Source organism: Miscanthus floridulus, unplaced genomic scaffold, assembly GCF_019320115.1.
Source record: "Miscanthus floridulus cultivar M001 unplaced genomic scaffold, ASM1932011v1 fs_132_2_3, whole genome shotgun sequence".
Lineage (NCBI taxonomy): Eukaryota > Viridiplantae > Streptophyta > Magnoliopsida > Poales > Poaceae > Miscanthus > Miscanthus floridulus.
This window is the reverse complement of record NW_027096252.1, coordinates 1-60,000: the sequence shown is the minus strand read 5'-3', so window position 1 is coordinate 60,000 and position 60,000 is coordinate 1. Positions and strand designations below refer to the sequence as shown.

Sequence of the window (60,000 nt, the reverse complement as noted above, 5' to 3'; positions counted from 1 at the left end):
TCTGGATATGTATTCACTCTCGCAGGGAGAGCTATTTCATGAAAAAGCTCAAAGCAAACCGTCACTACATCGTCCACAATGTATGCCGAGTTTGTAGCGTGTTATGAGGCAACGGGATAGGTGAACTGGCTAAAGAAGTTCATACCCGGTTTAAAGGTGGTTGGCGATATCTATAGACCACTTAAGTTATACTGCGATAATAATCTGACAGTACAGTATGCTCACAACAATAAGTCAAGTGGTGCTGCCAAACATATTGACATAAAGTATTATGTTGTGAAAGATAAAGTCTGAGATCATGTCATAAGTCTTGAGCATATAAGTACCGAAAAGATACTCGCGGATCCGCTTACAAAAGGCTTACCACCCAACGTGCTCAGAAAACATGTAGCCGGCATGGGTTTAAGGGAAAGCCTATAATTCCTGGACAAAAGAAGGCCCAAAGTTAAGTATCTATTTCAGAACAGAGTGGTGTGTTGTAGTTGTTAAATCTATCGGCAATTGACCGTGACGATGAAACATGCTTTATGCGCTAATCTGTAATGGAATGAACAAAAGTAAATGATATGAAATTGAAAGATGGTAGGAGACCAAGGGGGAGATTGTTAGATTGATCTCTAATCCCAAACTGGGCCCAACGGCCCAGTTGGGTCTTTGATCCGCGCCCTGATCGGGGGCACCCAACCCACTATAGCTGGAGGGCCCCTGTCACACTGCGCAACATATAGAGGTGGGGGCCGGCGGCTCTGAGTACGAGGTTCGCCTGAGCCGAGCTCCCCACCGAAACCTAAACCCTAATCCCGATCAGAGAGGGGCGCAACCAGTGATGGGAAGCCACCAGCCACGCCGCCCCGCTCCACCGACGTCGATGACTTCATCGCCCTCTTCCTCGAACGTCGCTGCCCGTGCGCAGACTTCACCGACGAATGAGATGGCGGCTTCTGGACCATCTCCCTCTGCGGTGTCAAGTTCGACACGTTCTTCTTCTATTCCTCTCTCTCTCTCTCTCTACTCTTGACATGGCATTCACAATATAGAGAACCCGCTAGACCTAACCCTAGATGATCTTTTCGATCTCTACAGAACTGACTCTATATAATCCTTGCATACTGCATATAGTACATAGCAGCAGGCATTGGCGCACTTTTTATGTTTCTGCTGTAGAGCCAAGTGGGAGGCAGTATCTTGATTATCTTGGATCAGGTCGTCTGCGCTGAGTTCCTGAGTTTCTGTTGCATCCTGGAGTGCAAAAATAAGGTAATCAATCGGTTGTTGATTTGTACAACAACGACTTATTTAAAGATGGCATGTTTGGAAATATAGGATCATAAAAGTGGCCAACGGGGCTGGAGGAATGATGTACCTCCTGCGCTGAATCATCGTCATTTAACATGTGCGTAGTGGGTTGCACTATAATCACAGCCGACTTATTCGCGATTTGAAGACAAGGAATGTGACAACAATCAACAGGTAAGAGTAATTCAAGTTACAGCGCTAATGTATGAGTACAAATATGGCGGTTCGCGTCACAATGTGGTTCCTGGCGTAGACACTGCATGTAGAAACTACCTAAACTAGGTTCCCAATTGATAGTTTCTACATAATATATTTTTTTCCAATCACATGTCTTCTCTCTTTATTATCTACCAATCATATATTTTTATGTCTTGGTTGTCACGTAGACATGGTTTCTTCTAAGGGCACTCCCAACCATGAAACTAGATGGTTTCTATCTTCATTAATTATGATGCCAACTAAGCAAAAAGATGATGTGGCACTATAATTAAAGAAGAGAGATGAAGACATGGTTTCTTAGATAAGAAACCATGTCTATACGAGAACCAAGATACGAGGAGATGTGATTGGTAGAGGATGGAGAGAGAAGATATGTGATTGGACAAAAAATAATTCTATAGAAACCATCTATTGAGACCATAGTATCTATACGGTGTCTACGTAAATTAATAGACATAGAAACTACTCATGGTTTTTAGCATTGGAACTGCCCTCATCTCTCTTTTTTAATTGTAGTGCCATAACATCTTTTTTGTTTAGTTGGCACCCTAATAATGAAGATAGAAACTAGTATCTAGTTTCTTTGTTGGGAGTGCCCTGTAATCATGAACAATATCGAGATCAAGCAATTTGTATGTACGCCACAAGTTTGTCTAATGTCAGCACCCCCGATAAGCATGCAGAACCTAGCAAACTATAAGCAATAAAGCAATGGACATTATCAGCTCCAGACTAAGAGGCCAACCGCCATTTGCGAGGCCGAAGAGACCTGTTATAAGAAGAAATCCCACCTCTCGCCAGTCTCACCACCCTCTCCTTGACTTCCTCGCTGGCCCATAAATATATACCCATCGCCACCGAGCAATTATCTAACAGAATAAACCATGGGGCAAGCCTACTACTACCACCAACGGCTCGTCCTCCTCGCCGTCGTGGCGTTGCTGTCTGCTGGCCTCTTCCCGCAGGCGTTAGGGAAGGGCAAGGGTAAGGCGCATGCCGGTGCTGTCAACCCGGTGGTTGCTGGCATCTGCTCTCGCACCCCATTCCCAGAGGTTTGCAAGTCCACTGCCGGGCGGCATGCGTCCAAGTTCCCGGTCATCGACAACTTGGCCGTGCTCAACATGCAGGTGGACGCGTTCTCCAAGCGCACTGCGCAGGCGCGGAAGCACGTCGCAAAGTCGGCCCGCACTATTCCACCGGCGCAGGCGCAGGCCCTTACATTCTGCGACACAATGTACATGAACACACAGGACACCATCGGTGCGGCGCAGCGGGCCATCACGTTCAAGGACACGAGCACCGCAAAAATCATGCTGCAGCTCGCCGTTCAGGACTTCGACTCGTGTGACCGTCCGTTCACCCAGGCTGGTATCCCCAACCCCATGGGGAAGTTCGATAAGGAGCTCAACCAGATGGCCAACAACTGCATGGCGCTTGCAAACATGATTTGAACCAGGCATGCGGAGTCAGCTAGGCATGCTTGCACCCAGCGTGAGGTGGCACCGCATGCAGGGAATGCTTGGACCTGAGGACTTGATTTTTATTTAAGAATTCATTAAAATTATGAGTATATTGAGCAACTCTATGTACTTGTTCCAGACCTACATTTATTCAGTAGGTCATGAAATGTGAGGTAGAGGGCCTTTCATTGCTTTTCATCCTTTGATTGCTAGATGTTCTTCCTTTCGTTGTTCAGTTTCCAAACATACCACGTCCTTGCCTTGAGATAATTATAATTATCTAATTAGAAGCTCCCCAAAGTATACTACTAAAAAATATTTTAGGAGATACCTCCATTTATTTTTAGAGACGGGCATAAAAATGCAGCCTCTGTGAATAGAGGCAATTACCTACTTGTCACTAAAAGAGTTCTTAATTCCATATCTATCACTAAAAATCATTTGGCTCCTACCCAACCATTAAGGAAAATTTTGCTTTGGAACAATTAACAAAAGGTGGAATTGGCTAGTCCACATTGGCAACAACAAAATTTACAAGATACCATTATGAAATCGGGATCCTCATTGCCACTCGAGAGCCAACACAAACCAGAGACGCAGTCCATAGCCAACTTCTACAATTCTTTAGACCTATCAAGGCCTGGATGGTTGAATTTTTGCAAGCTACTAAGGTAAGAATTTTTTTCTCGATCACGCAAAAGGTTTGCGCGTCTTTTGTATTAAGGTAGAGAAAAAATTTGATACAACACGCCTTAGCGGCGCCCTAGAGGGTCAGTAAGGATTTATATGGAAGCTAAGCTCTAGTGTACTGTAAGCTAGGTTATTACATTGGACAGAGATCGACTCAAATTTACGGCACTGGCAAGGAGAAATATGCCCTAGCTGCTGCTGCTTGCGCACGCCTAAGTCACCAACCGGTGCGAACAACTCACGCAACGCCTGTGTATGAGCAAGGTCACCACTATCGTATGCTTCCTTAGCCAACGTCGATGGAAGACGGCATCCCTCTGGAGAGTTCCAGGCGCTTCATGACAAGGTACTCACCACGCTTGGCAGCCGGGATATGAGCTATGGTCTGTGCCACAATCCCCCTGCTTCGCTTGGTGAGCGAGGGCGGTGCATGTCCGCGGCTGCCTCCTCTTTGTAATTGCCTTGGTAAAGCGCTTGAGGTGTTTGTCGGCCGAGATCGTCTGAGGCGAAGGGGTGCAGTTAACGTCGTCGTCAGTCGCAGCCACAATCGTCGTGTCTGCCCTGATGTTGGCCAGCTCTGGCTCATGGGTCGGATGGCATCGGACCTCTCTGGGCACGCCTTGGCATCCATGACGTTAGGCTGTCGCTCCCGCGGTGGCGTGACGAGGAGCTGCCCTTGCACAGATGATGACGAAGGTGAGTCCGTCGTCCACTGGGCAGCCTTTGTCGGGGAACGAGTGTCCACCAACGATGCTATGGGAGGCGGCTGCCGGAATAGGCTGGCGCACGATGAGCTCGTTTAGCATTGGGCCGACCCGCGTGGGAAGCCCCAGGCTCGTGAACAGCTCCAACAGCGACGGGTCTGGCTCGGGGAAGCAGTGTACAGCTGAGGCGGCGCCGTTGTCGATGATGCAGTGAACCACTCGGATCATACTTTACCACATCAAGCTTTCACTTCGGTGGCCAATTGTATTACTTTTTCATGTTCCTGTACCCTGCATTTCAGCAACCATCTCTGTTCCATTCAGGAGGCGCTACAACCTGCGAACTGGGAACCTTTTAAACTCCTATACTTGTAAGATGTTCTTAGTCTGAATGAAGGTACTTATCAAAAAAGAAAAAAAAAGAGACACATCTCCTCTTAGTACAAAGAACACACACACAAAAAAAGACAAAATACATAGTGCTTGATCTGCGGGGGGGCGTCCAGGGAACACGCATTGATTTCTAGGCCTCGAGGGGCTTGCAGACGATGGTGGCGTGCTTGGCGATCTGGTTGCTGAACTGCCCGGGCTTCTCCGTGGTGTCGATCTTGTCCAGCCCCGGCGGAGGCAGCAGCTGAAAGTTCTGCACCAGCCTGCCCAGGGTGATGCCGATGATGGGCAGCGCGAGGATGATTCCGGGGCAGCTCCGACGGCCGACTCCGAAGGGCACGAAGCGGAAATCGTTGCCGTGGGCCTCCACGGACTTCTCCTCCTCCAGGAAGCGCTCGGGCCGGAACTCATCGGGCCGCACCCACCTCTTGGGGTCGTTGGCGAGGAACCAGGCATTGACGAGGATCTTGGACTCGGCGGGGATGTCGTAGCCGGCGAGCTTGCCGTCGTTGAGGTTCATGTGGGGGACCAGCAACGGGATAGCCATGCGCAGGCGGAGCGTCTCCTTGACAATGGCCTGAAGGTAGGGGAGGCGCTCAAGGTCCGGCTCCGTCACAGGCACGCCGGCGCCCAGCACTGAGGCGAGCTCCTCCCGTAGCTTGGACTGGATGGCCGGGTGGTTCACCAGCTCGGCGATGCCCCACTCAATCGACCACAGTGTCGTCTCGATCGCTGCAATTAATTGGCTTGCTCATTACACATTCAGATTTGAGCAAACTTTCTGCTCTTTGATTTCCTATAGGCCGATTGTAAGCGCATCTTGTGATTTTGTCAGATCCCAACAAATGGCCGGTGCATAATAGTTTGTTTCCCACCGACTGCTGGTGGCAGCTTTGACTTGTAAAGCAAGACCAGAAAAACGCATTTCTTTTTGAGGCGTGATCACGTGGCGGCGGCTTCAACTGCCATTTGATATGCTACATACGCCTAGCACGCAGCTCGAATAATACTAGAGCCCATTTGAAGTCTGACACCGCATAATACTCCATTTGAGACGTGCCTTATTTTCCATGCTAAACAAAACAGTGGACCACAGCAAGGATTTCTTTTCTCCGATGTTGCAGTGCTATTTATTTGTGTATGGCTGGACTGCAGTACTTAAATGATAAATCGTACTAGGTTCTTTTTACTGGAATTATTTGGGTGGAGCTGAAGTATATTACTATTGTTTTATTTTACTAGTTGGTCCCTACGGTACACATTTATGATGTATAATAAGCTGGCATTTAACCCGGTAAGATACGCTGACTGAAGATGGGCATGGCCACTAAATGTTCAGAAAACTCGTTTATTTAAAACCAGGCATAGCATACTCTGTTTCCATTTCAGTCAGAAACAGAGCATAGCATGCTGCTCCATTGAAAACTGTGGTGTGAATTGCGACATCTATAATGGACTGAGCAGACATTTTGAGTTAGTACTTGGAAGATGGAAGAGCAAAGAAGAGTCGAGTATCTACCTGCGACGTTGATGTTCTCGACGATGTAGAGGACGTTGTCGTGGTTGATCTCGCCCTTTCTCTCGGCCTCGAGAATGTGGTCCATGGCGCACCGAATCTCACCAGTCTGAGCCATCACCTTCCTGTGCACGCAGCACGCAGCCATGTTTGTTAGTTTGGCTTCCCAACTAAATGAATTGAATCAGAAGGTTCCTACCAAGTCAACAAGACGGCTAGAATTCCATGATAATATAGATTTGGTAAACTATATGTTGCACGTTCCGTTGCGGTCGTGGGTGGGCACGATTGGTACATGCACCCAACCCAATCTGGGGACAAATAAACTAGGGCCTTGTTTAGATCACCTCCAAATTCCAAGTTTTTTCACTCTCTCTCCATCACATCAATTTTTAGCCGCTTGCATGGAGCATTAAATGTAAGTAAAAAAAAAATAACTAATTGCACAGTTTAATTGGAAATCACGAGATGAATCTTTTGAGCTTAGTTGGTCTACGATTGGACAATATTTACCAAATAAGACGAAAGTGCTACTATTCATCGGGTTACAATTTTTTGCAATCTAAACATGGCGTAGCCCGTCTATTATAGGCATGCATGTCTTGCTTAGGCCCTTCCAACTAACATGAAGCAGCAAGCAAAGGGCAAACCAAATGATCCAGGTAACCACTTTTTAATAGAGGGATAGAGCAAAAGCTTTTACTTTCATATGTTGCAAAAAACAAAAAAAAACTATAGCCGTGAAGCCGTACTCCTTTTCCATCATTATCTGTCGCTCTCGGTGTATGTGTGTGTGGTTGCCCGGATCATAAGCTTTCGGCCTTGCGCGGAAAGCAAAGCAAGGCAAATCTAGCGAGCCCCATTTTTTTGGTGGGCTAATCTGTCATCAGGAGTCAGGAGATGAGTAGTGCGGTTCACCTAATCATCATGCAATTTTCTATCTTCAAAACCTACCCTTCGTTGTGTTAACCACTTAACCTGTTGTGGACAATGACAAGTTGTTGTTTACTACGTACTCCTCCTTAACCCGTACTGGTCAAATAGACTGGAGCCACGCCCTATGCAATACTACTAGTAGGCCTAAAACAAGCGTAAGCAACGATGGCATGCTGGGGTCATCTGGTTTGGTCGCTTCGGTTGAAGAATCAAGACATTATTGGATTGGAGGCCACACAAAAGTCCAATCTCGCCAAATTGAATGACTAGCAAAAATGGTCATGGCAACAGGTTTATTCTCCACTGGCAGATGGCATTGATTTGGGAGGCAACCAAACCAAATACAGCATCCGCCACCGCTCTTCAAAAGAGCAAATACAGCTGCAGCTGTACCTGTACGTGCCTAACATGCAGCATGGGCACAGATTCTACCAAACTGTCTTCCGTCCAGCTCCAGCTCATCATCACCTCACCCCGCCGACGATGCAAATTGCAAATGCAACTCCACCAATCGTCAACCAAGCACCAACACCAGGCCCGCCGCCCCAGCCCCCAGGGGCAATGCGACGTACAGTATTATTGTGTTTCATCGATTCGAATTGAAGATTAAAAAAGAAAATGCAATGGGCTTACTTGCGTTCCAGGACGAAGTTGTCCTCGAAGACCTTCATGCGCCGTGTCTTGAGGTCGTGGCAGCGGTTGAGGTAGCCGCGGAGGAATGGGCGGAGCACCGGGATGAAGTCGCCGTAGTTGTACTCGAAGCTCTGCGACAGGCGGCTGCGCTCGGCGTTGAGCGCCTTGAGCTTGTTGAAGAGCGGGTCGTCCTCGCTGTCGAACCGCTGGTCGAACATGATGCGGAACATGTCGTTGTACATCATGAGCTGGAGGCGGCGGCGGATCACGACTCCCTCCGTGGCGGCCTTGGGGTTCCTCTTCACGTCCTCCACTACCAGCCGGGCCTCCTCCTCCCAACCAGCGCGGTTCTGCGCCACCACCTTGTTGGTGAAGAAGGGGACGGTCATGATGCGCCGCATCTTGCGCCAGTGGTCGCCGTACACTGTGAACACCATGTCCTGGCCCTTGCCGGTGAAGATGTCGAAGACGACGTTGCGGGTGCGGGAGCCGAACTCCACGCCCTGCGTGTGGAGCACCTCCTTGGCGAGCTCCGGGGTGGACACCACCGCCAGGTTGCGCACTCCCATGCGCAGGAGGAAGATGTCGCCGAACCGCTTCGCCAAGGCCATCAGGTTGCGGTGGTTCAGGTCGTCGCCCACCTGCAGCCAGTTGCCCACCACGGGGGCGCCCGGGGGGCCGGGCGGGAGGCAGTACCGCTTGCCGGTCAGCTTCGCTACGGCGATGGCGAGCACCGCCGCCGCGAACAGGCCCAGCAGGGCCTTCTCCAGGAGGGCGAGGTCCATGCTGGGCGAGACTCGGTCCGGCAGGGGTAGGTGGGGTGTGGGGCTCTGTTTGTTCGCTTCCTCTGCCCTGTAGTCTGAGGAGCCGGCAGCGGAGGCGATGGAACAGGCAAGATGAATGGCGGGGATGATTATATAGCGTCTTGGAGGGAGCCGAGACGGGTCCGATTTGAGTACACAAATTTGTTTGGTTTGCGAATAAGGGGGTTGGTACGGTTTTGGTGCTGCCCCACAAAAGCTTCACAAAGTGCGTGGCTCTTATTTTGGTTTGGTACCGGAACAAACATTATTGCTATTTCCTGGCAGCAGGAGAAGCGCCCAAAGGGGATACCTGCATCACCGCCGAGGCAGTCGGTGAAGGAGCAGCTCCACTGGCCCGTTTGTTTTTTCCTTTTTTGAGAATGGAACAAGTTTCCAGTGACTAAGGCCATGTATGGCCGGGCTCTTGCTCCGGCTCCGCGGCAGCTCTGGCGTAGGAGCCGCACCAAACGCGCTGGCCGGAGGAGCCGCTTTTGCCTGTTCGCCAGAGGAGCCAAAGCCCTTTTGCACGTAGATTCGTGGCTTCGCCGCTCCGGCTCCCGCGACGGAGCACCATGGGCGGAGCTTGGCCAAACACGGGCTAAACACAGTCAAGTCCTTTACTAGATGCTTCAGCGAATTAACTGAATAGAAAATATACAATTAGAACATAGGTAGGCTAAAGAAAACTTTATTATAGGTGAACTAAAAAACATTTTGCAATGTTTCATTCTAGTAGAAATATTTCGGATCCAGAATCCCTTTAGAAACGTTTCACCGAATCAAAATTACTTCATGTAACCATTTGGCTAGCTCACTGGGTTCTTAGAACTAGAACTAAAATTAGGAGAAAATATGATTTTGGGTGTCGTGATTTTTCATGAAGAGTTTCTCTTTTCATGTCAGATTCTAGAGAGAATCTAAAATAGTTTTCACCGCCAAACGTATCATGGGCGTAGCACCGCTAGTTAGGTTCCTTGTGGTGAAACCTATCTATTGGGGTTCAAGTTTTAGGTTTGACGCGGTTGGTTACTCACATTTTCATGCATTCATTTATTGTAGGATTTAATAAAATTATTCTTTCAATGGTAGGCGATATATTCATCGACAATAAGACATACGTGATGATTTAGTCAGTCTCGAGATCTGTTGGCTCAATCTTTCTACGATGCTTATAGAGATAAGGTGTGTGCATGTGTTCATAGAAGTGGGTGTATATATATGAATGTTGTTCTCCGTGAAAATGTCTAAGGCAATAACCTCGAGTGCTCACCTCATCAGTCAGATAGTCTTATTTGTATCCACTCACCCTTGTGTTGTCCAACTGAAACATGAGTAAGAAAGTGAATAAGTGTCAATTTTAACACGGTAGAAATTCTTTTATTTTAAAAGATTTTTTTATTTTAATTATATGTTGAAAAAGTAAATTGCACACGGTCCCTGTCTATTATGTTATTCTCATCTAATTAAGCATAAAAACGGAGCAAATATTTCCATATATTCATCCGTCCCAAAAAGCATTTAAAGAATATATAGGTAATCTGTATATGAGCCCGGACATTTAATATTCATACCGTATCCGAATTTGAATCCGATAGTCAAAGTTGGATTTCTCATACGTGTATGGAATAGATATTAATATCTTGCATCCGATACTATACGTATACGTCTCCAAATCATATAGAAAGAAACAACTACCCGTATTCAATATTGACACTATCCATTCGTATACAATCCTGTTTGCTGTTTCATCCCCACATCTATTTACCAAATTATGAAATCAGATCCATGTCATTAAACAACTACCTGTTTGCTGTTTGCTGTCTCAATCCCAGTCTAAAATAGTCATATCCACATGGTGCTCTAGCATAGAATCAACATGTGGGGTCGTATCTCATATTTAGGTGGTGTTCGGATTCGGTGACTAAAATTTAGGAGGTGTGTCGAGAGGATGTTGCATGAGGTGTTCGGATACTAATAAAAAAACAAATTACATAATCCGTCAGTATTCCACGAGACGAATTTTTTAAGCCTAATTAATTTATCATTAGCACATGTTTACTGTAGCACCACATTGTCAAATCATGGACTAATTAGGCTTAAAAGATTCGTCTCGTAAATTAGTCACAAACTATGCAATTAGTTTCATAATTAGTCTATATTTAATACTCTATGCATGCGTCCAAATATTCGATGGGACATCGACTCAATTTTAGGAGGGCAGCCAAACACCACCTTACATGATCAATCCCTAAACTATTACTTGATTCTCACCCATGATGTAGATTAGGCTCGATCTTCCGAAATGTATGATAGCGTCGATTGGTGAAGACTCGACGTTCACGATCTAGGCTTCGAACCAAGACTGATTCGGACCCCCACAACCGTTATACCACTGCTCCGTTGGTTATCAACCACGCGAACGTGATTGACCTCGCTGAGAAGGCTTTCCTGCAAGTGAATCGAGAACACAAGCAAGAACGAGATAAACGCAATCTGAAATTGCAAATAAATATGAGGCTTATGATAATGAGAAAGAGATCAAGTCTTTATTCGAAAGGACTAATCGCCACAGGCGAACAAGATCAAGAACTGAGGCCCTGGTTCACAGCAAGCAGCCTTGGCGGCACAGCTGCAGCAAAACGATGTCTGTTTCACGAGAAAATCAAGAACTAAACAAAACCCAAACCCTAAGGAGAGCGACGACTGCTAATTATAGTGTCTTGGGCGTCACCCTCCTGGACGCGCCCCCTAATGGGCCCAAACACGATACACGGTCCAACGGACCAAAATATGGTGTCGCAGCACCTTGACAGATTCTGGACGCTGATTTGTTTCGACGATTCCCATTGATTCTAAAGGTCTTTTGACGTGAGACCACTTGGATTGGCTTCCTTATCAAATTAGCTTTCCAACCATATGTGGATCGTCGAAAACGGAGTCCGGATGCATCCTGGGTGACCAGTTTAAGGCAGACTAGTCCTGGAACCCGAGATGGACTCCAACTTCAGTTGGACTGGGCCTCGACCATGAAAAAGATGAATTGGACGCCCATTACTGGACCTCCTCGTCTCCTTGGCTTGTATGCGACGAAGTAGTGATGTCCTCATCATCTTCCCTTTCTTGAATTGAAGTCGTCCTCGACTGAAATAGATCGCCTCCTCCATTGGATGACAACAACGATGGCTCCGGAAGAAGACGTTCATCTTGGTGTCCTATCCTTTGCAAAGGTGGCTGACATGGTGGCTTTCCTGCTGGGAATTCATCCTCCTTCTCCTGCAAAAGGTTAGTACCACCAAGAGGCATAGCACTAGGAGTAGGACCAAGTGGACATATAGGCGATGTACAAGTTAGAGCATAACATGGTTTATCATGAACAGCAAGAACAGATTTAAGAGCAAATAAAACTTCTTTCATGTTACTTGAAGGTTCATTTAATGGTTTGCTAGAGTCTTTATTAAGGCCTTTCTTTTTCTTTTCAGCAAGTTCCTTTTTATATTGCACAATTTCAGCATGTGTTAAAGGAAGTAAAGCAATGATCTTTTCTTTAAACATAAAAGTATATCTATTTTGCCTACCATGATGTACAATATTATTATCATATTGCCAAGGGTGGCCTAACAAAAGTAAACAAGCTTGCATAGGCACGACATCAAAATCAGCATAATCATGGTATGACCCGATAGAAAAATGCACACGAGCAGATTATATTACCTTTGCCTTACCACTATTGTTGAACCACTGAACATGGTATGAATGTGGAAGAGCACATGTAGATAAACTAAGAGTCTTGATAAGCTCAAAACTTACCAAGTTATTGCTGCTCCCTCCATCAATTATAGCACGAACACAGAAATTATTGACAATGAGGAACATTTGAAACAAATTATGGCGTTGTAGCTTGTCTAATGGCTCAACTTGTGTACTCAAAACACGCTGAACAAGGATTGATTTATAGTCTGCAGTGCATGCCACACTATCAATTACCTCATCAGGATCTTCAGTATTATCCGCAAATTTATCTGCATAAAGATCAATTGCAAGTGCAAATTCATTCTCTTCATCACTAGCACTAGCATACTCACCATCATCCGTAGCAATATATGCGCGTTTGCTGGGGCATTCTTTAGCAATATGTCACATGCCCTTGCAGCGGTGGCACACAACTTTAGAAGAGCTGCTAGAGGAAGTGTAGCAGATCCACTGAAAGAAGGTGTGATAGGAGAACTCTTCTTTACAGGCGATGGTGGAGTCTGCACATTAGAAAATTTACTCACCTTGGTTGGACGTGAAGGAATGGATGGAGTCGCGGATGGAGTCATGGATCGCCTAGATTGTCGTCCCTGTACTTCCCTTTCAGCTTTAATAGCATAATAATATAATTGGGAAAATCTAGTCCATTCTTTATAGTCAAGAACATCCTGTATTTCACGATGCAAACCTCTAAAAAATCTAGAACACTTATCCATATCATCCTCTTGTATGTTACTACGTGCTAGACCAATTAAAAGCTCCTGGTAATATTCCTCAACAATTTTACTACCTTGATTTAAACGTTGTAGTTTTAATCGCAGATCACGCTAATAGTATGGAGAAATAAATCTCGATTTCATTCGTCGTTTAAGTACAGTCCAGGTTTGAGGTATTTGAGCATTAGCATTAGCATTAGCATTATTGCAAATATCATTCCACCAGAAAAGAGCAAAACTAGTAAACTCACTAGTAGCAAGTCTAACTCTATATTCTTCAGATACTTGATGGGAGCTAAATTTTTGATCTACAGCCATCTCTCAATCTAAATATGCTTTAGGATCAGCAGAACCAGAAAAAGAAGGTATCTTAAACTTGGTTTTAGAGAAAGGATCATTATTACCTTGGTTGTTACCTCCCATACCACGTCGGTTAAAGTTCAACCGATTACGGTTACGTGCATCCTCAGCACGTCGTTGAGCTTCGGCTTCAGCCTCCGCGTCACCATCGTCCTCCTCAGAGAGATCATCATCATCATCTTCAGGACGTGGTTCAGGATGTCGTTGTTCAACAACTTCAATCCTTTTGGCCAAATTGGTGATTTATTGAAGGATTTCATTAAACTTGTCATCAAGAATGGCACGAAGCTCATTCTTAGAAACACAGTCATTGAAATCTATAGGTGCGTCCTCGTTTCCTCGGCCGCTGCCTCCGGCTTTTCCTGACATGGTTAGTAGAAAAGAAAAGACAACACAAATAGTATTATCCCTACCAACTACTTAGGTTGTGGACAAGGAAAAATAAGGCACTCAACTCTCAAGCGTCTTACCACAGTCTTACAAGTGTTCTTACCAAAGCAACAGGCGGTGCAATCGGTCGGTGATTGTGATACCGTTGTAGCTTGAGTGTAACAGTTGAAAGCCGAACCTGTACTTGGTTAGAAGAAAGTGGAGCTTGGATAGGCACAATATAGTAGCAAGGAATAGCAAAATTCACAACTGAATAGCAAAGCTGAATAAGTATCCCAAATACTTGTCTTAGTTGTTGGCCTACTCACGTTCCAAGTACCAGATATATTAAGTGATGTAAACAGCAAGAATATGATTAAGAACAAGGTAGAAATCAGCACACGCAAACACAGCTCAAATGGCGCTCTCTATGTGCTCCTCTAGATATTGTTCCTCTTTTGCCCCTCTTTTTTCTATTTTTTTGGGCTATCGTTGTTTTTTTGAGAAATTTCGACTTTTTCTTTTTATTTTTTTTGATATTTTTTCTTCACTTAGCAGCACAAAAGAAGTAACCATAGAAAATATGAGCTTAAACAAGTGAAAGACGTGGCCTGTGGAATTTCCAGAAGACGTGCTCGAAATCGACAAAAACCTTGTGACCACGAAAACAAGATCTTGTGACCACTTTTTGACCAAAATAAAAATCTCCGACCTCAGCAAGCCCAGGGATGGACGGATCCAATTTTTTTTCTGATCGATTTTGATATATGGAACGTTAAAATCTGAGTTCGTATGCGAAAACTAGACCAGTTTTACGAATGCACTCCGAATTAGAGGACAAAACGGGAACAATACGCGCAAAATTGGTCACGGCAGCAATGATTTGATGGAAACAGTGAAGACAAGTGTAGGAAATTAGATGGCGTGGACTAGGGTTTGATGGATACAAAGGAAACTCAATAAGACTTGGAGATGTTCACGGATTATGATAAAAAACAAAGAGGAAAACACAAACTGGACTAAAAAAATGATCTAAAACCAGCAACAAGAACTTGACCTAGGGCACAAACTCAACAACGCGAAACAGAGACAAAATTATACGGCACAATGAGGCTATAGGACAGGAAATATGTGACGATGTATATTTTTTTGGCTTTTTATGGACTATAGGTAATACAAAAACAGTAACAATCTAAAGGGGAGAACAAAGTTATACCTAACGGGCAACAATGTCTCTGATACCACTTGATGTAGGCTAGGCCCGATCTTCCGAAAGGTATGATAGCGTCGATTGGTGGAGACTCGACGTTCACGATCTAGGCTTCAAACCAAGACTGATTCAGACCCCTACAACCGTTACACCACTGCTCCGTTGGTTATCAACCACGCGAACATGATTGACCTCGCCGAGAAGGCTTTCCTGCAAGCGAATCGAGAACACAAGCAAGAACGAGATAAACGCAATCTGAAATAGCAAATAAATATGAGGCTTATTATAATGAGAAAGAGTTCAAGTCTTTATTCGAAAGGACTAATCGCCACAGGCGAACAAGATCAAGAACTGGGGCCCTGGTTCACAGCAAGCAGCCTTGGCGGCACAGTTGCAGCAAAACGATGTCTGTTTCATGAGGAAATCAAGAACTAAACAAAACTCAAACCCTAAGGAGAGCGACGGCTGCTAATTATAGTATCTTGGGCGTCACCCCCCTGGACGCGCCCCCTAATGGGCCCAAATACGATACACGGTCCAACGGACCAAAATATGGTGTCGCAGCACCCTGACAGATTCTGGACGCTGACTTATTTTGACGATTCCCATTGATTCTGAAGGTCTTTTGACGTGAGACCACTTGGATTGGCTTCCTTATCAAATTAGCTTTCCAACCATATGTGGATCGTCGAAAACAGAGTCCGGATGCATCCTGGGTGACCAGTTTAAGACAGACTGATCCTGGAACCCGAGATGGACTCCAACTTCAGTTGGACTGGGCCTCCACCATGAAAAAGATGAATTGGACGCCCATGCTGGACCTCCTCGTCTCCTTGGCTTGTATGCGACGAAGTAGTGATGTCCTCATCAACCCATGTCCCCAAACTATGAACCCTGCATAGCTCCTTCTAGCGGTGTGCATCACCGTCGGACTGTCCTTGTGGTGCGGCCACCAATTGTGTGTTGGGCCGAACAAGAGGCCCTTGGTGGTCCGGGCAAAAGGTCTCCATGGTGAATACGACATGGAGCGGTTCAAGAGAGGTTTGGCGGAGACTCCCTTGCGAATGGGAATGGCCCGTGAGTTATAGTAGAGTTACCCGACCACTGAGGTAGGCCCTGACATCCTTGAGATGGGCTCCAACAAGTAAAGAAAAGCATGAGCTTTTTGATACTTCCGGAAAATCATTGTGTGGGAGTCTGCATTCTCCAATCCAGTTTACATTTCTATATTTATTTATTGCATTCTTTGATGTGTGATTTACCTTCCTTGTCTAACTTGCTAGTTTATTCGATAGGATTGGAACTTAAGGCGCAAAACACTTTTTCATTAGAGATAACAATACTTACAAAAAATTAGTACACATCTACATAGAACTTATGTAGGTTTGTATAAGTGGTTTTTTGACCTTAAATTTTATTAATCTAGTTCACCTTCTCTTAGGCGTCTCTTCAATTGTGTTTGAAAATTTGTAAATGCAGGCCGCAAAGATAGATAATTTTAATTAGCTGTATGTATATATATTAGTTAAATTATTTAGAAACTTATATAATGGTTATGTATATTAAAATTTCTATCACATGCAAAGGTGGTGATGTACGGTGTTCGTCAAAAGTGGAAGTAGTTAAGCACATCACTGGCTGCATGGTGGTGACACATAGCAAACGCGGTCAAAGTAGTTGGACTTGGTAAGTTGGAGCACAAACGGTTTAGCTGGGCCCTGACCTCGCCGTAGCGGGAAAGTCTAAAAAAACAATTCTGAGTTTGGATTTTACGTTTAACTAAGTTTAAAGAAAGTATTATTAAATTTATTATTCTAAATACATATACTATAAAAATGTATTTTCTGATTAATTTGATGACATTACTTTAATATTATAAATGTTAGTACTCTTTGGTAATAGATTTAAATAAATTTAAAACTGTTGAGTCTTGAAAAAAAAAGAAAATCGACTCCTTTTAAAAGGAAGGGAGTACTAAACATGAACAGAGAGTTGACACGTAGAGTAGGTTGCTTATTCCGTCTTAGCAGTATGTGCCTTGTTCGTAGTCAACAGTACTTTTAGTCATGCCTTATCAGGCAAGCGAACACAGCAATGATGTGCAAGTAACAAGAGGCTACCTACCCTCCCATTGCTTTGCCTTGTTGCTCTGCATCCTCTGCTTTTTGGCCAGGTCAAACTTGTACTGCTGCTTCGGTGCAACTTTACTGAGTTAGTTGATGAATCCATATACGATACTTCATGTGTACTGTAATTTGTATAGGCTTGGTTGAAGCACAACTGTACAGGAGGTTTGCGCAATATTGGGCTTGGAGCAATGACGACACCGACACGTAGTGTGGCATCGGGTTGGTAGTTGGTACGCCTGCGAAAGGCCCACGTACGGCGCACAGGCGCCTCCACGTTCACGCACCGCGTTTGATTGGCTCAGCGACTTCGCACCTGCACGGCTCCAAAAAGAGCAGCAGCGCCTGCAGTTCTCCTCGCTGAGGAGCCGCGCCGCAGCAAAAGAGTCCCGTGGCGCTCGCGCGACCTGCCCACGTACCCCCGTCGCTGTCGCCGTCGAGTGCTGGGCGGCTGGGCCTGCGCGGCCGGCCCGCGCTGCCGTCCTCCTCGCCCACCTGTCCTCCCTCGTGTTTGCATCCGACGGCCGGCGCCCTATCTTCGTTTAAATCGGTGCTCCATCCAGCCACTCAGGCAGCACCGGTCTCGTCTCCGACTCTCCGTGCCTCCACGTCGTTGCTTCCCAGCCCAGCCCAGCCTACCGCCGAGAGCACACAACTAATCTCACGTGCTGTCTCACGTCCCCACCAACCATCCATTGGGGACGGCAATCTAACGCGGCTTCTCCCGTTCTCCGCCACCCGTCCAAATAATGCACTCCTCCCAACTCAACTCACTCGTCAAACGCTGTCCCTTTCTTTTCCTTCTTCTCCATCTCTCGGTAGATTACATATGTGTTAAATCTAAACTTAGCATAAACACGTAGCACATGTACACAAGATCTTGAACAAAATATAACACATAACCACACTTCCACTTTTATTCTTTCTTGGTCTCTTATACAATTTGCAATGGGAAGCCTGTCCTACTTATTCTTCCACAAATCCTGCTACCTCTAGATTGGTCCATGGATATGTGTGCATACTCCCTCTGTTTCAAAATAGAAGTTTTTTTTTACTTTGATCAATTATATATAAAAAATATTAATATTTATAATACATAATTAGTATCATTAGATAGATCGTTGAATATACTTTCACAGTAAATTTATTTGGAGATATAAATGTTGCTTGTATTTTCTATAAACCTAGTCAAAATTGAGAAAGTTTGACCTGCATGCATCCCATAACAACTTTCTTTTTGGGACGGAGAGAGTATATTTTCGCGTGACTAGGTTGATTTTCCCAAAGTGCGGAAAGATTGAGAGTTATTGGAGAGCAATTTTTTTTAATCTTGCCAAAAAAAATCAAGATTGCAAAGTGGATTTTGGAAACTCCTGCAGATGGTCTTAGAGGATATTAGTAGTGGGCTGTGGCTCACAAGCTGTAGAAAATCCTACATCAATGAGATTTTGCTTACCGATCATCTTGATAGGTTTCTTTGGCCCAAAACTTCTCTCTATTTTTTTTTGCTGAGATATACGTATAGGGTCTGAAATTCTTCCTTAATGAACTGCAAAACAAAACAAGACTCTTTCAACTATCAAAGCCATATAAATCATCCAATGCCAGTCCTACGTTTTCGAGGGTCATATGGCAAACTCGTGGCATGGACCCTTAAGACCATATCTAATTTTTAGTGTGTGTGTGTATATATATATATAATTTTAGTTGCAAAGCGAAAATAAATCCAATGACGTATTCTTAATTTAACATGTTAAATAAAGATTGATGGACAATGTTAAGACAAAAAGGATAATAAACTTGCTGCTGCTCTTGTTCTTCAATATTAGGTGCATCTACAAACAGGATTATCGTTGAGAACAGCACTACTCAAAGCTTTAAAAACTTATGTATAACACCCTTTTGTGATTGAATAAACTGATCTTCTATTTTTCTTCGTTTTCTTTTTTAGAGCCTGGACAAATCTCTCTTATATAATATTGTAACATTGCAACACCTAAATTAGGATATAAATATTTAACTACATGAGTTGCCTGTAATCCAATATGTATTGACTGCAATCAATCACCTAAAAATCGACAAAAAAATAAGAATATATACTTAGGTACTGTTTGGTTCGAGTTAAATTGTAAGAACGTGGATGGATTTTTTTTTTCAGAATCTTAAAATCCAATAAATATATTAGATTTTTTATCTAGATTCTTATAATCCACTAGGATATTCTCTACCTGGATTAGTGGATTGGAATTTGGATTTCTGCCTTCCACTCTTCCTAACAATCGGCAGTTCATGCGGAAGCCCAAGCAAGTCATTAATATTCTCTAGCTGCAGAGAGGGAAGCCTTCCGGGAATGATGGATCTGACGACTAGCCTGTTCGCTTGCTCGTAAACGATCGTAAATTTCTAGCCGGAAACAGTGTTTTTCTCTCACACCAAACCAGCCAGCAGTAAATAATCTACGATACGATACGGCCCCCCGAACAGGCTGTAGGCGATTTGGCGGCGACGACGGAACCCACGCTAGAGTGTAAGCCATCCTGTTGATTTCCACGATGGGGAGAAGGACGATAGGTAGCGGCGACGACGGAACCCACGCTAGGGTTTAAGCCATCCTGTTGATTTCCACGGTGGGGAGATGGACGATAGGTAGCGGGAGACTTGATCTCCTACTTGGTTCACTGACTAGGCGTCCTGGTTCGTTTGCATCACGGCAGAACCGTAGGTTCCTGCTGGGGATTGCCGACCCTGACAACGCAAGGGCCAGGGACTCTCCGACTTTGATCTTGGGAAAGTTTCTCGCAAGAATCTTCAACACTCCATTGGGTCCACGACAAGCAGTTGCCAGCGTTCAACTGGTGCTATATGGGGCAGGGGCGTACTGCCCGTGTTGGAAGCCAAGGGAAACCCTGGCGTCCGGCTACCTGCGACTACGACTGCAACTTGCGAAGTCCTAGTGCAAACCCTAGTTCCACTTGCACTACGCTAAATTCTTACCGTAGAAACGGGGGCATTTTTACTGTAGGGGCGGCTGGGGTTGGGGGCGCCCATACAGTGGGCGTCCTCGGGCCGCAGCAGCCCAGCCGCCCCTACAGATGGCATTGTAGGGGCGGCTGGTAACCTGAGCCGCCCCTACAGTTGGGGTTGATCTGTAGGGGCGGCTCAATCACCCGCCGCCCCTGCAGTGCCCATTTGTCTTTTTTAAAAATTCAAAATTTGAAAGGTTCAAATTTAGTCAAATGATAAGATAACCAAAATAAAAGTTGTAGATATTGATGAGTTGAACAACTTTTGTATTCATCACTTTTACATCTGAAATCATTTATGGTTTTAAAATTTGGTTTGAACTTGTCAAATTTCAAATTTTAAAATGTGTAAAACATTGTCACATCCAAGTTTGATCAAACTTAAATGCTGAAGCATGATTTTAGAAATTTTTAGGAAAAAAACCATCACATTTGGAGTTAGTATAAGGGAGAACAACTAGTTACAAAGTTACTCACAGATTAAAAAGAGAAATCACACTGTTCTAGATGATCCTTACATGATCATACTGAACCATGTGATTTCTTTTTTTAATCTGTGGGTCAAATTTGTAACTAGTTTTTCTTCCTCGTACTAACTCCAAATCTGATGATTTTTTTCCTAAAATTTTCTAAAATCATTCTCTATCAATTTATTTTGTTGGTTTTGTCAATATATACATATGAAAAGTTTGAGCAATTTAAATTTTGAATTTAAAAAAAATGCAACTTCAGACAAGATTTTGGTACCCCAAATGATTTCAGTTGAAAAAGTGATAAATACCAAAGTTGAATAACTCATCAAGATCTACAACTTTTGTATTGGTCATTTCTTCATATGACAAAGTAGTAGTGACATTGTTCACAAATGTGACACATCTCTCATATGGTTTTATAAACTATATGAGACATGTGTAAGATTAGTAAACAATGTATGCTAAAAATTTGTCAAATGAAGAAATGACCAAAATAAAAGTTGTAGATCTTCATGAGTTGAACAACTTTGGTATTTATCACTTTTTATGTTGAAATCAATTTGGGTCTCAAATTTTGGTTCGAACTTGTCGTTTTTCAAAAATTCAAATTTGAAAGGTTCAAATTTTGTCAAATGACAAGATGACTAAAATAAAAGTTGTAGATATTAATGATTGGAACAACTTTGGTATTCATCACTTTTTATGTTGAAATCATTTTGGGTCTCAAATTTTGGTTCGAACTTGTCATTTTTTAAAATTTCAAATTTGAAAGGTTCAAATTTAGTCAAATGACAAGATAACCAAAATAAACGTTGTAGATCTTGATGAGTTGAACAACTTTGGTATTCATCACTTTTTATGTTGAAATCATTTTGGGTCTCAAATTTTGGTTCGAACTTGTCATTTTTTAAAATTTTAAATTTGAAAGGTTCAAATTTTGTCAAATGACAAGATGACCAAAATAAAAGTTGTAGATCTTCATGACCTCTACAACTTTGGTGTTTATCAAATTTTCATTTAAGATCATTTGGTGTCTCAAAATTATTTTAGTAGTTTTGATTTTAATTTTTTAAAATTTAATTTTCCCCATTTTTAAAGGTTCAATTTTGCAATTTAAAACCGTTGTAGTTGTTTTAGTTATTGTATATGTAAATATATCTATAAAAAAATAATTATAAAATTTTGTACTATATTATTTTGCAATTTACTGTATTGTTTATCAAATTTCCACCCCCTCACGTCTGCACTTCACGTCCACCCCCTCCTCGTGTCTGCTCCAAGCCTCCTCTCGCTCTCTGTCTTCCTCTTTCTCTCTCATCCGTGGGATTAGGGTTCCTCGTCGTCGTGGCCACCGGCCTCTCCTCCGTCGGTGCGGCCACCGGCCACTCCTCTCTTGGTTTGGCTCCACCCCCCCTCTCCTTTCTTCTCTCTCAAATCTAGATATATTTTTTCCACCGGCCACAACAAAAGTAAATTTGTGTCGAACTAAAGCTGCTATCTCAGCTGTATCACAGTATAATTTACCTAGACAAGCCGGACATGCTCCTCCGACAGGAGCCCTGTCCACGTCGGCAGAAATTTTTTCCTCCATCGAATTTTCGAATCGATGGCCCAGATCTCTTGAATCTAATTCTCGTCCGGAGCAGCTTCCCGTCGTCCTCTCCGGCTTCTTCGAGTTCTTCGCGCTCTTATTTACCTTCTACGGCTTCTTCTCAGAATCCAGCGAAACGAACATAATATCCAGCTTCTGATTTCCCTTCCCCAAACCTCTGCTTCTCCTTCCCCTTCCTCGCTCTCTCTCGTCCGCTCCCTCCCTCTCCCGATCTCTCCTGACACGTGGCTAGGGCGGCCACCGGCGCCAGCAGCGCGGCGCGGCTGTGGTCACCCTCATCCTCCTCCTCCGCCTCCCCACGGCGTGCCGGCCGGGCAAGTGCCGTTGGCTGACCGCGCTCCCCGGCCTCTGCCGCGGCACCGCGCGTGGCCATCGGTGGTGGCTATCCCCGGCCACGGCGCAGCGTGACCGGGCCCTGCCGGTGGCTGCCCGCCAGCGTGCCTGCCCCCCGGCGCCGCATCCTCCTCTAGCCCGCGGGCGTTCATATGGTACAGGAAACCCTAGGTCGGGAGCTCCTAGTGCCGAACCCCGCCCCCGACTCCTCTCTCTCTCTCTCTCTCTCTCTCTCTCTCTCTCTCTGCCACGCCGAACCCGCCCCCGGCTCCTTTCGCTCCCTGTGGCGTGTGCACCTAGCTGAGGTCCTCCTATGGTTGTAGTTCGATTTTATGCCTCTGTATTTTTTTAGATGTACCTCGATTTGTTTGTTGCAGGTTCCTGATTTGGTACACTCTGTCAAGCATGGCCAGTCGACAAGAGGTGCGTGTATTCATGCATCCTTCGGAGATACGATTCAGCATGTTTAGAACCTTTGTTACATGGCTGTTAATTTTTTTGGTGCATACTAATGCTGCTTTGGTAGTCTGCGAAATTATTTGTCTGTCAACTAATGCTGCTTTCATTTCTTGGTAGTTATGCTGGTTATGACTATGTAAGTTTAATAGCAATATGATAGAATCCCCTGTAGTGCTCTTTTTTTCTTATATGTTGGTGATTTCCAACATGTAAAGGAATCTATAAGAACCCATGGTAGGTGTAGAGAGGGATTCTTAGCTACAACCTGCTTGGAAATTGCATACAATAGTTAAGATCCTGCATTATTACCTCTAAAGAATATGATAAAATATTAAAATGCAGTTCCCAGAGGTAATTCTGCCGTGGTTCTATGCAGTTATAATTTTGTGAAATTTAGTCCATGTTAGCTTAAGTGCCATTCAAATTCCAGATTTCTGGTTAGCGGCCAAATTATGACCGCAAAATCACATCCTTTTCTGATTTTAGAGGCAATTTTGGGGTCACGTTGCCTAGCGTGGTCAACCTTCTGATTCTAAACCGAGATTTGGTTATGATAAGATGATCTTAGCATCTGCCGTTTGCTATTTTTTTCCCTTCTTGAGCCTGTGATGAAAATTCCATATGCATTGCTCAATGATATGATCTGATGTTCGTTCGCTTGTGAGATACTCGGCATGGGTGTTACTTATATGATGCAATTTCTAAGGGTCAACCAGTTATCACCATGCCTTGAGGCTCCAAGTTGATGAACAAATGATGATCATTGCTATGTTTCTAAGCCCTCTATTCGGGAAGGCCTCCCTGGGTAGCGAGTTGGTACACATCGCCCCTAGAACTAATGATGATTGTCTTTGCTGCTGCATAGAGTGACAACATGGAACAAGATGGCTGCTTCGTCATTTGGCGAGATGTGCCAGATTATATTTATCACATCAGACGCGGCCGTGATTGCCTTGCCATCTCAATCCTATGTACATATATAGCAACGGTTCCTGGGAAACTATGGCAGAACCTCCTAAGTTATAGGGCCCACATGCACCTATCGCTGTCCGATGACCTTTGACATTTATGCATGCGTTTCCAATAACTTAAAAGACTGTTAAATTAGCAAGTTAAATTTAGTCATCCCAAATCATTTTGAAGTTTTTGTAAAATAATACAGCAAAAACCTTGTAACAATCACTCCGATACCATTCTGTGGTAGAACCTCCTAAGTTATAGGGCCCACATGCACCAATCGCTGTCCGATGACCTTTGACATTTATGCATGTGTTTCCAATAACTTAAAAGACTGTCGGGTGTCCTCGGGGAACCCCGAATCATCCATGATTTCCGAGCAGGATCACGTTACAGAGTCATTGCAGTATTACAATATTTATTCAAAAATCAACACCAGAGTAAAAATAGCGGAAGTCTTACGATAACATAGTTTACAAACCAGTTGTTTCAAACCTTATAAACTAAGTTCGATAATTATTACAAACCATAGTAGCAGTGGAGTGACATAATTAACATATACATAACACACAAAATAAACATCCTGCCCAAGGATCACACATTTACTTCTCATCGTCAGAACGAACGATAGTCATGCAGCACGATCCAAAACAGATCTGCTCATGAGGCTCACCTGCAACAAGGGGTCAACGAACTCTGAGTACAAAAGTACTCAACAAGACTTAACCAAAATATTAACTGATAAACTTAGGGATGCAGGCTCAGGGGTTCAAGGTATGGCTTTAACAATAATCAAAGTTCTTTTGCGTAAAAGCTCTTTAACAAAATTCTTTGATACCAAGGTAAAACTTTTTAAGTACCATATATGAATCTGCCATGATCCGTAATGAGAACATGAACTTCATATCAATCTTTTTCGCAAACCTTTCTCAAGTTCCAGTTATTAATACTATGATGATGAACAGTGAGTTGAGTCTCCATAATCGAGGAGCAACGACGATTCGAACCGATTAAACCCAGCTGGGAATTCCAGACCACACGACATATGCAGGTCCCCGACCTACATATATCAACCTACTCTTGGATCCTCTAAGGCAAGAACGGGTCCGCGCCACCCGAGAATACAGTACTCCACCAATCCAGCCCATTGCCACGTGGGTACACGCTATTTCCGCCATCTCTCCACTCCTAGTGCACGAGTAGCCATTCTCGTAATAGAATTGCCAAGCTCAGGCTTACCGGAGTATGTGGTTAGTACTACAAATTCTCACCTCATGCAATTCAACAATGGACGTGCCTTAATCGACACAGGCGGAAAGAACCCGCTCACAAGACCTCCATGTCTTGTGGCTCACACACACCGAGTCCGCCTGGTCTAGGTTTATTACTCCACATTCCCATATCACATGATAACATAAGTAACCAAGGTTCCATTTGAAACTTGCATGTGACGGTTAATCACCTGACTTCATCGTTCTACGCATAGCTAAGCAAAACTAGGCATATACGAATTTAAAACTGGTAATATGGTAAATATAGAATAACATGGTTGGTAATGCACCAATTAGGCTCTTACTTAACTCCTAATCACTTAATGCAGTAACGGAAAGCAAAAGCGAATTTAATTTGTAAAACACAAGGTAGGGTTGTATGCATCCAGGGCTTGCCTTCGTTGATGGAAAAGTCTGGCTCCTGCGACGTTTCACATGTATTCGATCCGACCTCAACAGATGGATTAACCTCCTCAACAACTTGATTAACTACCACGTGTTCACCTTCGTTCACTACACGTAATAACAATGCCATGTTTAACATGATGCGGAATATGAAACATGATGCTCGATAATGGATGCAAAAATTAACAATTTGAATACAACTTTCCTTCGCGGTACAGTTGCAAGTCAAACAAACAAAAATTCTAAATCATTAAAGGTTACTATTTGCTTTTATGAATTAATTATTTAATTCAAAATTATGAAATAAATCAACTTATTCTAATTGAGCTCAAAATTTTAGAAAATGTTCATTACATGATAAGTAAGTGGTAAAACAAATTTCATAATTTTTGGACAATTAAATAAGCCTAGAAAAATCATGGAAATCCATTTATTAATAAATTGAGCAATTTTTATCACATTGATAAAGTGCTGAAAAACAATATTTCATATTTTTCTTAAATAATATACGTCACAGAGAAGTCACACAAAAATTTTCATAATTTTTGGAGCTCTAAATAAATCTACACAAAAATAACAAAAATAGACACTATTCATTCAAATCTGAAAATAGAAAAATCCATTTGAACGCTGAGTCACTGACAACGGGTCCCACCTGTCATCCCTAAGCTCGCGCGTTTGACTACGACGGCGACGGCGCTGACCGGCGTAAACTCGTCGACGGTGAGTCCAACGGCGACGGCTAAAGCACCAAAATGATCACCAAGACTAGGCGCATCGATTGACATCCCTATCAGCCCTGATTACGGTCCTATACTAGCTCGTCGTCGGCCATGGCGGACGCGGTGGCACGGCAACGCTATGCTGGCGGTGTGCGACCGGTAGAGCTCAAACAAGGGATCCAGGAAGCACCAGTGGCTCACCCTGAACACGTTGAAGCAAGGAGCGAGGTCGGAGAATCAACGGAGAGGTGGGTCGACGTTCCGAGCAAGCACGGCGGAGCAGATCGTCATCGGTGGCGATGATCCAGGAGCTGTGGTGGTCAAAATGAGAAATCAAAGGGTCAGGGAGGACTACATCATCGTGGCGAAGCTGAAACAAGACTCAGCAGGGGCAGAGGATCACCGTAACACGCTTGCCACGGCGAAGCGCTCGTGACGGGGACGCTGCCGGCCGCGAGGAAGAAGAGCGTGCACCGCGAGTTCTCGGCGAATATAGGCGACCAAGGTTGGTTGGCTGGGTGCGCAAGGAATAGGCGAAGCTATCTAGCACTTTGCCGCGATGACGTAGACGCAGGTTTGACGGTGAGGGCTCAACGGAGCTGCGGCGGCGGTGACTGGAAAACAGAGGAGAAGAGAAAGCGAAGAACGGTGACGGTGGCTGGCTATAACGCGACCAAGAAGCGCAAAGAAGCCACGCGGAAGCCTTCGCCGTGCCAACGCGACGCCCAGACGGCCACGCGCGCGACTGGAAGCTAACCGAAGCTCGCCGGCGGTGTAGCGCAAGCGGTGAACACTGTTCATCGAAATTATAGAATTGCCATTCGCCAAATTTCACAAATTACTCCCAAATTTTCATAACAACTCAAAAATCTCCAAAAACAAAAGTTGTTCAAAATCAAAAGTTCTACAACTTTGCTTTTATAACCATCTCCTAATTCGGTCTAGATTTTGAAATGAACTTTTGAATTTGAATAGGGAAATTTAACGAATTACGCCTTTTTGAATTACTCAAAATTTTTCTAAACAACTTGAAAAACTCAAAAAACAAACTTTGTATAACTTGCCAAGCTCTACACTTTTGCTTTTGGGCTCAACCCCAAAATATGCTTAAATTTTGAAATGGATTTTCAGGGTAGGATTTAAATGCTGAAAATCAGGGTTTTCTCGAAAAATTCAAAATCCAACAAACTTTGAACTTAAGTCAAACAATACAATTCAACACATACCACATGAATATAAACTTGTTTTAGTGTATGCATCTCAAAGTTTTTAATATGACCAATTGCCTTGCAATGCATATGATGATATGGCAGTTTTAGTATGTTAAACACCCGAGGTGTTACAATCCTTCCCCCTAAAAGAAATCTTGCCCCGAGATTCAAAGCCATAGAGTAAGTAATGGAAAAGGAAATGTGTCAGTCCAAAAACATCCAGAACTTGTCCATAAAACAACTGAGGTTCCTTTACAAAATACAATTTGTAGTAACCGAGCTCAACTAACATTATTCTATTCTATATTGACGCTAGAAACTTTGGAAACTTTTCTAACAAGTAATCTTCTGATTCCCAGGTAGCTTCCTCTTTTGAATGTTGATTCCATTGTATCTTATAGAACTTGATTGTTCATCGTCGAGTAACACGATCTTTCTGATCTAACACTCGGATAGGATATTCGGAATAAGTTAAATCTGGTTCTAGTTCCACTCCTTCAACTTCAACATTCTGTTCAGGCACTCGGAGACACTTCTTCAATTGAGAAACATGGAACACATCATGCACAGCTGTGAGATGTTCAGGTAACTTCAAGCGATATGCCACTTTTCCATTCCTCTCCAAAATTTGATATGGTCCAATATATCGGGGTGCCAACTTTCCTTTAACACCAAAACGGGTAACTCCCTTCATTGGTGATACTTTCAGATATACAAAATCTCCTTTGTTAAATACCAATGGTCTCCGTCTTCTATCCGCATAACTCTTTTGGTGGGACTGAGCTATCTTCAAATTATTCTGTATTTGCCTAACCTTGTCTTCTGTTTCTTTCACAAGGTCAACTCCAAAGAATCTTCTTTCTCTAGGCTCAGACCAACTCAATGATGTTCTGCATCTACAACCATAGAGTGCTTCAAATGGAGCCATTCTAATGCTTTCCTGATAACTATTGTTGTATGAGAACTTGGCCAAAGGTAAGCATTCGTCCCACTTAGTGGAATAGTTAAGGACACAACACCTTAACATATCTTCAAGCACCTGATTGGCTCTTTCAGTTTGTCCATCAGTCTACGGATGATAAGCTGTACTATACAGTAGTTTGGTACCCAATGAAGAATGCAATTGTTTCCAAAAATTGGAGACAAACCGTGTACCCCTATCTGACACTATGGTCTTTGGTACTCCATGTAAACTCATGATTCTTGCTAAGTACATTTTGGCATATTGGATCGTAGGATATATTGTCCTGACTGGAAGAAAATGTGCTGACTTAGTGAGTCGATCTACAATAACCCATACTGAATCAAATCCCTTTGATGTCTTGGGTAGATCAACAATAAAATCCATACTTATGTCCTCCCACTTCCAAGATGGAATAGGCAATGGTTGTAATTTACCAGCAGACCTCAAATGTATAGCTTTCACCTTTTGACAAGTATCACACTTTGCTATATATCTAGCAATCTCTATTTTCATTTTAGTCCACCAGAATCTTTGCTTCAAATCATGGTACATCTTGTTGCTTCCCGGATGGATAGATAACCTAGTAGCATGTGCCTCATCTAGAATTGACTGCCGCAACTCAGGAACTTTTGGTACCACCAGGCGATCCTTGAACCACAACACATCTTCATCATCTATGCTGAAGCATTCCGCTTTTCCATTCTTGACTTTTTCCTTGATATGGGCTATACCCTTGTTTTCCTTCTGAGCAGCAATAACTTGATCTCGAATAGTAGCTTCAATAATTATGCTGGTCAAACTTCCTTGTTGAATTACTTCTACATTCAACTTCTCCATTTCTTGGCATAAATTCAAACTCATTGTTCTCACTGTCAGACAATTGCAGTAACTTTTGCGACTGAGGGCATCTACAACCACATTTGCTTTACCAAGGTGATAATGTACTTCCAAATCATAATCCTTAATCAGTTCTAACCATCTTCTTTGTCGCATGTTCAACTCTGACTGAGTAAAGATATACTTTAAGCTCTTGTGGTCTATATACATATGACACGTATTACCAAGCAGGTAATGCCGCCAAATCTTTAGAGCATGAACCACAGCTGCTAACTCCAAGTCATGAGTCGGATAGTGTTCTTCATGTTGCTTAAGTTGCCTAGATGCATAAGCAATGACTCGGCCTTCTTGCATCAACACATATCCAATACCAATACCTGAAGCATCACAATAAACATCAAACGGCTTCTCGATATCAGGTTGGGCTAATACTGGTGCAGTAGTCAACAGTCTCTTCAAGGTCTGGAAAGCCTTTTCACAATCAGATGACCAAATAAACTTAACTTGGTTCTTCAACAACTCCATTATGGACTTTGATATTTTTGAGAAATCTGGAATAAACCGACGGTAATACCACGCCAAACCTAGAAAACTCTGAACTTGATGAACTGTGGTTGGCGGTTTCCAATCAAGCACATCACTTACCTTGCCGGGATCAACTGCAACTCCTTCGGCTGATAAGACATGTCCAAGAAATTGCACTTCCTTAAGCCAAAAATCACACTTGCTGAACTTGGCATATAATTGATGTTCTCTCAAACGAGTCAGAACAATCCTAAGATGTTCCGCATGTTCTTTCTTATTCTTGGAATATACTAAAATGTCATCAATAAACACTACTACAAACTTGTCTAGCTCAGGCATGAATACTGAGTTCATCAGATACATGAAATGAGCGAGAGCATTTGTCAAACCAAAAGACATCACCAAGTATTCATATAATCCATATCTTGTGGTAAATATCGTTTTGGGAATATCTTCAGGCTTTATCTTTATTTGGTGATACCCTGATCTCAAATCTATCTTGGAGAAAACTTTGGCTCTGGCCAATTAATCAAAAAGCAAATCTATCCGAGGTAATGGATACTTATTCTTGATGGTCACTTCATTCAACGGACGATAGTCAACACATAACCTCAGGGTCTCATCTTTCTTTTTCACAAAAATTGCCGGACATCCCCAAGGTGAGGAACTAGGTTGGATAAACCCCTTCTCAATTAATTCTTGTAACTGAGCCTTCAACTCGGCCAATTCCTTAGGTGGCATCCTATAAGCTCTCCGAGAAATCGGAGCTGTTCTAGGTTGTAACTCTATGTTAAACTATACATCCCTATCAGGTGGTAGACTGGGTAAATCTTCAGGAAAAACATCTGGAAATTCACACACTACCGGAATATCTCTAATTTCTTTGACAGCAGTTGCACAAATCTTGCCCATTGATCTTCTTAGGGTTGGAAGTTGGATGAGAAGTTGAGAATTACTATCAGGCAAATTTACTCTTAAAGTCCTATTCAAAGCATCTATAACAGCCTTATGCTGATACATCCAATTCATTCCCAAGATTACATCTATATCCTAATCCTTAAGGATAATCATGGTAGTGGAAAAAATATGCCCACCCAGGTTTACGGGTACCTGGTATACCATTTCCTTAGTACACAGACGTCCCCTGGGTGACTGTATAAAGAAACTTTCCTTTGTTGCCCCAATTGAAATTTCATGCTTCACGACAAATGTTCTATTGATGAATGAATGCGATGCGCCAGAATCAAAAAGTATAACTGCAGGGTGATTGGCAACAGGAAACATACCCATCATCACTGGCTCCCCTTCTGGAATTTCTCCAGCTTGAATATAGAACACCCGTCCTGTCTTCCTCTCATCTTTGCCCTTCTGAGCATTCTAATTGGGGTTCTTGTTTGGTGCCTGACCCTATTGTTGATTGGCAGGGGCCTTCTGATAATTTTGATTAGCCTGCCTAGGATATGGACATTCCCTAGAGAAATGACCAGTCCTTCCACAATTGTAACATGGATAGTTGTGACCCTGGGATGTTGGAGCATTGCCACCAGGAGCATTGGTTGACTGTGAGTTCGGATAGATTATAGCAGGATGGACATTTGACTGTTGCCCAGCTTGAGACTGTGGTGGACGGTAAGGAGGATGATTATGATGTACTGGATGATAAATCACCCTCTGCCTCTTTTGATTTCCCCCAAAAGATCCAGACGGCATACTCTTTTTCTTTTTGAGCTTCTTATGCTGCCGATACTTTGACCCTGAAGCAATTGCAATATTTACTGCCTCATGATAAGTGACATTGGTGCAAGTTGTCATCATTGTTTGCAGCTTGGTATTCAAACCTCTCATAAACCACCTCTTCTTCTTGGCATCAGTATTAACATGTTCGGATGCATATTGTGACAGGTGATTGAATCTTCCCACATACTGCATCACTGTTTGATCTCCTTGTTTCAAAGCAAGGAATTCATCTAACTTCATTGCCATCACTCCTTCAGGGATATAATGGGCTCTGAAGGCAGTACGGAACTCAGCCCAAGTTATTAGAATGCCAGCAGGTTGCATAGCCACTAAGTTTGCCCACCAAGCACTTGCTGCTCCTCTAAGTTGCTGGGCGACAAACGCAGGTTTCTGATACTTCGTGCATGGAATAAGGTCAAATTTCTGCTCCATGGTTCGAAGCCAGTCATCAGCCTCCAATGGTTCATCTGCCTTAGTGAACCCCGGTGGTCTTGTGTCTGTAAAGTCAACATATGTAGCCTCTTGTCTGTTATGGTGACGACCACGGTTTCCTTGCATCTAATTCTGATTACTTAGAGCGATCTCATGAAGCAAATGAGAATTTTCAGCCGTCACATTGACAAGTGCGGTTATAGCATCTACTAGATTTGTTGGAACTGGTGGCGGATCTGGAATACCATCCTCATCTTGTGAAGTTCCAGGAACATACGAACCCCACGTACGACGCATCTGCTCATAACAAACCAAACTTTATTCACAAGCCTTTATTGAACAAAAGCTTACTCCAGACACATTACATAGGGTTTACTACTATAAACACCAGAACCTATAAGTACCAAAACAAGATACATAGCTTAACCATAATTAACTACTATACAATCATACTCTTTTCCGTGATTACTTCAAACTTCAGGCTCGGTATCCATTCCAGAATTATTACCGCCTTCATCATCACTTTCATTGATCATTACTAATTCTTCACGATCTTCTTCTTCTTCCTCTTCCGATTCGTCATCATCAGCAATGATGATACCGGGGTCCATGGCATCAGCTTGAGGCTCATGATTCGGGTTTAGTAGATTGCTAAGCCTATGAACTTCCTCATGCAGATAAGTATTATGTTCTTCTAAATCTTCTACATAGAATTCTAGCTCATGAGTTCTAGCTCTAGCTACATTTTCCCTATGCCAAGCTTCATTTCGTCCCTCCACCATACGAACTAACATACTTTCGCAGTTCCTGTGCACGGTGGTGAGACGCCTCAATTGATCCTGTAATTCTCCTACCTGTATAGCATCCAAAGCCCTATCTCTAGTAGCTTGTGCTAATTCTGCAGAAATCCTCTATATCTCTGTTTGGGGATCAGGCCTAGAACTGCTACTGCTAGCACCATCATTTCTAGGGGCAAGTTGGTGACGAGGAACTCCTTTGGGTCCAGTGGACTTACGGGGCGTCATCTTGGCATGAGCCATACTATAGGAAACCAATTTAATCCAAGTAAGACCATTTGATCAAAGTCTAAAGAGCAGCTATGATGGATTACATTACTCAAACCGGTCTCACTACTCAACTCCAGACTAAGAGGTGAAGGAAGTAACGAGTGAATTAATAATGATGCATGAATCGTTCTTACGAACAAAACATTAAAGTTTATAATGCACATAAACAACATTTATTTTTATATAGGGCATAATAAGATTACTGCTCCACCACACAAGACCCTTTTAATCAAATAAGGAATGGTGAGAAAGAAATAAGATAAGTCAGAAGCAATTTGGACTAAATTAGCAAGTTAAATTTAGTCATCCCAAATCATTTTGAAGTTTTTGTAAAACAATACAGCAAAAACCTTGTAACAATCACTCCGATACCATTCTGTGGTAGAACCTCCTAAGTTATAGGGCCCACATGCACCTATCGCTGTCCGATGACCTTTGACATTTATGCATGTGTTTCCAATAACTTAAAAGACTGTCGGGTGTCCTCGGGGAACCCCGAATCATCCACAATTTCCGAGCAGGATCACGTTACAGAGTTATTGCAGTATTACAACATTTATTCAAAAATCAACACCAGAGTAAAAATAGCGGAAGTCTTACGATAACATAGTTTACAAACCAGTTGTTTCAAACCTTACAAACTAAGTTCGATAATTATTACAAACCATAGTAGTAGTGGAGTGGCATAATTAACATATACATAACACACAAAATAAACATCCTGCCCAAGGATCACACATTTACTTCTCATCGTCAGAACGAACGATAGTCATGCAGCACGATCCAAAACAGATCTGCTCATGACGCTCACCTGCAACAAGGGGTCAACGAACCCTGAGTACAAAAGTACTCAACAAGACTTAACCAAAATATTAACTGATAAACTTAGGGATGCAGGCTCAGGGGTTCAAGGTATGGCTTTAACAATAATCAAAGTTCTTTTGCGTAAAAGCTCTTTAACAAAATTGTTTGATACCAAGGTAAAACTTTTTAAGTACCATATATGAATCTGCCATGATCCGTAATGAGAACATGAACTTCATATCAATCTTTTTCGCAAACCTTTCTCAAGTTCCAGTTATTAATACTACGATGATGAACAGTGAGTTGAGTCTCCATAATCGAGGAGCAACGACGATTCGAACCGATTAAACCCAGCTGGGAATTTCAGACCACACGACATATGCAGGTCCCCGACCTACATATATCAACCTACTCTCGGATCCTCTAAGGCAAGAACGGGTCCGCGCCACCCGAGAATATAGTACTCCACCAATCCAGCCCATTGCCACGTGGGTACATGCTATTCCCGCTATCTCTCCACTCCCAGTGCGCGAGTAGCCATTCTCGTAATAGAATTGCCAAGCTCAGGCTTACCGGAGTATGTGGTTAGTACTACAAATTCTCACCTCATGCAATTCAACAACGGACGTGCCTTAATCGACACAGGTGGAAAGAACCCGCTCACAAGACCTCCATGTCTTGTGGCTCACACACACCGAGTCCACCCGGTCTAGGTTTATTACTCCATATTCCCATATCACATGATAACATAAGTAACCAAGGTTCCATTTGAAACTTGCATGTGACGGTTAATCACCTGACTTCATTGTTCTACGCATAGCTAAGAAAAACTAGGCATATACGAATTTAAAACTGGTAATATGGTAAATATGGAATAACAAGGTTGGTAATGCACCAATTAGGCTCTTACTTAACTCCTAATCACTTAATGCAGTAACGGAAAGCAAAAGCGAATTTAATTTGTAAAACACAAGGTAGGGTTGTATGCATCTAGGGCTTGCCTTCGTTGACGGAAAAGTCTGGCTCCTGCAACGTTTCACAAGTATTCGATCCGACCTCAACAGACGGATTAACCTCCTCAACAACTTGATTAACTACCACGTGTTCACCTTCGTTCACTACACGTAATAACAATGCCATGTTTAACATGATGCGGAATACGAAACATGATGCTCGATAATGGATGCAAAAATTAACAATTTGAATACAACTTTCCTTCGTGGTACAGTTGCAAGTCAAACAAACAAAAATTCTAAATCATTAAAGGTTACTATTTGCTTTTATGAATTAATTATTTAATTCAAAATTATGAAATAAATCAACTTATTCTAATTGAGCTCAAAATTTTAGTAAATGTTCATTACATGATAAGTAAGTGGCAAAACAAATTTCATAATTTTTGGACAATTAAATAAGCCTAGAAAAATCATGGAAATCCATTTATTAATAAATTGAGCAATTTTTATCACATTCAAAATGTGCTGAAAAACAATATTTCATATTTTTATTAAATAATATACATCACAGAGAAGTCACACAAAAATTTACATAATTTTTGGAGCTCTAAATAAATCTACACAAAAATAACAAAAACATACACTATTCATTCAAATCTGAAAATAGAAAAATCCATTTGAACGCTGAGTCACTGACAACGGGTCCCACCTGTCATCCCTAACCTCGCGCGTTTGATTTCGACGGCGACGGCGCTGACCGGCGTAAACTCGTCGACGGTGAGTCCAACGGCGACGGCTAAAGCACCAAAATGATCACCAAGACTAGGCGCATCGATTGACGTCCCTATCAACCCTGATTACGGTCCTATACTAGCTCGTCGTCGGCCATGGCGGACGCGGTGGCATGGTAGCGCTACGCCGGTGGTGTGCGACTGGTAGAGCTCAAACAAGGGATCCAGGAAGCACCAGTGGCTCACCCTGAACGCGTTGAAGCAAGGAGCGAGGTCGGAGAAGCAATGGAGAGGTGGGTCGACGTTCCGAGCAAGCACGGCGGAGCAGATCATCGTCGGTGGCGATGATCCGGGAGCTGTGGTGGTCAAAATGAGAAATCAAAGGGTCAGGGAGGACTACATCATCGTGGTGAAGCTGAAACAAGACTCAGTAGGGGCAGAGGATCACCGTAACACGCTGGCCACGGCGAAGCGCTCGCGACGGGGACGCTGCCGGCTGCGAGGAAGAAGAGCGCGCACCGCGAGTTCTCGGTGAATACAGGTGACCAAGGTTGGTTGGCTAGGTGCACAAGGAATAGGCGAAGCTATCTAGCACTATGCTGTGACGACGTAGACGCAGGCTCGACGGCGAGGGCTCAACGGAGCTGCAGCGGCGGTGACTGGAAAACAGAGGAGAAGAGAAAGCAAAGAACGACGACGGTGGTTGGCTTATAACGCGACCAAGAAGCGCAAAGAAGCCACGCGGAAGCCTTCGCCATGCCAACGCGACGCCCAGACGGCCACGCGCGCGACTGGAAGCTAACCGAAGCTCGCCGGCGGTGTAGCGCAAGCGGTGAACACTGTTCATCAAAATTACAGAATTGCCATTCGCCAAATTTCACAAATTACTCCCAAATTTTCATAACAACTCAAAAATCTCCAAAAACAAAAGTTGTTCAAAATCAAAAGTTCTACAACTTTGCTTTTATAACCATCTCCTAATTCGGTATAGATTTTGAAATGAACTTTTGAATTTGAATAGGGAAATTTAACGAATTACGCCTTTTTGAATTACTCGAAATTTTTCTAAACAACTTGAAAAACTCAAAAAACAAACTTTGTATAACTTGCCAAGCTCTACACTTTTGCTTTTGGGCTCAACCCCAAAATATGCTTAAATTTTGAAATGGATTTTCAGGGTAGGATTTAAATGCTGAAAATCAGGGTTTTCTCGAAAAATTCAAAATCCAACAAACTTTGAACTTAAGTCAAACAATACAATTCAACACATACCACATGAATATAAACTTGTTTTAGTGTATGCATCTCAAAGTTTTTAATATGACCAATTGCCTTGCAATGCATATGATGATATGGCAGTTTTAGTATGTTAAACACCCGAGGTGTTACAGAAACACACATCAGTCTCTTTAGAAACTTTGTCGTGTCACTTCGTATGTACTCATTATGTCGCTACTTCAACTATGCTTAATCTACTATGGCTATGTAATGTTACCAACTACTTACCTATCTATTTTACTGCTAACTCGGTTTCTGCATTGAAAGATTCAATATATATTTTCGAATGTGAACTTACCTGTGTCTACCAATGCGCGCAAGGGCGCGCGCCTTCCACTAGTCAGAACCACATCAGATATGCTATGTAATTCTTGTTTTCAGACATCCTCGTCTTCTAGTTATCTTCACCAGTGGAAGCAGTGTACTATAAGGTCAAACTTGTAAGATGGTGATTGCAAGTAAAGGGAGATGAAGAATCTTCTGAGGTTGCCCATACAAAGCTAGTCCTAATCCAGTAATCCTATAATATATAACTACCTAGCATCAAAATATAATACTACCCCCGACTTAACTAAAAGCTATGCTATTTTTCAACACTAAGTTGTTTTTACCTCAGTCCTAAATTGCTGCTGCTGTATGCAATTTACAAGGGCAGATAACCTCTCATCAATACACTGAACCACCACTTGATCAGGCAAGCAGTTCCTCAGATGTTGAAGCTCTGCAAGAGTTTGAAAGCACACGGGGGACATAGGTCATCACTATTCAAAAGTATGCCATTAAATACAATCTCAAGTGATCAACACAAATGATTTTAGAAGTGCGGCACACAGTATATGTACCTCCTAGTTCACATGGTGTTGCCCAGGCACATCTTCAGTGATTTTTTTTCTTCATTCTACAAAATTCAACCACCAAAGTTTTTTTGTCAAGAAAAAGACATGTCCCAGAGAAAGATCTCAGTGATGCTAGATAAACTTACAAGTTAAGCATGAGAGGTGTTTCAACATAGAAATGGACTGAAACTTTGGTATGGTTTAGTAGATTCTAATGAATCAAAGACCAAAGTTTTCTATCAGTTAAAGAAGCCCTTCATATGCAAAGTATAACTGTCCGCTAAAGAGAGCTAAACCTTGTAGTCATTTGATCGAGCATATGGTGGGTGTCATCCATGGCACTGTCCCTCGCAGCTAGATCCATATATGTTGTGTTGTGTAGTACTAAGAGAGAGTGAGTTCCATGTAGTTGCTTAAATGCTTCTTATTGGTAGTGTTTATTTCTCTTTTGTGAAAAAGTCGCTGTAATCTTTCTCTGGTTAGTCCTTTAGACATGATCTTTGCCTCATGTCAGTATGTCACTAAGTAAACCTTGGCACAAGGATTTAGTTCAAGTGGTTGATTTTGTTAAATCCTGTCATCATCAGCTTGTTACTGCAGTCTGTCCCTGAAATTGGCTTAAGTGACGTTCTCCTTTGTTTTCATACCTTGAACCTGATTAAGTTGTTATTTGTGTATCTCGTACAAGATTTCAGGACGAGATAAGTTTTTGAAGGTCATAGAGTTTCTTCGCCGACAACTTCATCAAGATACACTAGTAGGAATATAATTGTCAGTTCTATGAGAATTTTATCTATGACACTGGAATTTTACTGAGTTGTGGTCTGTGTTGCCAACAGTTTGTCTATATCAACAGTGCATTTTCGCCAAACCCTGATGAACTGGTAATTGACTTGTATAATGTAAGATTCTAACTTAAATGTACTTGTACCAAGCTTTACCTTGGAAATTGATATCTAATTATCTATGCATACATTTTGTTCGATATGCTATCTCCACATGTATCTGTACCACTTTGTCACAACTTACAACATCCAAACTTGAATTTCTTTTAGTAATTGGTTTCAATATATGTTCTATGCTCTATACACAAAGTCTGGGAACTAAAAATAAAACTTGGGATATTTCCAGCTTCTATATATGTGGTGTGGTACTGTTTTTGTTGGGTTCAGAGTTTGTGCAACATGGAAGCTTTACACCTGATTCCTGAGAAAATTGATTTTATAGCACATGTAACTTATGGTAGTGTCATCTAAATGCATCAGCTGATTCTTTCATTTTTTCTGTATTCTTTCAGATTGGTGGACTACCTGGCTGTATACCTCTAAGTGCATCCAAGTTCTTCACTCCTGTGAGTATCTTGGTCTAGTGATAGCTCCAGTGTGCTTCATCTGTCATTTCTCGTTTTGCACTAAATTAGCATGAGTTAAGATTGAAGTTTGTGGTTGCACTGATATCAACAGCTTCCTAAAGGATTGTAGAAAATCTGAGATAAAATTCTATATTTCTGAGAGAATGATAGAACTGTCACAATAGTTTTTGATAAATTATTTACTCTTGTCATGTTTTTCAACATGGAAGCTAATACTTGCGCCTTCTAAAGTTTTCAACATGGTCTTGTGTTTGTGGATGTATATATGTATATTTATGGCGGTCAGATTCGAATTTAAATTATATATATATATATATATATGGTCAGATTTGAATTTGAATTATTATTTTTTTGCTGGAAAATCCACTGTAGGGGCGGTTCTTGATTGAACCGCCCTTACAAATACACACAGCAGGGGCGGCTGGTGATACAGCCGCCCTTACAGAAGTCCACTACAGGGACGACTGATATTACCAGCCGCCCCTACAGAGGGCACTGTAGGGGCGGCTGAAAACACCAGCCGCCTCTACAGAGGGCACTGCAGGGGCGGTCCTGACCGCCCCTACAGAGGCACCCTCTATAGGAACACCCTGGAGCAGCCGTCCCTACAGAGGCTCTAGAGCCGCCCCTACAGTTAATTTCTGTAGTAGTGTATTGTTATGCTCAAGGATATTGTGATTGCTTGATCTTGGCTGAAGTTGCTCAACTCGCAAAAAAAGTTAGAAAATTATAAGATTGCTCCCTTACTTTTTTGGATGTAAGGTAAGAGTGGGAGACGAAGCTTGAGGGTCCATCTGGTCTTGCAAAAGACTCTCCACCATTGTACATACACTAGATAATACAGTGCGGGCCAGACAAGAATTCATTAGTTTGTATGCAGAAGAGATTATTCTATTTTACACGCCAAATTATCAGATTGTTACAACAAAATGTGCTTTTAAGAGCAAAAACAAATTATAGGGCCACATGTAGCACCAATAGTATTTAAATATTTTGTTTGAATGGTTAACGCAACTAAAATGAGTGAATTTATATATTTATAACATGCCGTAATCTCTATCTTCTCTACGTGTATGTGTCTCTACTACAATTATACTTAAAAGAACATGCATGGGTACGGTGTAGGAGTTAGCCCTCTGCACACTCTGTCGTTCGCCCAATCCAAACATCAAAAAAAAGAACCAAAACTACAAAACATCAAAACCGTATCACACCGGTCCCTATGGACAAACGGGCAATACAACCCTATACAGTATAGTGAGGCACGATTAACTAATTGTGTTGTGCCATGCAGTCAGGTCAGGCAACGCACCACACAATCTTAGCCATGCCCACGCCATTATGCTAGCCCGTGCCAGCCTAAGCCTGACACACATACAAACACCACTTTGACCTTATACCTTGCATTGTGCAACATCGTGCACGAGCATCTCCTCTAGGTTCATGCTTTACTTCCCGGGTCTCACCACCACTTTCACGCAAGTCCATCTCCTCCTACGCTTTGTCATCCTTAGAGCTTGACTATCGGTGTCTTGACCTAGGTTGGACCATCAGAGCTAGGCCACAAGGATGTGTGGCCGATGTTGAATCAATGACCTTCAACCTCGATGCCTCATGTGCTACCATCTAGGGCACAAGGATGTGCATAAGCCTCATGTGCTACCATCTAGGTCACAAGGATGGACGTAGGGCACCCTCTACCTAAACACATGTGCTACCATCTAGATCTTCTATGCATGTTGTGTCCATAATCATTATCACTGGATAAAAAACACCAACAAAAAACCTCTCTAGCTCTCCATACTCCCTCTTGTGATGATCATTTGTGATTTGTGAGAAACCTAAGACTTGGGTTGAAAGAATGAAGGTTGTTAGCAAGAGAATGATCCAAATCCTTGAGCACTTGTTCGAAGGGGTGAAGCTACGCTTTGCTGTTGGATCAGCTGACCCTAGTGAACTTGAGCAAACTTAGTGAGAATTACAGCTTTGCACTGTTATCTAAAAGTAAAGACCCCGATGTGCATTACACTTGACCCTGGTGCCATTTTGGCCTAGCTTCGCCCTACTTGTTGGCCTTGTCAATTATTTACGAAGCATTTGTTACTCTTCGAGGTGAAGCCTCCTAGATGGTTAGGTGTCAGCTAGCGAGCGACCGTGCGTGTGGTGAGCCACGTGAAAGACTATGAAGGCCTTGATCTCGTCTCTTTAAGAAAAAAAGATAGTGGATCTAGGAAAGTGGCTGAAAGAAACATGGCTTAAGTTTACCCCTTGTGTCTCTTCGAGCTTCCTTAATAGAGATATAGATCCTTCTTGGAAGAGAGTAACTTCAGGAAACAAATCATCGGTATTCACTTTGTTTTATTGTGATTTGAGTTCCTACGTCTAACTGTGTATATTTGCTTGATCTACTTTGTTGTATGTGCTTGTGAGAGTTGCTCTGTGAATGTCCTAGTTAGAATATCAAGAAGCATATCTCCTAGTTTAGTTTGATATAGAGATCATTAGGTGTACTCCTACTGTCCTTGAATGAATAAATTTCTAGAGTTGTCTTAAGATAATTTTTTTTTATGTTTGACTGAATTTATAGAAAAAAGTATAAATAATTGGGACTCTAAATGAGCATATTTTAATAATATAGTTTATGATGTATCTAATGATACTAATTTGGTGTCATAAATTTGACACTCGTTTTTATAAAGTCGGACAAACGTAATTTTTTTTACTTAAGACAACTCTGATAATTGATTATTCAGGGAGAGAGGGAGTAGTTTACATTCAAATTTCTTGTGTTTTTTGGCATTTTATATAAAATCCACATTGTTTTAGTAATCTGTAAATTTACAGATAATCTACAAATTTGCAAACAATTCGCTTTTAACTAATCTATTGCAAGTTTGTTCTTGAATTTTTAGGAATGGTTATTCGTCCCCCTACGTCTCGATCCTTTCAATATGATTAATAAAATTTTCCTAATCTTCTAGAAATATTCTAAATGGCTTTTGCGTGGGCCAAAATGTGGTTTTATTCCCACTTTAAGCGTTCTACCATTGTAGATTCATATTTTCAAATTCAAATCATGGTCACTTTGGAACAATATTTTCTCAATACATACATCTTAGGGGGTGTTTGGATCCAGTGACTAAAGTTTAGGAGGTGTCACATGTGGGTGTTGCATGGGGTGTTCGGATACTAATAAAAAATAAATTACAGAATACGTCAGTAATCCGTGAGACGAATTTATTAAGCCTAATTAATCCGTCGTTAGCACATGTTTACTGTAGCACCACATTGTCAAATCATGGACTAATTGGGCTTAAAAAATTCATCTCGCAAAACAATCTCAATATGTGCATTTAGTTTCGTAAATAGTTTATATTTAATACTACATTCATATGTCCAAACATCCAATGGGACGACAACTAAAGTTTAGGAGGTGGAACCAAACACCCCCTTAGATGTCAAGAGATTACCAAGGTAAATCCGTGTTGATTTTGGGTAGGCATGATAGGTGACTGCTGCGAGTTGTCACCATGCATGGAATGGCGTATAGAGCCAGCTAGGCATCGACGAAGATCAAAATAATGACAATGCTAATATTTGACTAAATCCTTGTTCATGTATGAAATGGGAAATCCTCACTATTGCATTCCAAATATGTTAACACAACATCTAGTGAAAACGCAACAATAGAATTACATGTGTGCGTTCACATCTATAAAAACTAAGTTTTTTCTTTTATCACATTGTGTGTGCCTCTATATAATCGCTTGTATTCTTCCATCGATTGTATACTCCATCTATGTACTGCCAAACCAAGGCATGGTGAAGGGTAAGCCATCCATGGGTAGGCAAAAGATCGAGATGAAGCGAATCGAGTCTAAGGAGGCACGTTAGGTATGCTTCTCGAAGCGCCACCAGGGCCTGTTCAAGAAGGCTAGCGATCTCTCCATTCTATGTGGTGCTATGGTCGCTATTGTTGCCTTCTCCCCTACTGGTAGGCCCTTCTCCTTTGGTAGTCCCTCCTTTAGGGTTGTGATAGATAGCTTTCTCACTTTGATCAGCCCTGCTACAAGTGATGAGAGTTGTGATGCTAGTAGTAGGGAGGCAAACATTAAGCACCAAATGAGTTTAGAGTGCTCAGAGTTAGGACAAATGATTGAGGTTGAGAAGGAGAGAAAGGAGAGGTTGAAGGAGATGATTGAGTGTCATATGGATTCATGTACGATGCCTTTGCTGACTACCAATGCCTATCTGTCAGTGCTTGATGAGCTACAGGAATTTCACAAGAAGCTTCAAACAATACAAGATGTTATCAAGGAAAAGATCAAGAAGGTGTTGCAAGAACAACTGCCAACAAGGCCATATCCACTTACATTCATGGATTTGGCTTCAAGGTACCAACTTGATGAGAAGATTACTACACCCATTTCTTTCATGTCTCTAAATTCCATCCATGGGCTTACTGGTGGGGTCAATGTTAATGACTCAGCTAATGGCATCCATGTCATTGGTACCTCGGTGAGTTGTGCCATTGATCAACTTGATGGGTGATGGATGCAACTAAATATGTACTAAGAATAATAATGATCAATCATATGCGATGCATTGGTCATTGGTAATATGTAGCCCATATAATTTCTATTATTTATGTTGGATGTGCGTCACCAACATATTTTTGAGACATATTGTCAAGATACATCCAAGACATTTTACCATTGGTCCTAGTCTCTAAAACATGGATTATCTTATATGCTAATTAATATTGTTGTTTTCATGCAACAAGCCATGTACTTATGATATGATATTGCTCCATTTTCAATTTGGGATATATATCAAATGCTCATGTGTGTTGCAATGCATGGTTTGGATAGATCTCAAAACCATATATGGAAATCATATGGCTCCCATGTATCTTGCTACATTTAATATAAGAAAAAGAATATTTTTTCTCGAACCATGCAGGAGGACTACGCGTCATTTCATTAAGGTAGAATAAAAGTACATGGGTCTAGGAGACTCAACTCGAGCACTAGGACACACACACACACACACACTCCAAGGAGACCAGCACATAAACGCGCCACAAACTGACTAAAAGACGACCAGCAACTCCTAGGACTGAAGCTCCAGAGGGGAGCGACCTACATAAAAGCTGTGAGCTTGGAGGCCCCGGCCATACACCAAAGACCCCCTCCGTGCACACAACACTGATAACCTCATGAACATTTGGCCTTAAGTTCTGGAAGACACAATCATTATGATGCTTCCAGACCTCCCAAGCTACCAAGATTATCAAAGTGTTCAAACCCTTTCTGATTTCTTTTGGAGCCGCTGCATTAGTTTTCCTCCACCGTCCCAAGAAGCGACTCACGGTTGGATAAGACGCCAGAAACAGCAGGCCAAGCTTCTAGAATATCAAGGCCCACACTTGGCGAGTGAATACACATTCAACCAGCAAGTGATGTATGGTTTCCTTAGCCTAATCACAAAAGGGACAAGCATCTGGATGGGGGAGACCTCTTTTAGCCAACCTGTCGGTCGCCCAGACTCTATTGTGAAATACTAGCCAAATGAAGAATTTACAGCGCGGGGGTGTCTAAGTTTTCCAAATCCTTCGCCATGGTCCAAACTTGATGGTTCCCACGAGGAAGGCTCCATACACAGATTTGTTGTTATATGTCCCATCCTAGGATAATTTCCAAGTGTAACAGTCCTGCACATCCGACCGCAAGAGTAAGTTGTCCACCGTATCCCAAATATGGAGGTACTCAATGAGGACCTCTATTGTGAGAGCTCCTTTTATGTCACCAACCCATCTTCTGTTCTAGATTGCAAAAAAGAATCCTTGACCATTTGATCTAATCCACCTTACATATGGTTAAAATTCATGAACAATTTTGCATGCCATAGGAACACAAGGATCATAGGGATGAAAGGTTCATTTTCATTGGCAAAATTTTCTACAAGACACCTACTTTGTGGTCTTAACTAGAGAACATGATAAAAAATTCATGTTTGTGACTAAAAAATATTCATTTTGGTTTCTCACATAGAGAGAGGAGAGAGAAACACTATGAAGCATTGTTTGAATATTGTTGGATTCACATCAATCCACATGTGTTTAGTGAGATTTAGTTTAAATTCTACTCCAATCCACCCCAACACACGTGGATTATTACGAATCCGACTACACCTAACGAGGCCTAAAATGGTTATATTGCCCTTATTGTTATCGATGCCCCCACATGCATATGGAACCTACACGTCAGTACTATCTTTGTCCTATTAGTGATGAATTGGATCCTATCATGACTTATCCATCTGCTACCTACGAAGCTCAGGACCCCTTCCTCGCCACCTCTGCTAAGTTGCTTCATGTGAGAGCTCTATATTTCACGCCGCCACCATGGTTGGTTCAGAGATGGGGAGGAATGGGCATCATTGGCATTATAGTGTGCATCTGTATACTAGAGCCCGATCGAGCAAGGCGGCATCGGTACATTGTTAAGGCACCATAGACATGGCACTTATCAGAGCCCTCCTCCATCAAAACAAACTATCCATGCCTCTTTTCTGTGACGTGCTCTTGAGTAGTTTGTTCTGTCCTAATGGAATGAGAGATCCCACATGTTACTTTTTAGCATTGTCAGGCGAGCTAGGTGCAGATTGCGCAAGGCTCCAAAATTTATCCGAGGTTGGCTCCTATACTTCAATAAATAATAGAGAAAGTTCATTAGGGATGTGATGAACACTTTTAAGTCATTTTGACAAATAGAGAAAGTTCATTAGGGATGTGATGAACACTTTTAAGTCATTTTGACAACACAACCATAATAGTTTTGAATTTATAAAATCTCTACAAATATAGGCACCATGAATACAAAGAGTTCAGACCCCTTTTCTCTTGATGACCACAATTTTCCAACATAGTCAATGGACCTCAAACTTAGTCTCTTATGAGGACTATATCAGGCAATTTCGGAACAACAATGGTTTTAAACTAAAAGTTGACAGAACTACAAAGTTATAAATTCCGTTGAGCTTTAGGATTTTAATATAAATTTTATCTCTGTCATATATCACATGGAAAATTTACGATTTTTTGAAATAAAGATAAATTTAATATCTAAACCACCAAGAAAAACATGTTTTCTCTATATACATAATATTAAAAAGGGAAAATTTCTCAACACCCTGTTTTTGCCCGGCCCATTCTATTTTGGCAGCCCATCCAAACCACCGACCCAATTTTCAGCCTGCACGGCTGCTGGCCCGTTCGCCCAGGAAAAAAATGATGCGCTCCTTCCTGAGATGTTCCAGCTTCGAGTGGGAGATAACTAGTCCATCACACGCGCCCTCGCACGCGCCGGCAAGGTAGGAAAGGAGATAAAGGGGATTTTTTGGCACCTGATTCACTGCATAGATTGAATGGAGAGCGGAGAAATGCAGCCATGCAGCCGACGGATCCGGCCAAGGATGAATCACAGGCAGCGCAAAAAAAATGTAAATGACAGATCGTATAGAATAATAGAATTTGATGTAATTTTCTACTTAAGCAGAATTAAATAATATCAAGGTCAGAGTAGGACATTCATGGTAGCTGTTCCATATTAAAGCCAATCGATAATGGTTTTATGTACCTTGGTAAAACTCCTTAAGACATTCTTCGTTTCCAATTGCAGCATACTTCAGTGGGAATCGTTCCACGCTGACTCCTCACTTCCCATTGCAAACTCAAAGCCGTCCAAAGCATCCTATATCCGAAAAAACAAACTCATGAAATAGAGCATGTAATAATTAAAATCATCAAGAAATGCACAGTACATGTGGTCGTCATTCAGATTCTTGAAAAAAATTAGTCTTTATATGATTTTCCTTTGAAAAGATCATTGAGGCTACCGGAACTGAGCTTGCTGATCAAAAGACTCCAGATTCCAGAGATAAAAATGAGCTACACTGGTTTAAAACCTATACAAAATCCAGGAAAAAAGCAGAAGACAATGATCGATGATATTCCAACACAGGAGGAGAAAATTTTTATGTTACATCATGCAAACAACAAACGATTATATACCTTAACGAAAGGTTCAATCATATCAAGTCCATCATTGTGGCTGATACGTAAATTCAAGAGAAGAATCCGAACTTAATGGGTATGATGATGATGATTAAACATAAAACAAAAAGGGTTTTTTCTATCAAATCATAAACACTGTCAAATCACAAACACCACCTACCAGCAGTGAAGACCCAAACTTGGAGAGCCCCCAGGTCTTCAGCAAGCTGTTGTGAACAGTTCAGAACAAAGATATGATCAGCTAGGCTGAAACCAAAAGAAGCAAAATCAGATGACATCAATTAAATTTTACCAGTACAAACTCATAAAAGGCAAGGCCATCATCGGTCCAGTAATTCCAAACGTCGCCATAGTGCCCAGGCCTTTCTTCCCATGGACCAATAGTTTCCTTCCATCTGAAAGCATTTGTTAACCAGTTGCCTTCAACAAAGCAACCACCTACAAGAGTTGTATGCAATCTAGTAAATTATCACAAATATTTCTGCACACTTATCAATATATCATATACGTACAAACATCAATTACCTGATTTTAATTAAGAAAACACATCTCATTACGAGGAAATCTCATGAATCGTGGTTTTAAATCCAAAAGCATGGTTATAAGTTCTGTGCGGAAACCATGTCCCTGCATGAATAAAGAAGAACCATTGTTAAATACGCAGATAAACTTATGCACAAGCATATAAGCATGGCTGTATGGTAGGACGCTATCAAATTCACCTATGTATGCATTAAATTCATCAAACAAACCAAAGCAGTAAAGTTAGCTATAAACGACAGTTAGCTTGCTGTTGTAGTTCTAAATGTGGCTACAAACTTTGTAAACGTGTTTTGGTTCAGATACTAGGATTGCATTGCCAAACAGAGTTGTTTTACTGCCTGTATGCTTTAAATTGTATACCTTTTTTTCTCAGCTTGATTTCTATTTCTCATACCATAGAGAACAAAAGTTATACTATACCCTGTATGTGTCTGCAGGCATGAGGGATACTTGATCAAATGATACAGTGCCTTTCTTCCTAGCTGTTATTCGAAGGCCTGAAGTTCTATTCGTGCCTTTAGCAACCAATTTTTGCTCCAGTTCTGTCCAATTTGATGTGCTAGAAACTCTACAACAGGGCAATACTATCAGTTACTATGAATACCAGAAATATTTTCTGCTGCCTAAATACCAAGAGAAAATATACTAACGCTATCGTACCTGAAGCCAGGGTCTGTAACCCATCAGAGCTTGTCAATTGAACTGTCAGCTCTGATGGTTGTGTTGACCTGACACACATGACAAGATGGTAGGCCTTTCCACCTTTATATGTTCTGTAAGTTGAAATGGTAACATTATAGAGAAGGGAATTTTGGAAAAGGTAGGAAAAGAGAACATGTACTGAATATATACCTAACATCAGAACTCAAAAGGTATGACCACCAAAAGGATCAGAAGAAAATGCATGGAGCTCAAACTGTGTTGATGCGGAGGCCAGGAGGAGAGGCGAACCTGCGTGACGAAGGCGCGTCGGGGTGGCAGGCACAGCGGCGGCCACCTGCGGGGGGAGGGGGGGGGGGTGGCGCAGCGGGGGCCAGCTCACGAACGTGTGCCACCGTCCAGCCCACGCAGCGGCCATCGTGGAGGTCTGCTCGCGCCGCCTACGTGGCCGCGCGGCCGTGGGGACGACCAGTGACGGAGGGGCCAAACCCTAGGCCGACGCTCGCACTGCTGCGACCCGCTGGCTCGCGTCGCGAGAGGAGGAATGGATGTGGTGGCGGTGGTGGTGGACGAGGAGGAGGAGGAGGGTGGCCGCCGCCGTGTGGATGGCCGGCCACAGCCGAGGTCCGCCAGCACCGTCGGCTCGTGAGCAAAGAGGAGGAAGGCGTCGGGGTCGGGGAGAGCCGGCGAGGGTTTCCTAGCGGGCGGCCCGAACTGTAGCGAGTGGCGGACGCAACACGGACTGTGGATCGCAGAATCGGACGGATAGGTGAATTTCGGGCGACGTGGCCACCCTAGGTGGTGGCCAAACTCTCCCGGTTTGATAATAAGAGATTTCAAGGATCACTAGAGATCAACACCAACAGACATTAGCTTTTCGCCTTTTCCCAGAGCCCCATCATTATACATTAGAGGCCGCCTAATCCTTCTTGTGGTAAGGATTCCAAAGTCACAAAGTTGTACATTAACTCTCATTACAGAATTATAAATAAAAACAACAATAGCATATGTAACTGGGGCATCAAGCGGCACAGGTAGCACAGAACAAATGAAGGCAATACCTGCATCACAGGAACAAACAAGCAAACAAAACCAGCCTCAAATCCTTTAGCCTTTCCATTCTTCCCAAACCAATGATGGATAAGTCTCTGTGTAGGTTTTTGTGGGGCTGCAGCAGCATGGTGGTCTTGCTGCCCATTAAGGACAACATCCTTGACTAGAGGACAGCATCTTAGCATCTAGGACAGCATCTTAGACTAGCATCTTGACATATGCTTGGCTAGCTAGCAGCCTATAAATATGTATCTCCAACCCCTCAGGTTGGTATGGTATTTGTGTGAGAAACAAAGAAAATTGCTCCAACTCCTAGTGTCATCCTCTCTCGATGAGAGTAAGAATTCAGCGACTAACAAGTGGTATCAAAGCCATACTATCCTGTAGCCTGAGCATCTCCTGCTCATCTCCTTTCCTAGACACGCAACAGTCCCAGCTGGGAGCAGCAGCAGCTCCGACCGCTCCTACTCACTCATCCCCCTCTGCGCAGACGAGCAGCAGCTCATCTGAAGCAGCCCTCTCCCCACGCAGTAGCCCCCCGATAGCGCGTCATGTCCACAGGGCAGTCTTAGCGCTCGGCCGCCTCAAGCACGCAGCGTCGGCAGGAGGCCAAACTTGCCGCAGCAGAGGAACGCGAGCGAGCGGCGGCAGAAACTGCAGCGGCAGCGGCAAGGGCGGCAAGGCTGGCAGCGACGGAGCTGGCAGCAGCTAGAGTGGACACAGAAGCAGCGGCGGCGGCAGATGCAGCGCGTGCGGCGGCAGTAGAGGTCGAGGCTCTGTGCGGCAGCATCAACAGCTCCGTTTCTACTGACGACAGCACCGACGAGGACCTCGAGCTGCTGGGGAGGGAGGCAGCGCGAGCGCGGGCGGCGCAGTGGGTAGCCGCGCACGCCCACGAGCGCAGCGGTAGCCTAGACAGGCGTGGACGCGCCGACGGCGCTCCTGGAGGAGGCGCGCACGGCGGTGGCGCTCCTGGAGGAGGCACGTACGGCGGTGGCGCTCCTAGAGGAGGCGCGCACGGCAACGGTGGAGGGTGGGTCGATGGAGAGCGTGGCCTTCACAGACAGCGTGGCTCTCTCTCCCCGGATCGGTACCGTGGTTACCACGAGCTCCAAACTGTTGTTAGGGACGTCTGCCCTGGCGATGGGTGGCCTACCCTCACTAAGACCAACTATGTCGAGTGGGCTGCGGTGATGAGGGTAAAGCTCTAGGTGTGGCACATGTGGGAGGCAGTCCGCTACGGCGACGTCGACTACGACCAAGATTGACGTGCGCTGGATGCCCTCATCGCTGCAGTCCCGTCCGAGATGCAGTTCTCGTTTATCAACAAGCGGACTGCTAAGGAGGCTTGGGACGCCATCGCTGTGGCACGCATCGGCAGCGACCGCGCCCGCAAGTCCACACTGCAGGCACTTCGCAAGGAGTGGGAGAACCTGGCCTTCAAGCTAGGTGAGGACGTTGATGACTTTACTCTCCGTCTCAACACTCTGTTGCAGAAGATGGTGCAGTTCGACGATGACACCTACAACGAGGAGAGAGCTGTCGAAAAGCTCTTCCGCTGCGTCCCCGAGAAGTACAAGCAGATGGCTCGCTCGATCGAGTCCCTGCTGGATCTCTCCACGATGTCGATCGAGGAGGCGATAGGTCGCCTCAAGATCATCGACAACGATGAGCCACAGTCTCTCTCGAGGCCTGTCACCACTAGCGGAAAGCTGCTTCTCACTCGGGAGTAGTGGGCTGCCTGCCAAGGTGACTGAAAGAAGGGGAAGCCTTCTTCCGCAACAGGCGGCCGCAAGCGTGGCAAGCCGCGCAAGGCGCACAGAGACGCCTAGGCCGAGGCGCGAGGACGTGCCGAGGGTGATGCCCACAAAGGCGCCCAGGGCGGCACCGCCGGCAAGCATAAGCCGGCACGAGACGACACCTGCCGCAACTGTGGCCAGCTTAGCCATTAGGCCAAGGACTGTCAACAGCCACGACGCGGCCAGGCCCACGTTGCACAGGTGGAGGAGGAGCTGGCTCTGTTCATGGCACATGCAAGCATCGAGCTATCTCCAGCAGCACCGGCCGCAGTGGCTCTCCTCCACCTTGACGAGCCAAAAGCACACACCCTCCTCGGCGACGGCTCCGACAACGACAAGACTGACGGGTGGTGCGTCGACATCGGCGCCACCCATCACATGACCGGTCGACGGGAGTTCTTCACCGAGCTTGACTCTAGCGTCCGAGGCTCCGTCAAGTTTGGGGATGCCTCCAACGTAGAGATCAAGGGCATCGGCTCCGTTATCTTCACTGCCGTATCTGGTGAGCATAGGCTGCTCACCGGAGTCTACTACATCCCCACGTTGAGGAACTCCATCATTAGCTTGGGACAGCTGGATGAGAACGGTCCGCGCATGGTGGTTGAGGATGGAGTCATGAGGATTTGGGATCGTCGTCGCCGCCTTCTTGCCAAGGTATCCAGAAGCACAAATCGACTCTACGTCCTTAACGTGCAGGTGGCACAACCTCTCTGTCTCGCTGCTCGTCGGGATGACGAGGCGTGGTAGTGGCACGAGCGCTTTGGGCACCTTCACTTCGAGGCCTTGAAGCGGCTCAGTGCCACGGAGATGGTGCGAGGCCTGCCGTGCCTCGACCATGTGGAGCAGCTCTGCGACGTCTGTGTTGACGAAGCAGAGGCGACTCCCCTTTCCCCAGTGAGCGAGCTTTCGAGCCAAGGAGAGGCTCGAGCTTGTGCACGGGGACTTGTGTGGCCCGGTGACACCGGCCACACCGGGAGGACGACGCTACTTCCTGCTGCTCGTCGACGACCTCTCCCGCTACATGTGGGTGATGGTCCTCGATAGCAAGGGAGAGGCTACGGACGCCATCAGGCACTCGTAGGCTGCTATGGAGGCAGAGTATGACCGCAAGCTGCGTGTGCTGCGCACCGACAATGGCGGTGAATTCACGACGACTAAATTCGCGTCGTACTACGCTGATGAGGGTATTCAGCACCACTACTCCACGCCGTACAGCCCGTAGCAGAACGACGTCGTCGAGCGGCACAACCAGACGGTTGTGGGGATGGCTCGGGCCCTTCTCAAGTAGAGGAGGATGTCGACTGTCTTCTAGGGAGAGGCGGTGGTGTCGACCGTCTACATCCTTAACCGCTCGCCTACCAAGGCGCTCGACGGCAGGACACCGTACGAGGCTTGGCATAGGCGCAAGCCGGCGGTCTCCCACTTGCGGGTCTTCGGCTGCCTCGCGTTCACCAAGGAGCTTGGCCACATTAGCAAGCTCGACGATAGGAGCACTCTAGGAGTGTTCATCGGCTACGTGGAGGGCTCGAAGTCCTACCGCATCCTCGACCCGAAGACACAGCGTGTGCGCACGGCGCGTGACATTGTGTTCGACGAAGGGCGAGGATGGGCGTGGGACAAGGCGGCGGACGACGGCTCGGCTTCGACATACGACGACTTCACTATTGAGTACGTCCACTTCGAGGAAGTTAGGGGAGTAGGCAGCTCTTCTTCGACGAGCGCGTCTACCCCAGTCCCTAAGCCTCCACCGACCCCGGCGCCTGCTACTCCGACAACACCACGTTCTCCAGCTAGGACCTCGGCTACGATGAGTCCTTCGCCGGTTCCACCACAGCCGGCACCGCCACGCACTCCAGCACCGACAAGCACGTCTACTCCAACACCAGCTCGTGTCGAGAACAGCCCGGTTGAGCTTGCTACTTCGCTCTCTCACAATGAGGAGCGCATCGACGCGTACCACGACGGCGAGCCGTGGTGGTACCATACGATGGAGAACCTTCTCGGCGACTAGCCGGTGTCGGAACTGGTGCCTCACGACCTAGAGGCGCAGTTGCACCTTGCGTGTGACGACGGCGAGCCTCGATCATTTACTGAGGCCGAGAAACACGCAGCATGGCGCGCCGCGATGCAGTTGGAGATGGATGCGGTTGAGAAGAACCACACCTGGGAGCTTGCTGACCTTCCTCGTGGTCACCGCACGATCACCCTTAAGTGGGTGTACAAGCTGAGGGATGAAGCCGGCGCCATCGTCAAGCACAAGGCTCGCTTGGTGGCATGAGGTTTCGTGCAGCAGGAGGGGGTCGACTTCGACAACGCCTTCGCTCCCGTGGCACGGATGGAGTTCCTTAACGACGACTTGAAGGAGGAGGTCTACGTGCACCAACCGCCGGAATTTGCGATTCCCGGCACGGAGGGCAAGGTGCTCCGCCAGTGCAAGGCCCTCTATGGCTTGCGATAGGCACCGAGGGCGTGTAATGCCAAGTTGGATTCCACGCTAAAGGGGGTGGGCTTCGAGCAAAGCCCGCACGAGGTGGCCATCTACCGACGGGGCAGTGGAGGAAATACTCTGCTGGTGGGTGTCTACGTCGACGACTTAGTGATCACCGGCACCAAGGATGCGGAGGTGACGGCATTCAAAGAAGAGATGAAGGCCACCTTCCAGATGAGTGACCTGGGGCCTCTCTCCTTCTACCTGGAAATCGAGGTGCACCAGGATGACTCCGGGATCACACTTCGATAGACCGCCTACGCCAAGCATGTCGTTGAGCTAGCTGGGCTCACCGACTGCAACCCAGCTCTCACTCCGATGGAGGAGAGGCTAAAGCTGAGCCGCGACAGCACGATGGAGGAGGTGGACGCTACGCAGTACTGACGTCTTGTGGGGAGCCTTCGCTACCTCGCCCACACACGGTCGGACTTGGCATTCTCCGTCGGCTACGTTAGTCGATTCATGCAGCGACCAACGACGGAGCACCAGCAGGCTGTGAAGAGGACCATCCGCTACGTTGCGGGGACTCTCGACCACGGCGTCTACTACCCTAGGTGCCCTAGGGCGACACACTTCATCGGGTACAGCGACAGCGACCATGCCGGCGACATCGACACCAGCAAGAGTACGAGCAGGATCCTCTTCCTCCTCGGCAAGTGCCTCATTAGCTGGCAGCCGGTCAAGCAACAGGTGGTGGGGCCCTATCCAGCTGCGAGGCCGAGTACATAGCAACCTCCACCGCTTCGACTCAGGCGCTCTGGCTCGCTCGATCTCCTCGGCAGAAACACTAGAGCGGTGGAGCTCACGATGGACAGCAAGTCTACTCTGGCCCTAGCAAAGAACCGCGTTTTCCATGAACAGAGTAAGCACATCCGGGTGAGGTACCACTTCATCCGAGGCTATTTGAAGGAAGAGAGCATCAAGGCAAGCTACATCAACACCAAGGACCAGCTTACGGACCTGCTTACCAATCCTCTTAAAAGGATCAAGTTCCTTGAGCTCTGCTCCAGGATTGGGATGGTAACTTTCCCACGAGACGACGCACAAGAATTAGGGAAAGAATGATGGATAAGTCTCTATGTAGGTCTTTGTGGGGCTGCAGCAGCATGGTGGTCTTGCTGCCCATCAAGGACAGCATCCTTGACTGAAGGACAACATCTTAACATCTAGGACTAGCATCTAGGACAACATCTTAGACTAGCATCTTATCATATGCTTGGCTGACTAGCAGCCTATAAATATGTATCCCCAACCCCTCAGGTTGACATGGCATTTGTGTGAGAGAAAAAAAATTGCCCCAACTCCTAGTGTCATTCTCTCTCGATGGGAGTAAGAATTCTACTACTACCAAGAGTAAGAATTCAGCGAGTAACAACCAAATCTGTACATTCCTCTGAACATCGAGGACAATGTTGATCCATGTTGCGAAAGGCATGGCAAATATACACCTAGTGACAGTATTTTAACTCTAAGATGATCTGTTAATCTTTGTACCGGTTTCATGCAACTTCTACAACCAGCCAAGGCATGCACTGGCCAGAGATCAGGGATGGGTCGATGCAAATGGTTATCTTAGACTTTAGGGATTGTGCGTGAAGAAACTCCATGCAATAGTTTTATGAACCCGAGGAAACTAAGGTTTCCATCTGAATGTCTGATCCAGTCTTTGAGAACAACATGAAGTGGAACCGAAGGGCCAAGTCCAAGTTCCTGAAAGATGAACATCATAAGTCACAGTCCTTGTTTCCTATGCAGAAACTTTGTTTTGAGATCAAACTATACCGATGCAAGTTCTTCAATCACAATTGGTCGGTTGCCCTCCTTGTCAAACAATTCATATGCTTGTTTAGCATGTTGTTCCCATGTCTCCAGGCCTTCCATTTGATATACACTAACGGCCGCAGCAGAGAACTCTTCAAAATCAAACTTTCCATATTGGATATTGCATATCTAGCGCAATGGGTAGAATTAGTATGATGTCATGCACCGAAATATGAAAAGAACATAAGAGGACAAAGAAGGCTTACTGAGTTAACGAAGTCAAGAATCCTAGAATCACCCGAGGAATTTTTCATCAAGGCCTAGAAGTTCCATGAAAATTCAGCAAGTGCATGTCACGAATTAATTTTAATAACTGAATAAAGCAAAATACTAACTGCCTTCATATTTTGCAAGGATATATGGCCACTCTTGTTTGGGCCTAACAATGTGAACTGCTCTCTTAGGTAGAAGAGTTGATCTGTCGTCAGTGTCTTTGCAAGAGCCTGAAAAACTTAAGAGCTAATTAGCAAGTCCCGTGTAACAGTTTCTTGAAGTGTCCTTTGTTCACAATAACATCAAGAAAACAATGGCATCCCAGCAAAAATGCAGTCCCAGGAAATAAGGGTCAGTAGAATGGAAAAAGTACAACACCCACAGGATGTATCTATGATCATTGTGATTATAATTTTTAAGGTGAAAGGCAAGCAAGGAACATACTGAATAGTTACACTTGTGATATCAGATATGCACAGGGTCTAGAAGAACAGAGTTGAGAAAGCTGAGCTAGCTCAGTTGGTCAAGGGTGTGGATGTATACCCAGACTGAGGTGAATTCGGGTGCCTATTTTCTTCTTAATAAAATGACACCTAGTTCCTCCTAGGTTGGTCTAGTTTTATTAGAAGAACAGAGTTGCAACAGCTACAAGTACCCCAGGCTGGGGGCATAATGGTCAGCAGGCTATTAACAAAGGAGTATACCAGATGTACCCTTCAATTTGAATTCATGATGATGCATTAAGCTAAATAGAAAGCATGGAGTACAATTATGTCCACACTCCACAGGTATTCAGTGTTTTTATTTACATAGTAGTATATACTGCATATATTTAAAAAAAAAAGGACGTACCCAGTGCAGAGAGCTCCCGCTCTGTGCAGGGTCCGGGGAAGGGTGTTAGTGGCAAGCCTTACCCTCGCCTGTGCAATGCGAGGAGACCGCGACTCGAACCTGGGACCTTCCGGTCACAGGCGGTAAGACTCTACCGCTTGCACCAGGCCCGCCCTTCATATACTGCATATATTTATACGAGGAAAATGCATGACAGAATCACATGAATCAAAAACAAAGCAACCATTTGCTAGGCGATGTAGATGAAACATTACCAATAAAATACACTTCGAAAAATGGAGACTATTTTATATTTTTAGAATCAATTACGCTGGAAAATGGAGGCTTCAGTTATTAATCATCCAACCCACAAAACAGTTATTAAACAACACGGAAGATGGTGATTCCTTGCAAAACAGTACAAGCAACCCACAAAAGTATTACCCTCAAAGCAGACTTCCTTAGAGAAGATGAACTTATGTAAGCCCTCATAAGCCTGTAGATTATCATGTCTAGAATAGTGTTAACTTCCTGTGTGCCACGGATCCATGGATGGCCTGTAAGTTTCAATGTATAAGAAAGAAGGGGTCACCTTATCTGCAAGCTGAGTAACTGGGTAAACCAAGTTCAAGACAAGAATGTTACTTACAGAGGGCTTGTGCAGCAGTCATCCGCTTACGGTAATCCTTATTGAGTAGCCTTCTTACAAAGTCTTTCGCTTCAGCAGAAATGGTAGGCCATGGGATTTCATCAAAGCTAGGCTCAGCTTTTAAGACAGCTCGAAAAATTCCTGACTCGGTTCGTGCCCAGAAAGGGCGACTTCCACAAAGCAAAATATATGCAATTACTCCAATGCTCCACATATCTGCCTCAGTACCGTAAGATCGATGGAGAACTTCAGGAGCAACATAATATGCACTTCCAACAATGTCGTTAAGTCTTTCATCTGCATAATAGAGTAGCACATGTATTTTAATGGAAAACAATAATAAGCAATGATCTCCTCGCATTGCACAGGCGAGGGTAAGGCTTGCCACTAACACCCTTCCCCAGACCCCGCAGAGAGCGGGAGCTCTCTGCACTGGGTACGCCCTTTTTAATAATAAGCAATGATCCAAAGAAAATTCTGTAAGACTAACCTGGTTTAACAAAGTCAGATAAACCAAAGTCTATGACTTTCAAGGCTGAATTCTCATCCTTTGACATGAAAAGAAAATTCTGAGAAATAGGAGTAAAAGGCAGACCAGCATTAGCATCAGCATAAAATATCAAGGTTGTCATAGCATCTCTTCAAACAATAGAAGTAGCCAAAAAAAAAACTTGAATACGAAAGAGAGATGTGTATCATTATATTAGAGAAGAAATAAGGGTATAAGAACCCACACACCCACAAGATATCAGGTTACATTCACGCCTTTGGGAGACAAAAACGCGACCTCAACCTTAAACATAGGCTAAGAATCCACAGAAACAACAGAGACAAGGGCATGTTAAAACAACCGCAAGCTTCATGGAATCATGGTACTAAACAGTAGTTGTGAATTGTTCGACAAACCTTACCTCTGGTTTCAGATCTCGATGAACAACACCCTGAAGATGGCAAAATGAAGCAACACTCAGAATTTGGTGAATAACAACCTTAGCATCTTCCTCAGGATATTTTCCACCTCTGCAAAACAGTATGCAGATATAATCAGTATTCCTGTGGAGTCAATGACTTCAGTCTTAGAAATGAAATGTCATGTAAGTACCTAGCCAAAATCCTGTCCAGCAGCTCACCTCCTTTGCATAACCTGGATCAATAAAATATACTAGTGAGTTAAATGTGATCAAACAAATGACAGATATTCAGGTATCGCAGACCTTTTCTAGAGGTGTGCATCATATTTGTATATCAAAATGTGCTAGCCTTGGTAACCTACTTTGGAAGAAAAGTTTACAAATATTACAGAAACAAAAGTCAAGGCCAAATCTGCACTTGCAATAACATTGTTATGAGTTATGACAAATACAAGGAAAAACATCACCGATCCCAGTCTCTGTTCCAACAAAACAATCCTACCTTATTGGGCAACTCTTATCTAGTCTCACCCCCATGAAAATATGTGACCAGCCGATAAAAGGCTGAATATAAAGCAAATCGACATCAGCATCTAATGCAAGCAAATAAAGCGACCTTATAAGTAGGTGCTACTCAATGGCACTCCCTACGCATTCGTATACGTTGACACACTCATATTATCAGAGCCGGTCCCAATTCAGGGTGTGGAACTAATCAAATATGGATCATATAGGTTCCATCAATATTAAGACGCCATTTCCCAAAAGGGAAGTTCTGTTCTCCTCCACAGTTGGTATGCTTGGAATGTAAGCTTTGCATGACCAGGGTAATAAAGGATCTCTACAAACAGTTAAATTCATGACCACATATCCTGAGAGCCAACTTTTCTTTAAAAATACTAATTTCACTTGCAGAAACGTGCATGGGGTTAGAAATATTGATAGCAATCTAATTGGGTTAATCATGTGTATATTACTAGCCTTTTCCAACACTTGAGTTAGCCAAATCCACCATGCTTATTTCCTTTCTAGATTTGACAAAAGTACATAGAGCATTTTGAAAGGTGACTGAATTTAGCAACGTTCAAATTCTGAGTGCCACATGTTTCCATGCTTCATTTGATTTACTTGCTGACTTCTAGATACCCGAATCATATCTAGACAATTATAATACAACAACAACAACAACAAAGCCTTTAAGTCCCAAACAAGTTGGGGTAGGCTAGAGTTGAAACCCAACAGAAGCAATCAAGGTTCAGGCACGTGAATAGCTGTCTTCCAAGCACTCCTATCTAAGGCTAAGTCTTTGGGTATATTCCATCCTTTCAAGTCTCCTTTTATTGCCTCTACCCAAGTCAACTTCGGTCTTCCTCTGCCTCTCTTCACGTTACTGTCCTGACTTAGGATTCCACTACGCACCGGTGCATCTGGAGGTCTCCGTTGCACATGTCCAAACCATCTCAACCGGTGTTGGACAAGCTTTTCTTCAATTGGCGCTACCCCTAATCTCTCACGTATATCATCGTTCCGAACTCGATCCCTTCTTGTATGACCGCAAATCCAACGCAACATACGCATTTCCGCGACACTTAGCTGTTGAATATGTCGTCTTTTCGTAGGCCAACATTCTGCACCATACAACATAGCAGGTCTAATCGCCGTCCTATAAAACTTGCCTTTTAGCTTCTGTGGTACCCTTTTGTCACATAGGACACCAGACGCTTGCCGCCACTTCATCCACCCTGCTTTGATTCTATGGCTAACATCTTCAT

General features: G+C 43.9%; 2 protein-coding genes, 1 long non-coding RNA gene and 2 pseudogenes across 3 annotated transcripts; 1 reads left to right on the top strand and 4 right to left on the bottom strand.

Moving 5' to 3' along the window:
- Window positions 1-2,324: 2,324 nt before the first annotated feature.
- On the top strand, window positions 2,325-3,173 carry LOC136530454 (uncharacterized). Its single transcript, XM_066523190.1, has one exon. It carries the CDS (start codon window positions 2,400-2,402, stop codon window positions 2,964-2,966), a length of 567 nt encoding a protein of 188 aa, XP_066379287.1. The 5' UTR covers window positions 2,325-2,399; the 3' UTR covers window positions 2,967-3,173.
- A 1,419-nt stretch (window positions 3,174-4,592) lies between these two features.
- LOC136530452 (trans-cinnamate 4-monooxygenase-like) lies at window positions 4,593-8,731 on the bottom strand. The gene is made up of 3 exons (XM_066523189.1): window positions 7,845-8,731; window positions 6,279-6,400; window positions 4,593-5,491 (listed from the first exon to the last, which is right to left on the bottom strand). The coding sequence occupies exons 1-3, from the start codon at window positions 8,627-8,629 to the stop codon at window positions 4,893-4,895; spliced, it is 1,506 nt and encodes a 501-aa protein (XP_066379286.1). The 5' UTR covers window positions 8,630-8,731; the 3' UTR covers window positions 4,593-4,892.
- A 37,695-nt stretch (window positions 8,732-46,426) lies between these two features.
- LOC136530450 (uncharacterized) lies at window positions 46,427-47,889 on the bottom strand. Its single transcript, XR_010777784.1, has 5 exons — window positions 47,786-47,889; window positions 47,553-47,698; window positions 47,421-47,466; window positions 46,824-46,937; window positions 46,427-46,598 (listed from the first exon to the last, which is right to left on the bottom strand). It is a non-coding gene; the product is annotated as an uncharacterized lncRNA (long non-coding RNA).
- Window positions 47,890-50,197: 2,308 nt separating this feature from the next.
- LOC136530451 (uncharacterized) lies at window positions 50,198-51,937 on the bottom strand (annotated as a pseudogene).
- Window positions 51,938-55,086: 3,149 nt separating this feature from the next.
- Window positions 55,087-58,461, bottom strand: LOC136530453 (calcium/calmodulin-dependent serine/threonine-protein kinase 1-like; annotated as a pseudogene).
- Between the last annotated feature and the right edge of the window lie 1,539 nt (window positions 58,462-60,000).

Excerpts from the sequence above, each read along its gene's own strand:
- LOC136530454 (XM_066523190.1), top strand. The coding sequence starts at position 2,400 with ATGGGGCAAGCCTACTACTACCACCAACGGCTCGTCCTCCTCGCCGTC.
- LOC136530452 (XM_066523189.1), bottom strand. The coding sequence starts at position 8,629 with ATGGACCTCGCCCTCCTGGAGAAGGCCCTGCTGGGCCTGTTCGCGGCG. Across the intron at positions 6,401-7,844 it reads AACTTCGTCCTGGAACGCAA|GAAGGTGATGGCTCAGACTG; the intron begins GTAAGCCCATTG and ends CTGCGTGCACAG. Across the intron at positions 5,492-6,278 it reads CGAGAACATCAACGTCGCAG|CGATCGAGACGACACTGTGG; the intron begins GTAGATACTCGA and ends AATTAATTGCAG.